This window comes from Trachypithecus francoisi, unplaced genomic scaffold (assembly GCF_009764315.1).
Source record: "Trachypithecus francoisi isolate TF-2019V2 unplaced genomic scaffold, Tfra_2.0 Lachesis_group7, whole genome shotgun sequence".
In the NCBI taxonomy this organism is placed as follows: Eukaryota; Metazoa; Chordata; class Mammalia; order Primates; family Cercopithecidae; genus Trachypithecus; species Trachypithecus francoisi.
This window is the reverse complement of record NW_022681472.1, coordinates 31,923,912-31,996,000: the sequence shown is the minus strand read 5'-3', so window position 1 is coordinate 31,996,000 and position 72,089 is coordinate 31,923,912. Positions and strand designations below refer to the sequence as shown.

Sequence of the window (72,089 nt, the reverse complement as noted above, 5' to 3'; positions counted from 1 at the left end):
CTCCTTGGTACTGTGCTCATGAGAATGAGTGAATTCTCATGAGATCTCTTTGTTTAAAAGTGTGTAGCATCTCCCTTCTTGCTCTCTCTTGCTCCTGCTTAGGCCATGTGAAGCATCTACACCCTCTTTGCTCTCTGCCATAGTTGTAAGTTTCCCGAGGCCTCCCCAGAAGACAAGCATATGCCAGGATCATGCTTCCTGTACGGCCTGCAGAAACATGAATGAATCCAACCTCTTTTCTTTATAGATTACCCAGACTCAGGTATTTACAGGAATGCGAGAACAGGCAAATACACTTAGTATCTTGATAATGAAATATATTACCGAAGTTGAAATTAATGCCTCCAAAAATAACTTTCATACCAATTAACATGTAGTAAAACAGTATTGACTACTTAGACTATAGATTGACACTTTTTTTTTTTTTTCTGAAAGGGACCAGACCATAAATATTTTTGGCTTTGTCGGCCACTTCGTTTCTGTTGCAACTACTCAACTCTGAGACTGTAACAAGAAAGCAGGCATAGATCAAGCAAAAAACAAAAAAAAAAATTTGGGCATGACTATGTCCCAATAAAACTTTATTTACAAAAGGAGGCAGTGGGTTGATTTGGCAGGCTATAATTTACAGACCCTTGACTTAAACTATTGACGTCTACCATAGAAACAGCAATCATCATATGAATAAAATATATGGATCTCAATACATGTAAACATTTCAATGTTGTTTTAACTATATGCATGGTATATTATTCTTACACCATAAAAATGTTATTTTTAAGTTTTACTGCTAAATCAAGTGAGACCTGCTTAGTAGGGACCTCAATTTCCAAATCTAAGTAATAGAAATAAAATAAATGAAGCTTTTAGGATGAATTTTTGGAATAATGCAAATAAAGTATAAATAAATATAAAAGATTACAAGTAACCATAACACATTGAGCAAAAACCCATGCAAAACATAAATCTATACACGAAGAAATAACTAGGAAAGGAGATCAGCAAGCTCTCATGAATTCCAGAATGATTTTCTGATGGCAGAAGCAAAAACTCATGAATAACAATAAATGCTAAATTTTCTAAAATGGAATATTGCTTAGATTATTAGTTTAAATTCCAAGGAAAGGAGTATTAGTTGGGTAGTTATAGGAGCAAGCAAACAATCCTTCATGGTACATATGGTTATGGAGACATCCAACAATGTGGCAAATTCTAAATATGAATCTCCTTTCTCTTGCCAATTGAAGGTGATGGTAGTCTTGGTGATAATGCTATGTCTTTTCTGTCTCTCAATTTCCAAGATTCAATTATGTTTTATTAATTCCATGAGAGAGAAAACTAAACAGTTTTCCAGAATTAGACAAGTAAATTAATTTAAGAACTAAAATAATTGACAACTGATGTCTAAAGGCAGTGATCCCTAAACTTGGGGAAAAGCCACATATTTAATGACATCTCTAAATTAGAATATCTCATTAATATTATAACATCAAGCTTTACAGTCAGCTAAGTGGGTACCTCTTTTACATCTACTGCTCTGCAATACTAAGAGGTTAGGAGCAAGTTCCAGACTACATCATTCCGTCTCTTTCCTCTTATCTCTTTTCATACTGTACCTTTTGCTTGGAGAGAGAGATACACACACACACACACACACACATACATACAGCCAACTCATCCTGCAAAAGTCAGATATATACAGTCATTTCTTCCTCCAGGACTCATTAAACATTAGGTTCTTGTTGAATCCCTTCCTAGGACCTTCTTCCTCTTTAAGGTTAGTGTTGATCAGTCTCTAATCTTTGAATCTTTTATATGGGGTTATTGATGAATTTCTTTTATATATGAGGAAATTGAATCCCAGAGAGTTTATATAACCTGTTCAGGACCAGATAGCTAGAGAGCAGTAGAGCTGGCATTTCAAGCCAGGCTTGTTTGACCTTGGAGTTCATGCTCTTTCTCTCACTTCTAAGGGACCTTATATGCCAATGTAAGCAAGTATGGATAAAATCAAAGTAATAGGGCTCATGACTTTTTCCAATTATGAAAGTATTCAATTATGAAAGTAATGCATGCTGACCAAAAAATATTTGGGAACATAGAAAAGTAAAAGAAGAGGAAAATTATGTTTCCGCCAACTATTTCCTTAGAATATTTTGCTATGCTAACTTTGCATACTTTGCTATTAATATATGTAATGAGTACAATTTTGTTTCTTGTTATTTCTAACCTAACATACTATAAACAATTTGCATGTAATAAAATATTTTACATAAAATAATTTTCAGTGACTGAATCATAATATGTGAACAAAAGAATATAGCATAAATAATTATTGAAAACTATAGTTATCCTCAATTTTTCCTATGTTAATAGTGTTGCAATCAATATTCATATATATCTCTCTCATGTTACATTAATTTTCTTAAGATCTATTTTAAAGACTGGAATTAAGAAATCAGAGGTTATGAATATTTTTATGGCTCTTGATACAAAGTTTATACTCTAGTAAATACATGGACAGCACAATTCTTGAAACATTGTAAGTACTCAAGTAATGATATTTACATTTTCAAATTGCTTTCTAGAAAGGTCATAATAGACTGCCCTTCCATCCATGTTAAATGAGCACTCATTTCACAATAAACTGGCAACGGTGACTTTTTAAATGTTAATAAATATTTTAAATGTTTTTAATTGATAAGTGAAAAAATGTTTCCATGGTTATGTTACTTTGGATAAATTGTATAGTCCAGAAATGATATTGAATCCCCAAATTTGTTGGTGGTTTCCTTTCTAATAACCATTGCTCATTCTTGAGTAGAGAAGAAATTGTCACATAAAATTTCCAATACCATAAACACCAAAAGCAACGGCAGCAAAAGCAAAAATTGACACATGGGATCTAATTAAACTAAAGAGCTTTTGCACAGCTAAAGAAACTACCATCAGAGTGAACAGGCAACCTACAGAATGGGAGAAAATTTTTGCAACCTACTCATCTGACAAAGGGCTAATATCCAGAATCTACAAAGAACTCAAACAAATATACAAGAAAAAAACAAACAACCCCATCAAAAAGTGGGCAAAGGATATGAACAGACATTTCTCAAAAGAAGACATTCATACCGCCAACAGACACATGAAAAAATGCTCATCATCACTCGCCATCAGAGAAATGCAAATCAAAACCACAATGAGATACCATCTCACACCAGTTAGAATGGCAATCATTAAGAAGTCAGGAAACAACAGGTGTTGGAGAGGATGTGGAGAAATGGGAACACTTTTACACTGTTGGTGGGATTGTAAACTAGTTCAACCATTATGGAAAACAGTATGGCGATTCCTCAAGGATCTAGAACTAGATGTACCATATGACCCAGCCATCCCACTACTGGGTATATACCCAAAGGATTATAAATTACTCTACTACAAAGACACATGCACACGTATGTTTATGGCGGCACTATTCACAATAGCAAAGACTTGGAATCAACCCAAATGTCCATCTGTGACAGACTGGATTAAGAAAATGTGGCACATATACACCATGGAATACTATGCAGCCATAAAAAAGGATGAGTTTGCGTCCTTTGTAGGGACATGGATGCAGCTGGAAACCATCATTCTTAGCAAACTATCACAAGAAGAGAAAACCAAACACCCCATGTTCTCACTCATAGGTGGGAACTGAACAATGAGATCACTTGGACTCGGGAAGGGGAACATCACACACTGGGGCCTATCATGGGGAGGGGGGAGGAGGGAGGGATTGCACTGGGGAGTTATACATGATATAAACGTCATGCACATGTACCCTAGAACTTAAAGTATAATAAAAAATAAATAAATAAATACATAAATAAAATAAAATAAAATAAAATATATCACCTGTCTGATTACAGATATATTCCTATCTGGAATACTAAATTTTAAGTAACTATAAAACCTCTCTATGAATTCAATTTTCATAGCAATTTAATGACAAATAATTGGATACACTTCTTATTATTTAAATTGTATACAAAATTCACAAAGTTGTTTTGACTGTCTCTTAGTAGTAGAAGTGAACTAAAACTATCTTGTTCAAAATTATGCTCTGAAATTAACCAAGGAATGCTAATTTCAATTTGCCATAGTTAAATATGAAAAATCATCAATATTCAGCAGTTAATTATACACAGCCTCATGTTCTTTGTTTACCGACTTGTTATTTGAATTTGCATGTGGTTAAGGTGTTTAGTGATATTTATTGTCCTTTTATTATTTTTCAAATACGTTTTTTAGGAGGCACTTCCAAGATGGCCGAATAGAAACAGCTCCGGTCTACAGTACCCAGCAATATCGATGCAGAAGACGGGTGATTGCTGCATTTCTAACAGAGGTACATGGTTCATCTCACTGGGACTGGTTGGACAGTAGGTGCAGCCCATGGAGGGTTAACCGAAGCAGGGCAGGGCATCTCCTCACCTGGGAAGTGCAAGGGGTTGGAGAATTTCCCTTTCCTAGCCAAGGGAAGCCATGAGTGACTGTACCTGGAGAAATGGTACACTTCTGTCCAAATACCGTGCTTTTCCCATGGTTTTCACAACTGGCAGACCATGAGATCCCCTCCTGTACTTGGCTTGGCAGGTCCCATGCCCACGAAGCCTTGCTCACTGCTAACACAGCAGTCTGAGATTGACCTGGGACACTGCAGCTTGATGGGCAGGGGTGTCCACCATTGCTGAGGCTTGTGTAGGCAATTCTGTGCCCACAGTGTAAACAAAGCAGCAGGGAAACTCAAACTGGGAAGAGCCCACAGCAGCTCAGCAAGGCCTACTGCCTCTCTAGATTCTGCCTCTGGGGGCAGGGCATATCTGAACAAAAGGCAGCAGACAGCTTCTCCAGACTTAAACATCCCTTCCAGATAGCTCTGAAGAGAGTAGTGGTTCTCCCAGCCTGATGTTCGAGCTTTGATAATGGACAGACTGCCTCCTCAAGTGGGTCCCTGACCCCCTTGTAGCCTGACTGGGAGACACCTTCCACTAGGGGCTGAGAGACACCTCATACAGGTGGGTGACCCTCTGGACAAAGCTTTCAGAGGAAGGATCAGGCAGCGATACTTGCTGTTCTGTAGCCTCCGATGGTGATACTCAGGCAAACAGGTCTGGAGTGAACCTCCAGCAAATTCCAACAGACCTGCAGCTGAGAGGCCTGTCTGTTAGAAGGAAAACTAACAATCAGAAAGGAATAGCATCAACATCAACAAAAAGAACATCTACAACAAAACCCCTTCTGTAGGTCACCACCAGCAAAGACCAAAGGTAAATAAAACCACAAAGATGGGGAGAAACCAGAGCAGAAAGGCCAAAAATTCCCAAAACTAGAATGCCTCTTCTCCTCCAAAGGAACACAACTCCTCACCAGCAAGGGAACAAAACTGGATGGAGAATGAATTTGACAAGTTGGTAATAACAGCAGGTTGGTAATAACAAACTTCTCTGAGCTAAAGGAGCATGTTCTAATGCATCGCATGGAAGCTAAAAAGCTTGAAAAAAAATTAGACGAATGGGTAACTAGAATAACCAGTGCAGAGAAGACTTTAAAGGACCCGATGGAGTTGAAAACTACAGTATGAGAACTTCATGAAGCATAGACAAGTTTCAATAGCCAATTTGATCAAGTGGAAGAAAGGATACCAGTGATTGAATATAAAATTAATGAAATAAAGTGAGAAGACAAGATTAGAGAAAAAAAAGAGTGAAAAGAAATGAACAAAACCTCCAAGAAATATGGGACTGTGTGAAAAGACCAAATTTACATTTGATTGGTGTACCTGAAAGTGACGGGGAGAATGGAACCAAGTTAGAAAACATTCTTCAGGATATTATCCAGGAGAATTTTCCCAACCTAGCAAGGCAGGCAATATTCAAATTCAAGAAATACAGAGAACACCACAAAGATACTCCTCAAGAAGAGTAACCCCAAGACACATAATTGTCAGATTCACCAAGGTTGAAATAAGGGAAAAAATGCTAACGGCAGCCAGAAAGAAAGGTCAGGTTACCCACAAAGGGAAGCCCATCAGACTAACAGTGAATTTCTCTGCAGAAACCCTACACACCAGAAGAGAGTGGGGGCCAACATTCAACATTCTTAAAGAAAAGAATTTTCAACCCAGAATTTCATATGCAGCCAAACTAAGCTTTATAAGTGAAGAAGAAATAAAATCTTTTATAGACAGGCAAAGATTTAGTCACCACTAGGCCTGCCTTAGAAGGGCTCCTGAAGGAAGCACTAAACAACTGGTTTAGGAACAACTGGTACCAGCCACTGGAAAAACACGCCAAATGGTAAAGACCATCAATGCTATGAAGAAACTGCATCAATTAACAGACAAAATAACCAGTTAGCATCATAATGACAGGATCAAATTCACACATAACAATATTAACCTTAAATGTAAATGAGCTGAATGCCCCAATTAAAAGACACAGACTGGCAAACTGGATAAAGATTCAAGATCCATCAGTGTGCTGTATTCAGGAGACTCATCTCATGTGCAAAGATACACATAGGCTCAAAATAAAGGGATGGAGAAAGATCTACCCAGCAAATGAAAAGCACAAAAAAAAAAAAAAAAAGAAAAAAAGGGGTTGCAATTCTAGTCTCTGATAAAACAGACTTTAAACCAACAAAGATCAAAAGAGACAAAGAAGGTCATTACATAATGGTAAAGGATCAATTAAACGAGAAGAGCTAACTATTCTAAACATATATGCACCTAATACAGTAGCACTCAGATTCATAAAGTAAGTTCTCAGAGACCTACAAAGAGACTTAGATTCCCACACAATAATAATGGGAGACTTTAACACTCCATCGTCAATATTAGACAGATCAATGAGACAGAAAATCAATAAGGATATCCAGCACTTGAACTCAGCTCTGGACCAAGCAGACCTAATAGACATCTACAGAACTCTCCAGCACAAATCAACAGAATATACATTCTTCTCAGCACCACATCACACTTATTCTAAAATTGACCACATAATTGGAAGTAAAACACTATTCAGCAAATATAAAAGAACAGAAATCATAACAAACAGTCTCTCAGACCACGGTGAAATCAAATTAGAATTCAGGATTAAGATTCTCACTCAAAACCACACAACTACATGGAAACTGAACAACCTGCTCCTGAATTACTACTGGGTAAATAACGAAACAAAGGCAGAAATAAAGAAGCTCTTTGAAACCAACCAGAACAAAGAAACAATGTACCAGAATCTCTGGGACACATTTAAAGCAGTGTTTAGAGGGAAATTTATAGCACTAAATTCCCACAAGAGAAAGCAGGAGAGATCTAAAACTGACACCTTAACATCACAATTAAAAGAACTAGAGAAGCAAGAGCACACAAATTCAAAAGCTAGCAGAAGATAAGAAATAACTAAGATCGGAGTAGAACTGAAGGAGACAGAGAAACAAACAAACAAAAAAAAAACCTTCAAAAAAATCAATGAAACTAGCAGATGGTTTTTTGAAAAGATCAACAAAACAAACCCCTAGCAAGACTAATAAAGAAGAAAAGAGAGAAGAAACAAATAGGCACAATTAAAACAATGATACAGGGGATATCACTACTGATCCCACAGAAATAAAAACTGCATCAGGGCCGGGCGCGGTGGCTCAAGCCTGTAATCCCAGCACTTTGGGAGGCCGAGACGGGCGGATCACAAGGTCAGGAGATCGAGACCATCCTGGCTAACCCGGTGAAACCCCGTCTCTACTAAAAATACAAAAACTAGCCGGGCGAGGTGGCGGGCGCCTGTAGTCCCAGCTACTCGGGAGGCTGAGGCAGGAGAATGGCATAAACCCGGGAGGCGGAGCTTGCAGTGAGCTGAGATCTGGCCACTGCACTCCAGTCCGGGCGACAGAGCGAGACTCCGCCTCAAAAAAAAAAAAAAAAAAAAACTGCATCAGAGAATGCTATAAACACCTCTATGCAAATAAACTAGAAAATCTAGAGGAAATGGATAAATTCCTGGACACATACACCCTCCCAAGACTAAACCAGGAAGAAGTTGAATTTCTGAATAGGCCAATAACAGATTCTGAAATTGAGGCAGTAATTAATAGCCTAACAACCAAAAAAAGTCCAGGACCAAGTGGGTTCACAGCCGAATTTTACCAGAGGTACAAAGAGGAGCTGGTACTGTTTTCTCTGAAGCTATTCTGATCAATAGAAAAAGAAGGAATCCTCCCTAACTCATTTTATGAGGCCAGCATCATCTTGTTACCAAAACCTGGCAGAAACACAACAAAAAAGGAGAATTTTAGGCCAATATCCCCGATGAACATCGATGCAAAAATCCTCAATAAAATACTGTCAAACCAAATCCAGCAGCACATCAAAAAACTTATCCACCGCAATCAAGTCGGCTTCATCCCTGGGATGCAAAGCTGGTTCAATATACACAAATCAATAAACATAATCCAGTACATAAACAGAACCAATGACAAAAATCACATGATAATCTCAATAGATGCAGAAAAGGCCTTCAACAAAATTAAACAGCCTTTCATTGTAAAATCTCTAAATAACCAAGGTATCAAAGGAACATATCTCAACATAATAAGAGCTATTTATGACAGACTCACAGCCAATATCATATTGAATGGGCAAAAACTGGAAGCATTCCCTTTGAAAACAGGCACAAGACAAGGATGCCCTTTCTCACCACTCCTATTCAACATAGTATTGGAAGTTCTGGCCAAGGCAATCAGGCAAGAGAAAGCAATAAAGGGTATTCAAATAGGAAGAGAGGAAGTCAAATTGTTTCTGTTTGCAGATGACATGATTGTATATTTAGAAAACCCCATCATCGCAGCCCAAAATCTCCTTAAGTTGATAAGCAACTTCAGCAAAGTCTCAGGATACAAAATCAATGTGCAAAAATCACAAGCATTGTTATATACCAATAGCAGACAAACAAAGAGCCAAATCATGAGTGATCTCCCATTCACAATTGCTACTAAGAGAATAAAATACCTAGAAATACAACTTACAAGCGATGTGAAGGGCCTCTTCAAGGAAAACTACAAACCACTGCTCAAGGAAATAAGAAAGGACACAAACAAATGGAAAAACATTCCATGCTCATGGATAGGAAGAATCAATATCATGAAAATGGCCATAACGCCCAAAATAATTTATAGATTCAACGCTATCCCCATCAAGCTACCACTGGCTTTCTTCACAGAATTGGAAAAAACTACTTTAAACTTCGTATGGAACCAAAAAAGAGCCCGCATTGCCAAGATAATGCTGGGTAAGAAGAACAAAGCTGGAGGCATCATGCTACCTGACTTCAAACTTTACTACAAGGCCACAGTAATCAAAAGAGCATGGTACTGGTACCAAAATAGATACATAGACCAATGGAACAGAACAGAGGCCTCAGACATAACACCACACATCTACCACTCTCTGATCTTTGAGAAATCTGACATACACAAGCAATGGAGAAAAGATTCCCTACTTAATAAATGGTGTTGGGAAAACTGGCTGGCCATATGCAGAAAATTGAAAGTGGACCCCTTCCTTATACCTTATACAAAAATCAACTCAGGATGGGTCAAAGACTTAAACGTAAGGGCTAGCACCATAAAAATCCTAGAAGAAAACCTGTGCAATACCATTCAGGACATAGGCATGGGCAAAGACTTCATGTCTAAAACACCAAAAGCAATGGCAACAAAAGCCAAAATTGACAAATGGGGTCTAATTAAACTAAAGAGCTTCTGCACAGCAAAAGAAACTATCACCAGAGTGAACAGCACCTACAGAATGAGTGAAAATTTTTGCAATCAATCATCTGACAAAGGGCTACTGTCCAGAATCTACAAAGAACTTAAACAAATTTCCAAGAAAAAAGCAAACAACCTCACCAAAAAATGGGCAAAGGATAAGAACAGACACTTCTCAAAAGAAGACATTTATGCAGCCAACAGACATATGAAAAAATGCTCATCATCACTTGTCATTAGAGAAAAGCAAATCAAAACCACAATGAAATACCATCTCACTCCAATTAGAATGGTGATCATTAAAAAGTCAGGAAACAACAGATGCTGGAGGGGTTGTGGAAAATTAGGAATGCTTTTACACTGTTGGTAGGAGTGTAACTTAGTTCAACCATTGTGGAAGACAGTGTGGTGATTCCTCAAGGATCTAGAATTGGAAATACCACTTGACCCAGCAATCCCATTACTGGGTATATACCCAAAAGATTATAAATCATTCTAACATAAAGACACATGCACATGTATGCTTATTGTGGCACTATTCACAATAGCAAAGACTTGGAACCAACCCAAATGTCCATCAATGGCAGACTGGATTAAGAAAATGTGGCACATATACACCATGAAATACTATGCAGCCATAACAAAGGATGAGTTCATGTCCTTTGCAGGGACATGGATGAAGCTGGAAACCATCATTCTCAACAAACTATCACAAGATCAGAAAACCAAACACCACATGTGCTCACTCATAAGTGGGAGTTGAACAATGATAACACATTGAGACAGAGAGGGGAACATCACACACTGGCGCCTGTTGCGGGGTGGGGGGTCAGGGGAGAGATAACATTAGGAGAAATACCTAATGTAGATGACGGGTTGATGGGTGCAGCAAACCACCATGGCATGTGGTACCTATGTAACAAAACTGCACGTTCTGCACATGTAAACCGGAACTTAAAGTATAATACAAAAGAATACGTTTTTTACTCTAGAGCTTAGGAGTCTTAATATAATTCATGCCTATAAGATTTCTCTTGATTAAGGCAGCATTTATGTTTTTAAAAAGGTGGACTAGCTATAGTCTGATTGCTTTTCTAGGTGCAGATGTCACCTTTCCCCAGACTTAATAATTCTACCATCAGTACATGGCTAATTTATCTCCAACCAATAACTGTATTCTGAGGCTTTATTTATATCATTTAGTCTTCTACATTTAAATTATACTCCAACAAATTGGATTCCATGTTAATCTATGGCATAATATTTTGATCATTTTTGTGAAATAAAGTCCTTCTTTTTTATGTGGGAGAAAAAAATCTCCTGTCTAATACAAACAACATTATCTCTAAAAGTGTGATACATCATCATACATGCAAAACCAAGCCGAGGTAGGCTAGACTGGCAGATTAGATGGACCACTTCAATTTTCCATCAATCAAATTATAGTTTATTGTTCAGCTGAACTACCTCAGGCAACACAAATCTAAGAAACTGTCATTTTGGAAACATTACATTCTTTTCCTTGTCACATTATAACCCGAACTATAGTCATAAAAAAGAATGTCATACCATTACTGGATCATAATATTCCTTAATTCAAGACCAGCTAATTCCTACACTTAAAGATTATAGTAGCATAGGAAATAATGCCAGCCAACCATGTTGCTACTTTAATTATTTCCAAAATAATGATGATTCAAAAAATATTTAATTAAACACAGGATGGTTGCCTAAAATGCTGGTTTAATAATAAGATTAGAGTCAAAATTATAATTCTTGATTCATCTTATATTTCAATCATTTCATGAATGAAATTTTTAAATATCTAGTTAAATATTCCATCTTTAAAAATAGAATAATAATAACTTTCAGTTTTTAACCATTTCAGAAAAAGTGATTCATTGGTCAGATTAAAATTTTAACAAAAACAAGCAACAACCAAAATCTAACAACCAAACATTAAAAATCTGATTATATTCTATCACCCACAAAAGTGTGTCAATACATTTTTCTGACATTTATTCTGCAAAGTTCCTCTTAGGTTGAAGAATTACCATAGATGCTGTTGCATTTTAAAAGCTTTCTCTCAGTTCATCTTAGATGTGTGAAATAAGCTGATGGCATTTCTATAGCTAGAAATATTTAGTTGAATGCATGCAACAGTGATGATTGCTTTTCTTTGTAGTAGAGGTATTACAATTTGAAAAGTGAGGAGGGAAAATGACAAAATAAATTTTATTCTCAAAATACAATTTCTTCAAAATTGAATGAGATATTTGTGCAAGAATGAACCTGGTTAAAACCATGGTGGTTTCCAGTTGCTATCGACTCATATTTATACTTAAAATGTGTTCATGATTGCTTGATGAAAACATAAACCTGCTCAAGAAATAACACTCATAAATAATACATGCTAAAGCCTGAAGATAATCAGACAAGTTATAAGAATATACCTCCCTCCACAAATGTATGTCATTGCTACATTTCATGAAAGGCCATTTAATTGACTACCAGATAAAGGAATAAACCTGCTAAAAGAATAGATTTACTGTGCACTGAGGCAATGCATTTAAGAGGTCTCCACTGAATAAAAAACTAGTTCCATTGGCTGAGCTATGATATGTTCTTGAACGCGTTGGGACTTATTAACTGAACTTTTATGTGCCTTTTATGCATCATTTATTTTTGAAAAATCAGGAATTTTCATGATAGCAATTACTTAGGCACTAAAGTCATGCGAAATTCCTGTGGTTGGTACCACAAAATCCACCCCAAGGAAAGACTTTACCCTCTTTTTAACACCTCTGGAGTTTAGGATGGAAGAAAAGGAAGTGGAATAACACCAAAGAAGGTGTATATGGCTCAACTCAATGCTGTGGGTTTTCCTTAAAAAGGTAGCTCGAAGGCCTTACAGTAACTCTTCTGTAGATTTTATTTTATTGGCATGGAAGTTAAAAAAAAAAAAAAAATTCTTGAGTCATTTTTTGCAAATATGATGATGATAACACCTAACATTTACTGAGAGTTTTCTATTTGCCTAAGCAAATTTATAACATTTGTTTATTTGTACCATACTTTGTGCAAATATGTCTATGCTTGGCATGACCATAAACATCTTCATTCTGTTCTATTTAGCCAAGATTTGTATTTGCCTGTTCTGCAATTCCTTCCCCGCATTGGAACTACAAAACCTATTGGCAATAAAGCTTTTTGGTTCAGCTTTGCTATAAAATTCAGAGTGTTTCTCAACACTATATAATTAAATGCAAATGCTAAGCTGTAATTATATTACGGATGTGACTAAAAGAGACTGAGGGAAGGAAATTCTTAGTTAAATCTGCTTCCACCTTGTTGTTTCTAGGTTTCCTGTGGTTTCATCTCTGCACTTTCACTCTGTATTTGATCCAAAGTAACTTTTAAAGGCCTCATTAAGATTTAACTGAATGTGCAGGTTTTCAGTCCTCCCTCTGCAGGCCCCTGGACAAGAAGGATGAAATAGGATTCCTCTGTTGATGAATTGCAAAGTTCTGTTCCATCCCCCTACTTATATTTTTTAGTTATGGACACACAAGGGGTTGAATGCACCAGCAGAGACTGAGATTGGAGACTCTTTGTAAAGAGCAGTGTCTGACATGGCTTACTTTCAAAGAGGATTCACATCATTAGATTTAGCCTTCATTTCCCTCCTTTCACTACACCTTAGTGTCTGCTCCCCATTCTCTCCTCTTTCCTTCTTCTGTTGCTGTTTTTTCCTACAAAGATAGGAGCAATATGATGTCAGAAATCGTAGTTACCACAGGAAAAAAAGGCACAGGGCAATTGAGAATTTAAATATCAACAGTTCTGATCAGCCTGATTTTTGTCTCTTGTGCTGTGATTTTAAAGCTACTAGTGGACTTATGTGAAGTGTTTCATGCCAGGTTGAGCAGCTATTATTTCCCACCTGCCCAAATTTTCCCCTGAGGCTTGAGAGGACAAGACCTGGGAAACAGGCTTTCTGATATCCCTGGGTTCTCAGGTGGCATCTGTAGGGTCGGTCTGATTTAAATATTTAACTCTTCCTAGAATGCTAGAATTCTAGAGCTGGTTGGAAATCTAAATGAGCTAGTCTGATATTCAGAGCTGGGGCCCATGTTGCACAGTCTTTGAGTGATACTGAGTGACTAAAGCCTGGTCCTCTAATACTTAGTTTAGGGCTTATTCTCATATTACGGTAGTTCCTAAACCTTGGCCATCAGCCCAGTGCTGGTGAAGGATAAAGCATACATTAATCCTCAGCTAAATAGAAAAAAAGGCCACAATAAGGTGAATTTTCCATAGAGCAGACTTCATTCCATAGTAAGAGTGTCCTAAACTTTGATATGGCAATGTCTGTTTTTGGGTGAAATTGTGGTGAAAGTCATTTATATTTCTATTGCCTTTGTTTGTTTTAAAATGTCTTCCCTTGGCAAAGTTAAAATATTGGCAGCCCAATGATGGAACTTATATATTTATTTGAAATGTTGTTGCTCCATGAAATCTAAAAGTCTGGGAAACATTGCAGTAGGCCGGCTTCCTCCCCCTTTCGAGTCACAGATGGGCATTGCTGGGAGTCTCTTCTTCTTTCAGTTTTCTTCTTGGCAGAATATATCCTATGATTCTTGGCTGGAGGCTGTGGAAACCTCCATGGATGGAAGGTTAGCGAGCCTGGGGTTCAGACTCAACACTCCCACCAATTAGGGTACCACATTTGTCAAGCCATTAGGCTCCCTGAACTTCATGCTTTAAATTATATCAAAGAAATGGTGGTCAAGTTAACCTATGAGACTCTTTCAGCTATCCTTCTCGTGTGTGTGTGTGTGTGTGTGTGGTGTGTGTGTGTGTTTAGCATGTCCTGTTTTTGAGGCAGTGCTGGTGGACTAAAGTTTCATCAGTTTGGACTGAAGAAGCGTGGTGTAGAGAAGTTGGAATTAGGGAGAAGTAAAAAGAGAGAAGAATCAATTTTATTCTCACAAAGAAGGTGAATCCTAACAAACAACATGCAGACCTCTGAATTGTTTGCTCTGTTTACTGAAGTACTCATGTCTGGTTTTGCTCCTTCTTTTACTTAAGCTTTGTGCTCAGGTTGCTTGATATTTGAATGTATAAACTAAATCTGAACTTATGCACATGTCCAATTTGCTCGAATACATTCACTCTGTGTATAAATTGCTGCTTTAATTGCAAGGACACTGGCACTGGGGGCTAAGAGCTGGGTTTAGAATCCAGTGCTTGTAGTTTTTAGTTGCTCCACATGAGTTGTCTAACTTTTAGACCTACATGGAGATACTGCCTTTCTTTGTGATGGCTCTAATAATTAAATAAAGTTATAAACATAAACATGTATTATAAACTGTAAAGAGCTATATATCCCAGTGGAATGGGGACAAAAAAAGAAACACAAAAAACAACTAAAAAAAAAAAAAAGAACTATGTGCATGTCAGGCATTTATTAATATATGTGATCTATATTTTATTTTACACATGATACACATGATAGATTTATATTATATACGGAAGTATATTTCTTTATTCCACAATTTTATGTAATGACTGTATAGTCCTAGGATCATCCTTGTTTCCTTCTTTCTCTTCTTTCCTCCTTCCTTCCTTTTTAAAATGTCTTTCTCCTTACTGTGCAGACCCTATAAAATTTTGTTTATTTTTCATCTTTTGGCTTTCTCACCTAGACTCAGTAGTCACTAAATACCCCTAGCTCATTTAAGTTTTATGAGTCACCTTGTTGTCTGCAACATAAACTCTAAGTCTCTTAGTAAGGCACATCAAGTCTTTCATAAATTTACTCCAAAATATCTATCCATGCTTCTTCCTTGCCCTATATTCTCTGACACACTTTCAAAAATCTGCCTTTTTGAACACTTCTTTGTAGGCTGAAATTCCTACCCTCTCAGTTCATCTGACAAAGTCTTACTCATCCTACTCAAATCTGCTTTTCAACTCTCCTAAGCTGTGTTAGTCTCTCATCTGTGAACTCCGTGCACTTGCCCCCACCGACATCGTTATGTGGTGAAATAAATTTCTGTAAATTTATATGGTATCATTTATCAGAAGCTAGAAATTGTCTTATTAGACTTTTTGTCTCTCATTGCCTATTAAAATATCTGGCAGATAGCAGATACTTAGTCAATGTTTATGGGCAAATATATACAATATCAGTAAAGATGTTGATATTTTGTCACTTAGTGCTGGTCTAGTAAAATTCAATTAAGATCAGGGTTTTGCTTATTATTATTGTAACTATTGTTATTATTTTCCTTGTTTTTGTTTTTTACTCCCAAGCAACAAAAGTGCTAAATTTTGAGCAATCATTTACAGTAGAGTATATTTGATCTTATTTTTACTATTAAATCACCAAAGTATGAGACATCGTTTAAAGTTCTCTTAATTATTCAACTGGCCCAACTTGGCAACAATCCAACTGATTGCATGGTGAGAAATTTTCAACAGTAGATTTAGATTTCCATAGTAAAGGTGATCTTCTTTGCATCTCTTAAAGCTTCCCCTTTATTATTATCTGGAGTGTAGTTAAATACATTATCTTACTTTTTATATGAATATTTCATATGAAAATTCATGAAAAAGTAAAAAGAGGAGGCTAGGAAAAATTTTGCTTAATTCCCCTTGAAAATTGGCACAAGACAAGGGTGCCCTCTTTCACCACTCCTATCCAATATACTATTGGATGTTCTGGCCAGGACAATCAGGGAAGAGACAGAAATAAAGTGTATTCAAATAGGAACTGAGGAAGTCAAACTGTCTCTGTTTGTAGATGATATGATCCTATATCTAGAAAACCCCATCATCTCAGCCCAAAAACTTCTTAAGTCGATAAACAACCTCAGCAGTCTCAGGATACAAAATCAATGTGCAAAAATCACACGCATTCCTATATACTAACATTAGACAAGCAGAGAGACAAATCATGAATGAACTTCCATTCACAATTGCTACAAAGAGCATAAAATACTTAGGAATACAGGTAACAAGGGAAGTGAAAGATCTCTTCAAGGAGAACGAACCACTGCTCATGGAAATAAGAGAAAACAAACAAATGGAAAAGTACTTCATGCTCATGGATAGGAAGAATCAATATTGTGAAAATGGCCATACTCTAATCCATCTTGAATTAATTTTCGTATAAGGAGTAAGGAAAGGATCCAGTTTCAGCTTTCTACTTATGGCTAGCCAATTTTCCCAGCACCATTTATTAAATAGGGAATCCTTTCCCCATTTCTTGTTTCTCTCAGGTTTGTCAAAGATCAGATGGCTGTAGATGTGTGGTATTATTTCTGAGGACTCTGTTCTGTTCCATTGGTCTATATCTCTGTTGTGGTGGAAATCATCATTCTTAGCAAACTATCACAAGAAGAGAAAACCAAACACCGCATGTTCTCACTCATAGGTGGGAACTGAACAATGAGATCACTTGGACTCGGGAAGGGGAACATCACACACTGGGGCCTATCATGGGGAGGGGGGAGGAGGGAGGGATTGCATTGGGGAGTTATACATGATATAAACGTCATGCACATGTACCCTAGAACTTAAAGTATAATAAAAAAAAAAAAAGAAAGAAAAGAAAAAAAAAGAAAAAAAAAAAAAAGAAAATGGCCATACTGCCCAAAATAATTTGTAGATTCAATGCTATTCCCATTAAACATTCTTGTTAAATGTTAAATGTTTAACATTCTGTTAAAATTCATATGGAACCAAAAAAGTGCTTGTAAAGCCAAGACAATTCTAAACAAAAAGAACAAAGCTGGAGGCATCATACTATCTGATTTCACACTTTACCACAAGGTTACAGTAACCAAAACAGCATGGTACTGGTACAAAAACAGACACACAAACGAATGGAACAGAATAGAGATCTCAGAAATAAGACCACACATTTACAAGCACATAATCTTTGATAAACATGGCAAAAACAAGCAATGGGGAAAGGATTCCTATTTAATAAATGATGGAGGGAAAACTGGCTAGCCATATCCAAAAAATTGAAACTGGACCCCTTCCTTACACCTTATACAAAAATTAACTCAAGATAGATTGAATATTTAAATGTAAAACCTAAAACCTAAAATACTTAAATGTAAAATCTAAAACTTAAAACAATGACCCTAGAAGAAAACCTAGGCAATACCACTCAGGACATAGGCATGGGCAAAGACTTCATAACTAAAACACCAAAAGCAATTGCAACAAAAGCCCAAATTGACAAATGGGATCTAATTAAACTAAAAATCTTCTGCACAGCAAAAGAAACTGTCATCAGAGTGAACAGGCAACATATAGAATGGGAGAAAATTTTTGCAATCTATCCATCTGACAAAGGTCTAATATCCAGAATCTACAAGGAACTTAAGCAAATGTACAAAAAAAAAAAAAAAAAAAAAGCAGCCCTATTAAAAAGTGGGTGAATGATATGAACAGACACTTCTCAAAGAAGACATACATGTGACCAACAAATATGAAAAAGAGCTCAATATCACTGATCATTGGAGAAATGCAAATAAAAACCACAATGAAATACCATCTCATACTAGTCAGAAATGATGATTATTAAAAAGTCAAGAAACAATGGATGCTGATGGGGCTGTTGAGAAATAGGAATGCTTTTACACCCTTGGTGGGAATGTAAATTAGTTCAACCATTGTGGAAGACAATGTGGCAATTCCTCAGAGACCTAGAACCAGAAATACCATTTGATCCAGCAATCCCATTTTTGGGTATTTACCCAAAGGAACAGAAATCATTCAGTTATAAAGATACATTCACACGTATGTTCATTGCAAGATTATTCACAATAGGAAAGACACGGAATCAACCCAAATGCCCATCGATGATAGACTGCATAAAGAAAATGTGGTACATGTACACCATGGAATACTACGCAGCCATAAAAAATGAGATTGTGTCCTTTGCAGGGACGTGGATGGAACTGGAAGCCATTATCCTCAGCAAACTAACACATGAACAGAAAACCAAACAGTACATGTTCTTACTTATAAATGGGAGTTGAACAATGAGAACACATGGACATGGAGAGGGTAACAGCATATGCTGGGGCCTGTCGGGAGGGGGATTCTTGTGGGAGGGAGAGCATTAGAATAAATAGCTCACACATGTGGAGCTTAATATGTAGGGGATGGGTTAAGTGCAGCAAACCACCATGACACATGTTTACCTATGTAACAAACCTGTACGTCCTGCACATGTATCCTGGAACTTAAAATAAGATAAAATAATTTTTTTTAAAAATTTGCTTAAAAATCCAGGGATTTGGACCTGCAGATTTTTAAAGAATAATCACACTTTTTGAAATTGACAGTCACAATTAATATTAGAAAAAGAATCTTGCCCACCTACCGGCAAGCTTTAGCCATGTAAATGAACTCTGTTGTAAAGTAATTAAGAAGTGAAACAGAGAATGACAATATCAATGTTAGTAACAACAATATAATCGTATCACATAAAAATTCATAGCATTCTCATACACTAAGTTTGAGTTCATGTACAGCTATAATTTTAAGCTTGTCATTTTATGAAATGGATTTGGAATGCATTTGGATAATGATTTCCACACATTTAAATATTTGTTGCAGCTCAATTTCCTCTTAAATCATCAACTGTTCAACGCTAATAGTTGCAATGAAAGTTGAAGAGCAAGTCAGAAAGAAAATTATATCTTTGACCTAATTTTGTCTTTTAGATTTTTTAACTGGGTTGATTTCTGGCTGCCATACAGAGGGTGGTGTGTATGTGTGTGCACGCACAGATTGGGGTGGAGAGGGGACAGTGACTAAAGAATTCTGATCCGAGTCTCTCTAACAGTTTCCAAATCTTAAAATCTATGTCGTTGACATAGTTGTTTATCCAACATTTCCTAACTGCTTCAAATACTTCATGGAATGCGTGTGAAGAAACAAACAGAAAAACTAAATATTTTATTTCATTATGTGTTTATTATTTTATATAGGAATACCTCTGTCATAGTTCAGATTCCCTGGGAAACAGACTGAGAAATGCATGCAGGATGTTTTTTTGGAAAGTGATCTGGGGAACAATTCCTGTGAGGAATTAGGAAGCAAGGTGTGGAGGGAGAAGGCGAATTGTAACGCACTTGCCACAGGGGCCATATTAAATCTCAGGAAAAGCTCTAAGGTGGGGATGGTTCCTCCCAGATGTCTGAAATAAGCAACCTGAACCAGAATTTTTCCTTCCACATCATCTGGTAATTAGTTATGAGCTTTTGCCCTTTCTCCACAGCAAACCTAATAGGTGAGTTATGGCTGATTTCTACTTGCTGTTCGAACTCCAAAATACTCACTTTATCCTCTTTCTCCATTATATAGTAAAGATCTTAAAGGCTGGGTTAGGTCTATTTTGTTTGTTTCAAGACAGCATCTCACTCTGTCACTCAGGATGGAGTGCAGTGGCATGAACATGGCTCACTGTGCAGCCTCTACTTCCTGGGTTCCAGCAATCCTCCCATCTCAGCCACCCATGTAGGTGGGACCACAAGGTGCACTCACCAAGGCCCAGCTAATTTAAAATTTTTTTTTTTTTTTTTTTTATAGAAACAGTGCCTCACGATGTCTCATGTTTGTCATGACATGTCAATATGATATTAATTCAGATAATATATAGGAAGAGATAGTTTGACTTTATTTGTGATACAGAAAAATATATAACATAGAACTAGGCAAAATGGCTTTCCAAATAAAACCAAAACTAATTGATTAATTATTGAAAACACTACTTTTAAGCTACTACACATAATAAACCTGTAAATGTCAAAATATTATAATTATCCCAAAATATTTTTAAATAAAATAGCTAGGCAAATCATAGGAGTAGAGAACTTTGCTCAATATAAATTTCATGTATTTCCCCCAAAGTTTGTATTGTTTTCCTCTAGAACTTTAAAAGGAAATGCTAATGATAATTTGCAAAGTTTTAAGTCTTTAAATACAGCGATAACAAGCTAGTTGTGCATTTGAGTATTTGCCTCTATTCCAGTCCCATTTTACCTTTTAAAATTGAGATGGATTATAGAAAAATAAATAGGAGAGAAAACCTGGAATTGAATTCCATAATCATAGGAAACACGTGGATTCACTTAGGGCTACAGGTGTTTCTTGGGTAAGGGAGGGTACAGTCTGTTTCTATCTGAATTGGTCCCTATTTAGGTCCAGAGGCATCCAGAATGTCAAGAAGACCGAGGTGGTGCCTAGGAATCAGAGACTGGATGGCGAGGGGTGTCAAAAATTTAATTTACTATAATATTTTTGAGCCATAAATCCACCAAGAACTTTCTCTGAAAGCTTTTATGCTGAAAACCTCCATGGATGTTTCATTTTGAGAGACAGTATAGTATAGTTAAGAGCATGGATTCTAGAGTTGGTCTGCTTGTCTTTAATTTCAAGATTCACTGTTTGCTGGGGGTCCTTACTCAACTTACTTACTCTCTCTGTACTATTTCCTCATCTTCAGATGGCGGTAATATTATCTACCTCATAGTTGAGGTATTAAATTAGTTGATACAGGCAGAACACTTATGACAGCACATAGCATATAGCAAATATTTACATAGCACCTACTAGTATTATTTACTAACCTTTAGCTTAAATTAATATCAGTCATATTTATGAAATGTGTCCCCTTCCTTGATTAAAACCAGCTCCCCATACATCTAGTTAACAATCCAAAGTCGGTATCTACCACTAAACACGGCAACTTACCCATTTACTAACTTAGGTTCACATTTAGCGAAAAGAAAATAAGTGATAAGGTAAAGTTTAGGAAGAATTGACCCACTTATGCCTAGTGTTCCATTATTGGAGCGCAGAGCATGTAGGAATTTTTTATATCCTGCTGCTCAAGGTTACCACCAAGGTCTGATTTTTTCACTCATGTCAAAGTTCAAAAAATGGCAACCTCGGGCATAAATGGGTTAATAATAGCCGGGGACAAGGTTGATGGACACAGAAGCAGGAGATCAAGTGCTATTTTTGGCACAAAGTTACTCACTGTCTCTGGGTGATACTCTGTTGAGATTACCTGGTCACTGAAATCTCAGACTGACTTTCCAGCTGGATTTTATATAGTATGAGAGAATAATTTTTATGAAACAGGGAAAAGGTAATTCATATCAAGCATGATGTGGCTATTTATACATATGTTTATGTATACGCTCCCACTCATATTTATAAACTAATTTGTACTAGATAAAATTAACGCATAATTGTCTCATTTTTTAGGTGACAAAATGGTGAAGCAAAAGTTTAAATATACCATGCTAAACTTACAAACTAGAAAGTACAAGAATTTTCTCACATATTTTTCTCTAGAAAATTTTTGAAAATTTACTAAACGTATTGTTAACCTGGCTCACATAAGTTTAGATTTTCATATATATAGAAGACATAATTACTCTAGAAATGCATGTGCCCATAACTGCATTTTAAAGCTTTTGCTTTTATAATTGCTGCTTCTGAGGATTTCTCACACATGCGTGCGCGCGCACACATACACACACACAGACACACACACTCACATTGTTACTTATATTAGCCAAACACCATATGATCTACCACTTTTCTTAAGTCTAGTGATCATTTTTTAGGCTCTTCAGACATGACTGTCAGGTTTTTGCAACAGAGAGACTTTGAGTTTATTTATTTTGTGACTACAATAACATGTCCAGATTCAGGAGTAGGTTTATGTGGTAAGTACATCTGGGTTTTGTGTACTCTGCACTGGTGATTCTCTGAGCAGGGATTCACTCTGTGCATTTGAAAATAAAATTGTTGTAGAAGTGGAAAAAGAATGTGCGTGTGTTCTTTTGGCCTCAAAATATTCACAGTCCATCACGCCACTCAGGCAGTTATTTGGGATAACAGAATTCCTTTATTTTTCTTTTTTTTTTTTGCATATGTAATAACTACATTTCAGTGACAGGTTTTACTTAATATCTATTTTTAATACATTATTTTAGTTATCTATCAAATAGTGAAGAAAATGCAACAGAATGAATACTTTTTCTTCTTTAAAAATGGGTGATTTTGGGCATGAGAATCAAAGGACACTATGAATTAATTTATAAATTAGAGTCTGGGTTCCACATGTTTCTTGGCTAACCAACTTGGAATAAGACTTGATCTTTTAAGTGTTTCTTTTGTATGTGTATGTAACCTTCTTTATGTAAGGAGTTTTGCCTTTGACTATGAGCCCCAGCTTTATTTTATTTAATAAAGATATAATTCCTCTACTAAAGGAAGATTTGCAAAAAAAAAAAAAAAAAAAAAATCACTAAGTTACCAAAGCAAATATTAAAATTGTTATTTTCTTCTTATTTCTAAACTGTTACTAGTTCTTTCTGCCATGTATACACTCTTTGTGAATAAAATGAAAAAGTTTTCATGTATATATTAGTGCTACCAAATAATCTTTATAAAAGTTATTAGACTAACTTTATAATTTGTAGACCAAAAAAATAGAATTTTCTGACATTGATATAAAATAAATAGTCTTCTAATTCCCAGGCTAGCTATTTGAGACTAGGCAGGGGACATAACGAGCCAGAGCAATAGATACTCTATTTGTTGTGAATTAGCCAGGAAAGGCAAAGCAGAAAGGTCTGGTTTCCATAGTTCATAAATTCCGGATAATTTATGTACCTAAAATCATTCCATTGTTAGGTTATCTTGACTTTAGGAAACTGATTTTTATTAATAACTCCAGCAATGATGTGCGTCTACATGTGATGAAATAACCTTAAAGAAGTTAAGATGAGCAACTTTAGTAACCACACATTTTCTATGGTTTGCTCATGTCTTCTGAACTAGTTTAGAAATGTATATGAATTAATATTGAATTATCTTGGATAATGTTCTTATCTTTGTCATATAAGAAATAGTACGAGAGAGATCTTTACTCACAGTTTTTCAATCCTTGCGGATCCAGTAATGCACCAGAGAGAAATAAAACTATAAAAATGTCAAAACAACTTTTGGTACTTTAACAAAGTGTGTGAAAGAAAGAATGATTAAAAAAAAAAAGCTGAGCTTTTCAGTGATTTATTTCAACTAATTCAGTCTTTACTAAAGATTGAGTTAAAAATTTAAAACTAAAGTGGGCATATTATCACACAGTAGATAGAAAATCAAGAACTGAAAGAACTGCTAAAAATATTTAAGCAAATTACAACTTAGAAACAACTTGAAGACTTTTTTCCATGCGACTATTCACTAGACTCTATATTTTGATACAGTCCACTTTATAATAGTCTTTCAATAAAGATAAGTGTAAATGCAACATATAAATATACATGCAACAAAATAATATTGCTTAGAGTAGTGAACAACAACAAATAATCATTTATTTGTATAAAGGATGAGACCTATGCTGGTGACTATTACGATCCACTAAATGCTTACTACAATGCTGGGTCTCATTGTAATAAGAAAAAAACATCTCCCCCCAAATCCCATATTTTTGTAGCTCTATCTACTGACATTGTGTTACTTCATTCCTCTGTTGGTTGTTTACAGTATGTTTCAAGGAAATAAAGAATTAAAAATATAAAAATGATCTATCATAGCATATAAGCTGGATATACTGGGAAGTGAGGATAGTAGGGAATGGATACGTAGAATGAATATAGAAGAGTGCATGGCAAGAAGTAATAAAAAGACAAAAACAGGTTCAGTGACATAAAGATGTTATGATGCAAGCTGAAGGTATCAGAGGTTGTGTTCAGAAATGGGAAATTTGAATTGAAAGTATCAGAGATACTGTGTGGTCCAAATGTAACCACAGCACTGAATGACTGTATCAGTGTGTAAGGTTCATGAAATTTAGATGTTACTGTGATTTATGGATGACTCACAAATATGATTTCACCAAAAGGATGGCAAGGTTTAGAAAAGAACAGAAAATCTGACCTGTTTCCAATAATCTTAGAAAGTGAGAAGGATGTCAGTCTATGAGAGTTTTCAGGTAATATAGCGTATTGCCATAAAGTAGAATGATAATTGACTTTAAAGTTCTTAGGCCTGAACCACCTTCCCAAGTTAGAACACAGACTGAATACATAAGAAAGTCATAGCCCTGAAACTTCGTTGTTTATCAGGATGTCTCAGCTCTGCTAATGTCAAGGTATAAAGCATGTGCAAGAGGTATGCCACAGGTTTCCCATGCCAGGAAGTCTACACCCTGAGTGCACCCAGTTTATTCATGACTGCTATTCCTTCAGATGAAGGGACCATCCTCCTCATCCTGGTCCCCTCTGTCTCCAGAGAAGAAACCCTTCTGCCTTATATGTCAGTGTGGATCCTCCTAGATGCACACAGATATCAAGACCAACGTGGTTATAAAAGAGATTTATCGGTAGACGTCACTGTGAAGACTAAAAGGGAGTTGGAAGAGGAAAGAGAAGGCAGAGAGAGCTCTCAGATGTCAAAGCATGTCTAATACTCCTCAAAATACCTTTGAGAGGAGAGGGACAGAAGAAGGATCAGGTAGAAAGAGCCTGGGTCTATAGTGAGGTTCAGAAAAGCTTGGCCAGGTTGTGGGGATGTCCCACAGCAAAGTTTCCCATTTGAGGAGTTCTGCCTTGGGCAGATCTGCCATGCTGTGGGACCTCCACTTGCTGTGCTCAGTCATGACTGGGAGCACCTGCTTCCAGTGTTAAAGCGACAGGTGATCAGAACCGGCAGCAGCTGGAGGTCGCCAGTTGATTCTGCAGGTGCAGCATGTTCCCTTCAAGGCAGATCAGAGTGATTAACCTCAAGGGCCACCACACTTTTAGGAATTCAGTTGCCTACAAAGACCACATGCATGGGTACACCCTAGATGATCCCTGAGCAAACCGCATGCTGCGCTCAGAGTCTGAGGAATGCAGTTGAAAATCTTGTCTATAGTCACCTTTAACTATGGAATTTTGGTTCAGTGATCTATTCAAAAGATATTTATTGAGCATCTACTGTGTCCTTGGTACTGAAAACATAGCAGTGAAAAAATAGAGAACGCAACAAAAGGACCATAAATTTAATACCTCTACTCCTATTCCATCTTTCATCTCATTGTTATATAGTTTCAACTCTTTAAATTTTAAAAATATCTGATTTTTATTTTTATGATTTTTACTTTTTTATCCATGTTTATTTAGATTTAGCTTTGGTTTTTGCTCAGTATAGCAGCATACATCCCACCCCTTCTGTTTTTTTCCCTTTAAATTAATGAGGTACATATGTTAGTAATTTTAGTGATGGTATGAGTAGAAAATTGTTCCCTTTGTATGAAAATGTTTTTAACTTTGAATGGTGGTCTATCTGGGTGTAAAGTTATTATTTGGTAGTCATTTGCTCTTGGGAGTTTAAAATTATTATGTCTTTTTACTTTATATTATCTTTCCTTTTTTTGAAACAGGGTCTCACTGTGTTGCCCAAGCTGTTCTCAAAACCCTGGGCTGAAAGTATCCTCCCATCTCAGCTTCCCGAGTATCTGGCATGACCAGCCAAAACTGTTTTTCTGTTATTGCTTCTGCTATTGATGATGAGTATCTTTGTTTTGTTCAGTTTCTCTAGACATATCTGAATGTAGATTTGTTTTTACTTATCTAACACATGGATTGGTATGATTCTATCTGTGTGGAAATCTAAAGTGCTGTGTCTTTGAATATTTCCTCTATTTTATTTTATTTATTTTATTTTTTGAGACAGTGTCACTCTGTCACCCAGCTGGAGTGCTGTGGTATAATATCAGCTCACGGAAACATCTGCCTCCTGGGTTCAAGCAATTCTTGCGCCTCAGTCTCTCAAGCAGCTGGGATTACAGGGGCGTGCCACCACACCTGGCTAATTTTTTGTATTTTTAGTAGATATGGGGTTTTGCCATGTTGCCCAGGCTGGTTTTGAACACCTAGCCTCAAGTGATCCACCCGCCTCGACCTCCCAAAGTGCTGAGATAACAGGCGTGAGCCACTGCACTTGGCCTCCTCTCATATCTTTTATATTTACTTTTTTTCAGCCATCTATTAAATATATATTGGGTTTGCTTATTCTTTCCTTCACAACCTCGAATTTTCTCAAAGTGTTCATATGTCATTCTAGGTAAATTTCACAGCTAAAGCTTCCAGCACAAATTAACTTTTTAGCTGTATTTAATATGGCGTTTAAACCAATCATCAAATTTTAAATTTCAGTATTTATTTTCTAGATGTTCTATTCTTCAGAGTGAACTGTTATTTTATTAAGGTTTCTATTGCATTTTTGTTTCTTTCATTAATATTTGTATAGTATCATCTTTCAAATTATTTGTCTCATTATTATAAGTCTATTTTATTGTATAGTTTGTGATTCTTTTTATTATGAATTCATTTTCTATTAGAGTTGATTCATTCACCCTTCCCACCCTAAGTCCCTTGGAATAAGACGTGGATGGTTAATGCTAAAGGCCCGAATGAAGAAAAGCTTTCATATATTGATGGCAGTTTTATCTTAATTTCTCAGTTTGAGATAACCATATTTTGAGCAATATAAATTCAAACTCCACATATTTGTATGGTATAGGCTTTGCATTTTAGTTTATTTTCAAATGACTTTATTTTTTAATTCCATACAGAGTCCCACGCAGAGATAGGTTCCCATCTACTTCCCCGAGCTACTAATTTTCTAGAGTGATAATGGATCCAGACTACAAAGGCTCCAGCTTTATGCTCCCCGCCTCACCCCAGACTCAAGATTTTTTCTCTTTTATCCCTACATGGCCATTAAAATAACAATCATTGTGTGTTAGAGCCTAAATCTAATAGGATCCTCCTTGACCCCAAGGATAGGAGCTTGGTTACTTACAACTGTGGCTGTGAGTTTCTTATTTTTATTTCCTAGCACTGACTTTTTCTTTTTAGCTTGCTTAATTTTTTTTATTAATTATATCTTTATATTCTGTGCTTACATTGGAGGTGGAGCTGCTCAGTCATCTTTGATGTGGCACTAATGCTCCTATTTTAATTCATGACCTCTGCTAATGATATGGTAACATTTTTAAATTGTTATTTTAAAAGTTTATGTGCTCTAAATTTTAGGGCCCTAGGATAAACTTCTGATTTTCCACAGACTAGTTGCAATTCTGTTTCTTGTACATTGAGAGAACTCCCAGAGGAATTATCTTAAAAATCAACATGCAGTGCCAGAAGTGAGAGAATTCTACATGATGTGAGGGAAATGTGTTCATTAGGAACACTGGTTGAAATCTATTGTGACTTTAGATTCTATCCTACCTCAAAGATTTGGAAATATGAAAAAAGTGTAGGAAAACATTATCAAATGTCTATGTGGTAGAATTAAAGGAGTTTAACAGCTCAGTTTTAGTATCAGGGCAGAAAAATGGCTTAATATCTTTTTTTTTTTTTTTTTTTTTTTTTTTTTTTGAGACGGAGTCTCGCTCTGCCGCCCAGGCTGGAGTGCAGTGGCCGGATCTCAGCTCACTGCAAGCTCCGCCTCCTGGGTTTACGCCATTCTCCTGCCTCAGCCTCCCGAGTAGCTGAGACTACAGGCGCCCGCCACGTCGCCCGGCTAGTTTTTTTTTTTTTTTTTTTTTTGTATTTTTTGGTAGAGACGGGGTTTCACCGTGTTAGCCAGGATGGTCTCGATCTCCTGACCTCGTGATCCGCCCGTCTCGGCCTTCCAAAGTGCTGGGATTACAGGCTTGAGCCACCGCACCCGGCCAAAAATGGCTTAATATCTAACACGAGTTGCCGGTTAGCACAAAAGTTAGGAGCATGAGCTCTGAAGGACTTTTCCTGTGTTAATTCCAGCTCCCTCATGCGGCAGTTGTGTGACTTTTGATGTGTTTTTTAACTTCTCTATATTTCAGTTTTCTCATCATGAACATTTGAATAATAATGGTGTATTAGTCTGTTCTCACACTGCTATAAAGACATACCTGAGACTAGGTAATTTACAAAGAAAATAGTTCTAATGGACTCACGTTTCTGCGGACTCTGCAGACTTCTGCTTCTGGGGACATCTCAGAAAACCTACAATCATGGCAGAAAGTTGAAGGAAAGCAAGCGCATTTTCACATGGCTGGCTGAAGAAAGAGAGAGTAATGGGGGAAACGCTACACCCTTTCAAACAACCAGATCTCGTGAGAACTGACTCATTACGATGAGAAAAGCAAGGGGGGAAGTCCGCCCGCATGAGGCAAACACCTCCCTCCCGGTCCCTCCCCTGAAACTGGGGATTACAGTCAACATGAGACTTGAGTGGGGACACAGAGCTAAACCATATTAAATGGAAGCTTCTGAAAGGGTTGTTACGTTGAATTTATATAGCTAAAGTTCTGTGAGCAATCCTTTGCACGTACTAATTAACTTTCAGGTGTTAGCTATTCTTTTACAACTTCTATGGATACTGTTAACTTAGTGGTTTCCCAAATATTCCACGGAAGAATATTTTTAAAAATCAAAGAAGGGTCTGGCATGAAGTGTCCAATGTTTTAGTTTTAGTTAAAAAATAATTACTACCATCTGTTACCCAGTATATGAGAGAAATACTTTAAGATATAAAAGTCAGAGAAAACTCAAAAGTCATTGAACATGAAGAATTAAATCATTCATCACTGACTTAATTCACTAGAATATAATGCCCCCTCTGCACTCCATAGCCTAAAGAACAATTGAAGAAGTTGGGGGCTAGTAAAAGCAATGCAAGGATTATTAAGGAATTAGAAAATAAAATAGAAATATTAAGTAAAGCACTTGGAATTTAATTTTTACTTTAGCCTGGAAAGAATATGGTTGAAGATCAATATAATGGCTATTTTAAACTATAAATCGGTATTACTATATGTTGAGTCGAGGTAGCTATTTCTTGAAAGATTCAAAGTTGATTGGAATTTAACCTTCAGAGGAACTGAACTATCCATTACCATTCACGCACACATCTATTGAACTCTGTTGGTTATAACCTCTGTGAAGATACTAGGCCAGGCTGCTGGAGCACACACAGCAATTAAAGATTTGGATGAAATGATTGCTTCCTACTTTCATGGTGCTTCTATTTATCCATTAGGGACACTGACAAGTGCACACATTCTAGTAATAGAATGCATTGTAAAACAAGCACTCTGCAAATGAGATCACAGAAGGAAAAGAACCTTTTAACTGAAGCAGTTAGAGTAAAATGCCTCTTGACATTTCAGATCCATGAGCCCCTTTAACATTGGTAGAAAGGTATAAAAGTCAGTGCTGAATGAGTATTCAGCAGGTAAGGCATGTTTGCTAAACCATAGGAAGAATTAATTTGTTGGCAACATAGTGGGATAATAAGAAAGTATGGGAATATAAATTTGAAAAGATAGATTGGAGCCAGATTACATGTTGCATAAACTTTTAATACCTTAAACCTGGGAGTATCTTTTATTATTATTTTTGTCTAACTTCGAAAACATCATTTAAAAACTCCAAATAAAATAGCATACTCTATTTCACCTAAACAATAATAGAAAATGGACTACCTGAAAATATCTTAATGTTTGACATTGAATATATATGTAGTCATTATAATGATGTATAATGGCTATATATATTCAATGTATATGTTCAATGTACATTAAATATATATAGACTATATATAAATATATAGTCTATATATGTTTTCAATATATATTCAATTATATATTCAACGTATTCTATATGTGTTTGACATTGAATATATATTTCCATTTTGTAGATATATGTATAGCCATTATATATGTGTGTATATATATAAAATATAAATATATGGCCAAATAAATGGCATATATATATATAATGGCAAATAATGGCCAAATAAGTAGCCATTATATATATACATAATGACAAATGACATATATATGCCATTCATATAAATATAAATGGCAAATATATATTATATTACATTATATGTAATTATGTAAATAATGGTTATATATATTCAATGCAAACATTAAGATTTATATATATAATTCTGTATGTGTATATATATATGTATGTATAAAATGGCCTCTATAATCTTAAGAATTGAGAACACTTTTCACCTTACAGCAATTAGCATTGACCGAGTTAGAAAATAAAAATACTATATCTTATCTGGCAATCCTTTTAACAGTATACTTTGACTCTGTCTGTTCTGCATTTATAGCTCTGTCTGTTTTAAATTAATGCATTCGTTGGTTGAAATTTTTAAAAGTAACTTTTCTTTGGTTTTATAAGATATAAGCAACTCATGACAAATTGATCTTTTGCCAACTTTTGTTTTGTTTTTGGGTGGAGAGTATATCAAGGATTTGCCTTATAAATACATAAATCATCTCTATTTTACATCAAAACATTTACTATTCTCTATCTTAAAGTTAGTGTACTCATGTTTAAAAAGCAACAAACTATGCAAAAGCATATGCAGTGAAAATTAAGCTCTTTCCTACAGAGACAACTGTTTTTATTAGTTTGTGATCCTTGCATTGTTATTTACGTATTCCATTAAATGCATGTACAGTAGTTCCCCTTTATTCATGGTTTTGCTTTCTGTGATTTCAGTTCAAGGTCCAAATATATTACAGCATTTTGAGAGAAACTGAGAAAGAACATATTCACATGACTATTTTTTACAGTATATTTTTATAGTTTTTCTATTTTATGATTGTTAATCTTTTACTCTACCTAATTTATAAATTAAACTTTATCATAGGTATGTAAGTACAGGAAAAAAGCACATAGGATATACAGGGGTCAGTGTTATCCAAGGTTTCAGGCATCCACTGCAGTGTCTTGGAAAGTACCCTGGAAGATAGGGATACTGCTATATGTATATACATATACATACACACACACACACATACACACACACACACACAGATGCATATACATACACACACACACACACACACACACACACGTATTTTTTTTTTTTTTTTTTGAAACTGAGTCTCGCTCAGTCACCCAGGCTGGAGTGCTGTGGCATGATCTCGGCTCACTGCAACCTCCACCTCCCGGGTTCAGGTGATTCTCCTGCCTCAGCCTCCTAAGTAGCTGAGATTATAGGTGTGAGCCAGTGTGCCCAGCTAATTTTTGTAATTTTAGTATAGAAGAAGTTTCGTCATGTTGACCAGGCTGGTCTTGAACTCCTGATATGAGATGATTCGCATGCTTCAACCTCCTGAAGTGTTGGGATTACAGGCGTGAGTCACTGCACCCAGCCTTACTCTACATATCTTTACATACATAGGAGTATATTATATACATTCTTCTACACTTTGCTTTTTTATGTAACATATCTTGGAAATTATTCCGTATAAACGCATTAAAGTACTACATTATTATTTTAATTGCTACATCGTATTTTATTGTTTGGATGTACCTTAACTTGTTTGAACAGTCACCCAATGAGAAACATACAATGGCCTCTCCCCAGTGTTTGTTTTGTGTATACAGTTGAAATAATGGCTATAAAACTTTTGCTTGCTATCTTCAGTTAATATTTTTATAACCATGTCCCCCCATGTCCCCACATTACTCCACAAATCAAGGTGCCATTTCCATGTTTTACAAGTTCACAGTTTAGCTTCAGGGATAGCATGAACAGCCTAGGGTAACCGCTGTGCATTGATTGCCTACGATGTGCCATCCCACCTTCTCACCATCCAGAGGTAGCGTAAGCTGTATGGAAGGCACAACAGTGACCTGACCGTGAAGATACTGCCTGCATGTCTCTCAGTAGCTTAGAGAGAACTGGTTTATTGTCTTCCATTAAGATTTAGAAAGGGCAAAACACCGGATCACACTCCCGTAGTTTGCAAGCAGCAAAGCCCAGGTTTCAGAGCACAGTCTGATTTTAAAACACATTCTAGTTGATAATAGGATGTCTCTGATTCCAATATTAGATAGAAGGGGGAAATGTTGTAAATAACAAATACTATATATACACAAAATAAGGTTCTCTATAAAAAGGACTCCCAATACCTATAATTTGCTCTCCTTTGGCTACAGAAATAAAAACAATTTCTTTACAGACCAGATAATTGTGATTATATTTCTGTCTCTGGAAGGATTCTGCCTCTATAATTTCAATAATTGCAAACAAACAAAAAAACTTGCTTATCTGCCCCTCCCCACCCTAACATTGCTCTGAAGATTTCTTATTAATATTTCAGGATGGATTATCCTTCATCTTTAAAAGAGGAAATCAATCTCCATTTATCAAATTTATAATAAATATTATAAAACAATTATAAAAACAATTTCATTTTTATTTAGAGAAAGAAAACAGAGAGTGTCTGAGTATATTTTTTTAAACATCATACTTTAAGGAGGTTTAAGAGGCTGATAAAGTGCTTCTATAAAACTTTCACTTGTAAATCTGGGTAATTAATTGGATTTTAAAGATTTCACTATAGAGTGTGAAGTCAGACTGGCATGAAAACAATACTTACTTTAAATTAAGAAAATCATGAATGCGCAAGGGGAGGTGTACTTTTTTTCTATGCACAATTACACAATATTAAAATAGAAGAGAAACAGATCATGTAGTAATTCTCTCTCATCATATGGACAAGGAAACCAAGGCATGGTGATGGTAAATACTTTTGTTTGTTTGTTTTTTGAGACAGGGTCTTGCTCTGTCGCCCAGGCTGGAGTGCAGTGGCGCAATATTGGCTCACTGCAAGCTCTACCTCCCAGGTTCACGCCATTTTCCTGCCTCAGCCTCCCAGGTCGCTGGGACTACAGGCACCTGCCACCACACCCGGCAATTTTTTTTGTTAGAGATGGGTTTTCACCGTGTTAGCCAGGATGGTCTCAATCTCCTGACCTCGTGATCCACCTGGCTCAGCCTCCCAAACTGCTGGGATTACAGGCATGAGCCATCGCGCCTGGCCCATGGTAAATACTTTTTTAACATAGCTAACTAGTTAGCATCAAGGCTAGTATTCAGGGCTTCTGTTGCCTTTACATGAAAAGTTTTATGCAAGAGCACTTCATAAATTGCAGAAATTATTTTTTAAACTTCTGTTCCCTGTATTCCTGTAACCCCTAAGATTTAGGTAAGTTTTTCTTGGTCAACACAGTTAAAGCTGACCTGTATGCAGTTGAATAGATCACAACACTGATTTGAAATTATCATTTTGAAGGTTGAAATAACTGGACCATGAACTGGTTGGTGATATTTTAGCCAATATAATGACCAAATCAGCTATCAATCATTATGGCAGTTAAGAAAACTAGGCATGATGAGGAATATCACATGATTATAGTGCAATTTTGAACAGGGATGAAATAGATATAATGTGGGACTGTCATGCCATAAAGGATTTGAAATAAGATTTATACATATACATATCATTTTCTTATAGTGTTTAAATAGAGACTTGCTAACAAGCTGATGGTACAGGACTTGTTCAGTGTTCCTTAAATTAGAGGAGGCTGTGAAAGAGTTATTTTTAACACCTATGGTAAAATGAGAACATTAAACTTCAGAAAATCTGGATATAAATCTGGATTCTGCCATTTATAGGTCTTTTGACCTTGAAAAAGTCATTAAATGCAGCTGTAATGTTCTCTTTTTAAAAAATGGTGATAGTGCATTGAATTTTTGAAAGGATTAAACAAAATGTATATGTATACATGTAAACAAGTATGTACACTATGAGAACATTATATGTGTATATATACATATATGCATATAATGTATATATGTACATAGATGTACATATATACATATAATGTATATGTGTATATATGTATATATCAAAGCATAGGCCCAGACCTCTGAAGAACCCTGACATATTTTTAAGGAGTCCTTGAGGTCCAAAATCACTTTTATATCAACACTTTTATTATTTACTTTTTTTCATTGGGTTGAAATTTGCTTGCAGTGCTAGAACCTTAGTAGTCTTGACCTTTTAGCATGAATCAACAGCACCAAACTTTGCTAGAAATCATTGTATTCTTCATTTTGGGCAAAGATGATACACTTCCACTTAAACAAAAATAATAATAATGTTATTGCCCTTTGAAGAAGCAACTACTTTAATTAAATGTTTTCTCTTAATTATGTATGTTTTTAATACTTTATGTGACAAAATGGGAAGTGCCCATAAAGAACTTGTGCTACACACTGAAGTACTAACTGTGATGGCTACTTTGAGGTAAAGGAGTTGTGTAATTCAGTTTGAGCTGAAATAGCCCCTTTTATACAAATATCTACTTGAATATCTACAAGTGAAACAACTCACAGTGTTTGTTGTCAATGATAAGATTTTAACATTTAAGGAGAATTAGAATTTTGGAGAATTTATACCTGCCACCATGAGCATGACAGATTGCCAATACTTAATGATATTTCTGATAAGATCCTAGAAGTTATATTAATACATGTGATTATTGTTTGATACTAGAGAATGAAATGTATCAAAATTTGCATAACTCAGTGAACCAATATTTAATAGAAGACCAATTCATGGTGCTACAAAATTATACATGGGTCAAAGATCCATTAAAAATGCAAGATAGATGACAGATTTTAACCTAAGAGTGAAGTATTCATTGATACGGTTTCTCATTGCCTGTTGCAACTAACTTTTAAGAAATGACTACTTGTTGATGTTTGATGTAATCTACAATTAACTGAAAAGTTTGCTAAAATGTCCTTCATTTTTTTCAATTATATATTTGTGGAAATGTGTATTTTCTTCATAACCACAACCCAAATAACATTTTGCAAGACTAAATGTAGCAACAGATATTAAAATTCAGCATCTTGTATTAAGCCATGTTAAAAAGATTTGCTAACGTATAATACAGTGACATTTTCCTTGCTTTTCTATTTTTAAAAATATCATTGTTTTAGTATAGTATACTGTTTATGTTAACATTTAATGTGTTTATAGTTGTTATTTTAAATTAATGGAGGAATAATTTTAAAATATAATTTCTGTTTTATTTTATAATATGATAGATGTTATTAACTATAATCTGCATAAACAAAAGCTGTTATAATCTCAGTGATTTTTAATAGTGTAAAGTTGTCTGTTCTAAGCTGTCATTGCTAAGGATAGTTGAACCACCACACGGTTACCAAATGGAAATAGAATAGAAAGTTTATGATTTATTTAGGTAGCATTTTGAATTGTCATTTGAATTCCCAAAGACCTTCCATATGTGCATAAGAATGAACAAAATGTCTAACTGTAAGATTGTGTATATCTTCCTTAGTAGATTTTCATATTGTTTACTACTTTAACAGTTTGCTTACCTTCTCTGTCTAGCTCACCTTTATAGTCATAAAGCTTCTATAAAAGTGCATGACACAAAACAGAGGCTCCACACATCTGTGTTGCATTGTTTTATATATATAATATATATATATATATATATATTATATATATATATATAGCTTATATATATATAATAGCTTATATGATGGTATGGGAAGATGCCAATGAATGAATATATATCATGTACATGTAATTCATGATTGCTGTACATTTTGCTGTTTGAAAATGGGAGAAATAGTTTTATTTTATAGCTACTTCATCAATAAAGCTTCATGAAAGAGGTCAGATTTCTAAAGTAAAGGGCACTTTTCAGCATTAATAGCAATGAAAAGAACAGGTTAAGGGACAGTATAAAATATTCAAAATGATAAATAGTTTAGTGAAGGAGGAAGAAGGTAAATTCATTTAGAAAGAGAATTAAGGAGTGAAGAACACAGTCATTGATTGAAGATGTGAAACTGACTCAGCTGAGATGTGATTACCTATATGAACAAACGGAGAATGAGTAGTACCTTCAGAGGAAACTGTGAAGTTCGTTGGGTGATATTTTAAAATTTAGGGCAGGAAGCCCTTCCCACATTACAGCTGACTAACCTAGCCCACTGTCTTGGAAGATTAATCAAAATTAGAAAATTAGAAAAAAATGTTTTTCTGAGAGGCTGTCCATTTCAAGTTGGGTCCTGAAATTGAGACTTGCCTACTAATGTCAGAATGTCCAATAGGTGAGACAGTAGTCAATCGGTGAATATTTTATTGAAAAAAAAATTGAAGTGGATGTAGGTAAGTCCTTGTAGAGAGAAAAGCAGGAGGGATGTCTGATTTATGTCTCAGGTGTCTGGGAAAGAATGTAGTCTAGTTTGATGAAAATAGTAGTTGAAATAAAAATAAGAATTTTTACTGTTTTCTTACAGCTACCTAGATGAGGATCATTATACTTAACAATTTTCAGTATATTTAGAAATAAGACTATTATAAAAAAGATTTTGAATGATTATTTAAAAATATTTTACAGTAACAATTGGTAACACAAAGTATATATGACATAAAATCTTGCTCCAATTAATTTTTAAGTAATTAGTATTTAAAAGGAACTCTTAAGACAAAGAATTAAATACACATTAATTTATTTATTTCATGTCATTGTAATCGTCATAGAATTTTTCTTCATGATTGAAGTAAAATATTCCATATGATCTCAAAATTACTGAAACATTAGGAAGTCTTTCTATTTATTCCTGGAATGGCCTCTTCTATGAATTATAAAAGGATCAGACTAAGTATTTAAACATAAAAATTTAGCCTGTGTTTTTATTTAATTATAGAGACTGTCAGGTGATACCAAAAGTGAGAATAATTTTTATTTGATCCTATGCTTTGGGGATTTTTTCTATCTTCTACTTTGATTTCTTCATGTCTTGGGTCTGTGTGTGTGTGTGTGTATGTGTGTGTGTGTGTATATATATATATCATCCATTTTTACCATCAAACACATTTGGTCATGTATATGTACACAAATACATATACCATATAAGTACACACACATTTTCTATTCTTAATTGAAAGAATTTGTAGTGATGAACTGTTAATAGTTCTCTAAGTAGCAATGATGTATATACAATTTAAAATCTGAGAGGAAAGCAATTATATATGTATCTATCTATCCACATATAGATATAAACATCTTTATATGGCCTCTAGAATTAATACTCCAGTCGCATGTCATTTTGTATCTTCAACTAGAGCACCTACTACTGGCTTTCCTTTCTTCTGCTTGAGATTGACATCATATAAATATCTATATGTATATAGATATGTATCTATCTATATCTATCTACATATCTTCCTATAGTTGAGAATAAACTATCCTATTTTGTATATCTATCTTGTTTATATATAAATATTTTATATATTTATATAGTTCATATATAACTACTTAAATAAATATATGTTTATTTTTATAATTTTATATATTCAAAGATATATGCATGTATATTCTTATAGGTCTAGAAATTTCCCCTTCATTATTGGGTAGAAGAAAATGAAGAAAATGTAATCAAAACAGTGCTGTTGATTATTTCCTTCTTAGTAAAAGTGAAAATATTAAACTGACTTTAAAGGTCAAGTGATGAATGTGTTCTAAATGTTGTGGTCTAAGTCTTACAATTCTGAGTGCTTTATAAATACGGCAAAGCCCTCAGCTACCCTACTAAAAAGACCAAGAAAACACATTAATGTTAAATTCAGCAAGGCTCAAGTTCTCGGTTTAACACACATGGGGCTCCACTTCTCTAATCTATACAGGACAAGGACTTACTGGCCCTGGAATGCCTCGCCCTGTTTTCTGGGTGTTGTTCCTCTGGCTAACAACCTTACTAGTTAGTATAACAGTGGCTACATAAGGTATGGTGGAAAAAATGTAATGGTAATGTGCATTTTGACCAGTTAGTAAAAAATCCTCTAATAGAAACAGAAAGACAACACAGAGAAATTGCCCTGAACTTATGTCATCGTGCTATTTTCCTATGCAAGGGGTACAAATAGGCTTGCTCCCTTCTCAAACCTGGATGAGACACTTCAATTTTAAGTGGGCATTTTAGTTTGTTTTTGGTTTTGGTTTTGATTTTCTGGTTTAAAATACGTACCCAGCTGTATTCCTACACAGAAGGAAGAGATAATAGCCAATAAATATGAACCATATCTACAAAACACTGATAAGAAATTGTACATGCTTTTCTGTGCGGATGCTAAAACAGTATCATTAATATTATTTTGGATAGAATTTTCACTACTGCTGTTTAGAAAGCAAATGAGCTAATGCTATAATTTCTCTTCTTGATAGAGGTTCATCAGTGTGTTGATTCCCAAAACTGCTTGGTAAGTACATGCACAAACGTAATCAACCAAATCATTAGCATTTATTAAAGAAGACAGTTTCAAATTGATGGGCAGTGCTGAAGAAACATATAAATGTAAATCTTTTCCTTTCTAAATTTTATTTGAATGACAACCAAAATATATTCTTTGAATATGACCAAATGTATTATTACTTTTTTAAAATAAAATGATCAATACCATCTATTAGAAAACAATATTGTTTTGAAGCCTAATCAATTGAATTTCAGATTTATATGAAACAGCAAATATAGGTTAAAAATGATGCAGTCATGTCTTTGTTTCACATGTATAAACAACATTGTTTCAAAGTAATATGTCAGTCTCTAATCTTTGTTTGCATTGTATTTTAAAGTTGATGGTTACACTTCGTCATCAGATGTTATCATTAGGACCCTAGAAAAAGAGTTCCATATAAATATTGTTTCTAATTCTGATAGTAATCAGAGATTACTATTATTATTAGATCAAGGCAACTTGATGCTAGTTATCATGCTTCCATCTTTTTCACATAAAAGAGTAGATATAAAAATACAATATTGCCAGGTAGTGGCAATACTCTTGTTTTTCAGTACAGGGGTACTTAGTACCAAACTATCTAATAGTTTATTTTCCTTAAAAGTTCGATTGTGGAATACAAGCATATAGTTTCCCAGAAAGTCATAATTTACATTTTTCTTCTAAGATTTAAAACCCTGTTACTAAGAAAAATAGCTAAAACCCTACTTTAAAATGTGCTACATTGTGATTTATTAATATCATACCAGTGTACACTATGGAAAGATTATTATACATATTTTTACAAGTTTATGGGAGCTTATAAAGTATGACTCCTCATTCTACATATTTGCTGGTATGTTTTTCAAAAAAAAGTCTAGCATCTTTCGTGAAACATTCTCCATTTTTTTTCCATATACAATTAAACTTTACCTCAACCTAGAGTAAGAGTTACCTGTCAGTTGCTTATAGTAGTTACTACAAGTTCATAGTTCCTTGCAATATACCATAAGAAAATGTCTTTATGATAAATTCAGTCTACATGTTATCATTTACTCTATTTATATTTTAAAAAATAGAATAAAAAGAAAAACCACGATTAAATGTCCATTGTAAGTTAGTTCTAATATGTTTTATTGCTTCCCACTAGCGAAAGGTTCTAGAGAGAAAAAGGGATGGCAAGAAGTGAGAGTTTGTTAATAGGTCATAGATTTAGGCTCTGTTTACAGAAATCTGAAACACTGGGGTAATGCATGAAAAATTAAGTTATGCACAAATGTTTCCGATTACTCACTTGTTTGGCATCACATAGGGTGGACCAAGCATGGAAACTGAAGTCTACATTTTTCACCCCATTGTTGGCTGTGTTGTAGAAATGACCTTATAGTTCATATTGCTGAATTTAAAAGTTTGCTTGCAGTAAGTATAACTATTCCTATTTTACCATTTCAGAATCAAGCAAGACTCAGGATTAAGTCAGTCAATCCATGGAGGCTTAATAGAATGAGGCATTTGAAATATTTCAAGAATGGGCATGAGCAGATCAGTGAGGATGACTCAGAATGGTGTAACTGAATTATTTTGTGAGTAAAAAGCTACCTTGGTCCTCCTCCAACCTTTAGAAGCTTTAAAAAATGAGTGTGAACTTTCATGAGGTTAATGCATTTTGAACATACCAGAAAGATCAAACCTTAGCCCACACATGAGAATTAATTTTCTTACAGCTTCAACTACTTAAAGACACCTCTTGTGATATATGGACTCTAGAATTAATGCTCCAGTCCCATGTCATTTTGTACCTTCAACTAGAACACTTACTACTGGCTTTGCCCATCTTCTGCTTGAGACTGACATCATATAATGAAAGATGAAGGAGCCAATACGCTTCTTAAGAAGCAAGTAGTCATGAGACTTCACCTGCCATCACAGATAGAGAGAGAAAAAAAAGGGAGGGGGTAGTTAGCAATTTCAAGAGCCACAATTTACCATGGAAGCCTCTACTTAATATTCCGCTTGATCTGCCAAGTTTATAGCCTGGCAAATCTGAATACAAATGTCGATGCAAATGAGGATTCATTATTCTTACAAGGTCTTTGTGTTGAAGCTTAATGTAACTTGGTTCCTATGGTTGCTCAGGGAACGTAGATTGCAAGACAGAAAAAATGATGAAAAGAACAAAAATGGAAAGGAAAATAATAGAAATAGAAGGAAATGCTTAAAATGCACTTTAGCTTGAAATATGAGGATGCATAGGAACAAAGCATTGTCATTACAATCTCTGCTTATTGCCAGCCCTGATATTTACTTCTCATCAGCAACAGAGGAGTTAACCACTCAAGAACATTCTACACAGACAGAAAACATAACAAGTCTCCTTTTACTGATTGTAACACATTGTTCCCATTATAAAACCAATTCTTCAAATTGTCAAATTTTTTACCATTCTTTTATAATTACAGAGCTCATGGGCTGGTGGGACCTACACATTCCGATCTCTAAGAAGACTGCAAATGCATTAAAAAACCCCACCCAACAATTCCCTTTCTTTCATATGGATTTATTGCAAATAATTCAGAATCAACATGTTAAGAAAGCTAAAATTAATAAACTACACATTGAAAAATCACAACACTTTAGCATCATTCATTTATTGTTTACCATAACCCATTGCACACAAAGGTTGCAAAACCTCTAAGTTAGAGGAAATCCTGAGAGCCTGCAAAATTATGATTATATCTCATATACCACAGTATCTTGCTCCGATGAATCTTTTGCATGGTTAGCTGTTGTTTACATATAAATACCTTCTCCGGAAATAAAAAAATGTACTGAAGGTAACAGGAGCTGCAAAGCTTAGCAGATCCGATGATCCCAAGATCATGCAGTAAGGCTTGCTTCTTCATCCATAAATAAAGCACATTTGCATCCATTCAGTCAAATTAGCTCCACTAAAAAGGTGGTTATAATTAGCTCCTTTTTCTGGTTCACGGGTAAAATTCTTGCATGCCTGCTGTTTTGATTAAATCCACCATTGTCTTCCAATAGCTAGTGCTAATTCTTCCAAGGAAATCTTCAGTTGAGGTGTTATTTTATTCTGCACTTCCGTTAGTTGTCTAATTTACGCCAAGTCCCTGCAGTGTTTCCTTAAGCCATCCTCTTTGTCTTGCCTTTGAAATTTACCAAATCTTACAAGAAATCAATACTTAATTGATTATTCACTTTTCTGCAGCTTCAAACAGCAAGCACGCATAAGATCCTGGAGAAGTCCCCCGATTTCCAATGCAGGAGGTTGCTTGGTGGCAGAGCTCTGCAAGTGTCCAACAGCAGGCATTCCATGGAGCCGTGCACTGGCGTGGAGTGCCAGCCAGCGTCTGATAAAGAAAACGAAGATACTCTAACGAAGCAGGAAAACTTCCTGGATGAGGCAGATCCATCTCAAGGCTTTCGATAAAAGGCTGAAGCAGGAGCAATTGGATACCAGAACATTATAATTTTTTTTTTTTCATTATTCCTTTTGCTTTTTGCTTACCATTTTCTTCCCATGGCACTGAAGTGGAATATCCCAAGTGCCACCGAACTCAGAGAATTCCACGCTGGAATGGGGGTGAGACTGGTGTTGTATCTCTGGCATAGGATAAGGATGGCAGGCACGTAGCATTACGAAATGTAGGACAAATTCAAGCGAAAGAGAGGGAGAGGGAGAGAGCGGGGGAGAGAGAGAGCTAGAGACAGATGGCGGATCTGGCTAAGAGCCAAAGCCAGTGAAATGAATTACATTGCTGAATAACTGTACACCATTGATTCTGCCACTTGTTGCTGCATGGTTAAAAAAAAAAAAGGAATTTTTAAAAAGCCCCAGTGTATGCTGGAATCCCCTTATTTGTCATGTGTGCAGCAGACAACTTTCACACATAACTCCATCCTGACAGTCATGTGCTGTGGGTGTCTTGCATAGGTGTGTAGATGCGCGTGATGTAGTTGTGTGCATGTAGGTGTGCCCAAGAAAGCAAATGTGAGCATGTGTGCATAAGTATGTGGGAGAAAGGAAAAACAATCCCTGCAATCCAGCCATTTTTGTTTAATGAAGAATGGAGAACTGGCATTCAGAGATGTGGTTATGTGCTGCATATTAATGTGTGCTTACCAGACATTCTCCCCCACTTTAAAAATGAGTGGCACAGGAGTGAAGCCCTCTATAGATCAACCACGTGGGAGAAGCAACTCATGAGGTAGCACCTCATCTCTAAACCTACAAATGTGGCACAAGGAATTCCGCAGAAGAACAAGTTGCTCTCTGACAAGAAGAAAAGCTGGTCCCAGGAATACGATGTTTGGGTGTTTTCGAAAAGACAGCTAGTCTCAGCAGACTGTTCAATAAATGCTTCATACCCAGGATGAAGGGAGACATTATGGGATGCCCAGGGGGCTTTGGAAATCAAATACAATGTTTGAGTAGCACAATTTGAGGTACATTATAAAAAAGCAATTTGAATTGCCAATGAGGCGACATATCTGCATGCTAATTAGACCTGTGTCAAGCTTAGTCTGCAGGCTTCTGTTGATGGCGAGGAATGTGCATGTAGCTCTGCTGAGGGATTGTTTCTGCATAAATTATCAGCTTTGTCCTACTGATCATTTTCCCAAACAAACATGAAATGCAAGATCAAAAAGCGATTCTAAAATTAAAATTATTGATTGACAAAGCCTAGATTTCAGAATCTAATTAGAGGAGGCACAAACAAAAGCTGATATTATTACTGACTATGCCTGAGCTAGCAGCCAGATTGTGCAGGGTTTGTAATTTATCTTTGTTTATGCAGCCAGGATATTAAAAATGTAATTAAAATGGTAAAATGATCTGATCAGAAATAGCCACCTAGTGGCAAGTATATTATTTTAAATGGATTGTAAAGGCATTGGTCTGTGCAAATAAAAAGGCTTTTTTTTTTTTTTTTTTTCATGACAAACCTAGCATCTCATTGAGAGTGTGCTGAGCAATTTATCTTTGGCTAATAAGTTGTCTTTTGTGTTTTTTTTCATAGATAAGCAACATCATTTATAACCCTCATTTGTGCACTAATAAACATTCTGTTATTACAGGTGGCATCCTGTTATTACAGAAATATCTTTCATAAATTATGATTTTTTTCAACAAATGGAAGTAATGCAACACCTATTTGGTATACTCATCATATTCGTTAAATATAACAATTGTATATAATTGATAACATCAGGACGTAAGGTCACTCTCCCTTCTTTTGCACTTTCTGATTTGAAATGGATCTGGATATCTCTGGAATTTGGCATTGATGTTAATCTAGAGCTGTAAACCTAAGATTGTAAAGCAAACACACTTGCCTACTAAGAAGCTTCAACTCACTACTACAGAACAGATTTAGTTACTTAGAAGCAAGAAATAAGGTGATTCAAGTGATTTATAGGCTGTATCATCTCTCATTTAGCAACATTTTGGAAGTGCCAATGAATTATTTTAGGAACAAATTGTCTAATATAAAATTTATTAACCAAAATGCATTGGCTGTCATCAAATTGTACATTTTGCAGCCAACCGCTAGATTCAGTCTTGTGATTCTCTAATAAAGCACCTAAAAATGCATGATAAATACTTTTAAGAAAAATGAGAGCCCAGGCTTGTGAGGTCTACATAAGAAATGTAGAAACACATTTATTTTCCTTTTCCTTTTTATTTATTTATTTTTTTTTTGATGAAATCACTATGGACCTGCTCAATTCCCTTTTAAGAAATTCACAATTTAGGGTCCTGTCAGCAGCTCTAGGGTCTTTTGTTAGGTGCACTTAAAATGCCAGATTAAATATTAATATGTGGTTAGATTTGTGCTATTTTGTAAGATCTGAAATCCTATTAGTAAATCATGATCTGGTGACTGATGCAAGAAATTTCAAGGCGCCAACAGTGCAGATTGCTTTATGCCCATTAATCTGATGGATCACTAATTTTTAGTAAATTGGGCCTTTGGAATCAGAGCTGTGAGCAGGTACATGTTTTTCATCAACAGAGAACACAGTCCACATAATATAGCATTTTTTTTTTTTTTGCAATACGTGCACCATAACAGGCAGATTTGTTTTGCATAATCAATAGCAATGCTTGCATGAGCAATGCTGTATTTCAAAATATACTTTCAGTTGTATTGCAAAGTGCCCAAAGAGAAATAATTGTAGATTTCATAGGCTTCCAGAAATGTTTTAAAGGGAAATGAAAAAGGGCAGAGGCTGATGTGGGGGCAGAATATATCAATCCCATTTGCACTCTTTATAAATCAGAAACTATGAACTAACAATGGCATTCTGGAGAGATTCAATGGTACCTCTGAATCTGTGGTGAACTAACAGATAGAACCACACACATAAGATCAGTTAAAAGACTGTGAAAAAGAAAATAGGAAATAATGAAGAATTGCTTGAAAGCAACTTCCCTATTATTTCTGAAAATATGACCACATAACACACTATTGCCTTTGAGATGTGAGAGACCTTTTAACATATGGCTTGTCTCTGAACTGTGATTGAAATTACTATTTGATCCTTTGATAACACAAGTGGGAAAACATCTTTATTGGCGATATTTGTTTCACACAGATGGGCCTTGACTTCTAAATCCTTGTAATGTGAATTAACATATTTCATTATAGTATTTACCAATTATAAAGCATTTTCCTCCTGGTGGATACCACCCAAACTTATGCTGGGTTCTGCCTTGCCATCTGTCCTCTCTTTCATTTTTACAGACCATCCTACAGTACAGATATCATGACTTTACAGGGATAACCATGAAGGACTAATGACTTGTTTCTTCCTCTCTGCTTTATTATCATTGTTATTGCTATTGCCTTAGCAATAGGTAGAGTTGCAATGTTCAAACAAACATGTAGGCAATATATGCCTTTAGTCACATTCTAATTCAGTGCCTTCACTGAATTCTCACATCTAGTAATATGAAACTCATTATTATAAGTTATTTCAAATTATTGAAATCAATTTTTAATCTATAAAAATGAGTTTTCTATATCATAATGCATACATCCTATATAAGATTCATTCACACACACACATACACGCAATATTTTATTGTTTCAATGATCCTAAAACTCAGTTATGACAATCACACACTCAAAGCATTACATAGTTATATAGTTCTGCTTACTTAACTTAGATAGGGCCAGTTGGAAAGAGGCATTATTTTCTGGATAGACAGTCAAAAACTTCTTTTGTGTGTTCTTCTGTTTCACTTCTGGTTGTGGTTCGATGATTCCTCCCCATTCTGTGTTACACATAAAGAGGGTGCATGAAGTTCTTTTGTTATTTTTCTCTATCACTAGGATTATTTTCACTACACCATGAAAAATGATGTCTTGATTTACACTACTCCTTATGCCCTCAAAATTTCATTGATCAGCCAAAATTAATAGTATTTTACCACTATAACAGCTTACATATAAAAATAAGTTCAAAACAAAAAGTTCAGAATTCTCAACACCAAATTATGTTAGGTCCTCCTGTTTAACATCCCAACACAAGTATGTGCTTTGCCTTAGTAATGTTGGCTAGACTTGCTAATTTAATTGTTTTTAATAACTTTTGTTTTTTTAAATCAAACATGAGGACAAGAATATTGTCCAAGCATGGTTCCTGTTATGTAGCAATTAGTTACTCATTAACTGTTTGTGATCCCATGTTTGAACAGTTATAAGAACATAAGGAATAAGTTAATTTTGGAGAAGAAAGTTATATATGCTTCAGAGGACCAGTACGTAGTGCTACAGCATAAATTTCTCTCTAAGTGACATACACTTTCATTTGCTGCTCTCACAGGCATATATTTTTAACATGATGCTTTAGTGGAGGAAAGCTTGGTAAGTTAATGACAAGATAAATAGTCGGCAAGATATTTCTCTTGGAAGTATTCAATGAATTTGCAAGTACTCAATGAAATTGCCTAATTGTATATCTATCAGCAAGCAGATAAGTGGTTGGATCAGGAATTCTTTAAGGACTCATTTACCACTAAAATTCTGTGTTCTATGTATCCGGATAGCTGGCCTGAGGGCATATTAGGGCACAGACTACACTGCAATCAAAAGACATCCAAAAATACAATATTTCAAACATTCAGAATATTATTCCTTATGCAATAATCCAGGTGTAAGAAAGCAATTCAGGCAAGTAGGTAGCTATCCTCCATAAGCTCATAGAGGCTCCCTGTTTCCTTCTATATTGGTTTTTTTTTTTTTTTTTGAGGCGGAGTCTCGCTCTGTCGCCCGAACTGGAGTGCAGTGGCCAGATCTCAGCTCACTGCAAGCTCCGCCTCCCGGGTTTCCGCCATTCTCCTGCCTCAGCCTCCCGAGTAGCTGGGACTACAGGCGCCCGCCACCTCGCCCAGCTAGTTTTTGTATTTTTAGTAGAGACGGGGTTTCACCGTGTTAGCCAGGATGGTCTCGAACTCCTGACCTCGTGATCCGCCCGTCTCGGCCTCCCAAAGTGCTGGGATTACAGGCTTGAGCCACCGCGCCCGGCCTATATTGTTGTTTTAACCCAGTTGTGCCCAACCCTCTTGGCACCAGGGACTGGTTTCATGGAAGACAATTTTTCCATGGACAGGGTGGTGGAGGTGGGATGGGCACGGTTTGAGGATGAAACTGTTCCACCCTGTATCATCAGGCATTAGTTAGATTCTCATAAGGTGTGTACAGCCTAGATCCCTCACATGTGCAATTCACAGTAGGGTTGGTGCTCCTATGAGAATCTAATGACAGTAGGTGATGTTGCCTTGCTGTCTGCTCCCCTCCTGCTGTATGGTCCGGTTCCTAACAGACCACAGACAGGCACCGATTCACAGCCCAGGGATTGGGAAACTCTGCTTAACCTTTTCAGTTTAAACTAGATCTGGATCCCAAGTGGTGGGAAGGTGTGAAAACAGGAAGAGAAGAAGCCCAACCAATTTAATCTCATTGCCATACCTATTTTAAAGGATGCTTCAAAATCTAGTCTTTAGATGAGTGATCATGTGGAACTAGTAGGAAAAACAGAAGAATGGCAATCTAGGAGAAATTAGCAATATGTATTTCAAGGACTTCTCTCAAAGTGCTTTCCCTTCTGACTAGGAATCCCACTCAGTTCCCCTTACAGCTATTGAAATTCTGGCTCTTTTTGGTCTTGGGAGTGCAAATTTCTCTGTGTTAATTTTCTCTTTGGCAAAATGAAAAATTTGAGCTTTTATTGCAAAATATTATTCTGTTTCTAGAATTTCATGATTCTTGTTTTTCAAAATAAATGGACAATTTGTTCATTGTGTTTGCACATGCATAAAAATCTCCCCAATTTAAAATACATTATTGAGCAATGTCCAATAAAAGACAAATTTATTCTTAAAATTGACCAAAATGTTAAAGTTTATCAATAATTCTCAATCTTCTCTGTGACCTTCAAGAACTCTGAATCTTCATTTTTTTTTTTTTTTTTTTTTTTTTTTGAGGCGGAGTCTCGCTCTGTCGCCCGGACTGGAGTGCAGTGGCCGGATCTCAGCTCACTGCAAGCTCCGCCTCCTGGGTTTATGCCATTCTTCTGCCTCAGCCTCCCTAGTAGCTGGGACTACAGGCGCCCGCCACCTCGCCCGGCTAGTTTTTTTATTTTTAGTAGAGACGGGGTTTCACCGTGTTAGCCAGGATGGTCTCGATCTCCTGACCTCATGATCCGCCCGTCTCGGCCTCCCAAAGTGCTGGGATTACAGGCTTGAGCCACCGCGCCCGGCTGAATCTTCATTTTTTAATATCAGGTTATTTTAGGACATATTTTCAGTTATGTACCAATCATGACCAGAATAGCTGTCCCTAATTTCTCTTTAAGTCAAGAGCCAAAAAGACAGTAGCAACCCTATTGTGGTGTCATGAGGTAAAAAGGGATAATGAGTGGAGTATAAAACTCATTTGATAAATATTTGAGTACCCTCTTTATATGAACTAATGTACAAATTATAGTGAATTGTTCAATAAAATATAAAACATACTCCTTTTCCTTAATAAGGTCATAGTCCCATGGGTTTATAAGAAATAGATAACAATTAACACATGGAAGCTTGCCATATTTGTTATAAGAATAAAATTAAACATATTCTAGAATATTTTAACAGAAAAATTATCTGCAGACATTGTCAATAACAGTAAGCAGAGTAGAGGTTAGATCTGGTATTAGATTCACCTTCTTGGGGGAAGCCCATTCCTCTTATTGAAAACAAATTTCAATTTGTGAACAAATACACTTTGATGTTCAAAATTTATGGTAACTTCTTGTCATGATGCATATGAAAAGAAAGAAATTTGCAAGGGGAGATAACAGGAATGCCCATTGTTTTTTAGGGAGTTCATTCTAGCAGTGCATTTTTTTCTTAGGAATTGTACAACTCTAACTCACTGCCTTAGAGACAGAATCAAAGTTCTAATCTCTGGAAAGGAGATTGGCAAGACTTAGGTAAGAGTTCTAGTCTTAGTAAGGACTGAAATATTAAATAAGCTAATAGCAGAATTTCAGAATGAGGAGCAAAACAAATGGGATTAGGGTGCAGAAAAGAACGTTAGTGTTGGAAAAAATTGTGGTGTATTAGACAAAAGAGTTTGGGATTTTGTTCATTAAGTAATGCAGAATTACTGCAATGTTCTGTTTTCATTTTAGCTGGAGTAGGGTATTTTCAAAACTTCTTTTCAGTAAGAAAAATTCGTTAAAGGTGGTTTGGAAAGGGGTGAGATTTTGTAGGAAAATTTACTAGTTTTAGACACTGTCTATGGAACAATTACAGTATGCTATACATCGTGTTTTGCATCAGGGTTTCAGGGGAAAACTAAGCCTGTAATTTCATGTTTAAAAGGCTCAGAGAAAATGCATTGTTGGTGTGAACCATAGTGTTATCAGTGAAGAAAACACAAAACAAAATACAGAGGCAGAAGCTTCAAGACTCCATGTCTAACTGGCAAGTGAGAAGTGTTGACAAACACTGAGATGTTGAGCTTGAATAACTGAGATATAAGTGATATAAACAAAAATAGAAAATGTGATGATCAGGAGGCATACTGAATTTAATCTATTGGTGATGAAATTGTTTAGGGAATTTTTAACAGGCATTTGAACATCAAGATCTAGAATTTGGTAAAGAGTACAGTAGAGAAAACAGTAAGATAACTAAGCATCATCTAGAAAGGCAGAAAATAAAACTATGTGTATGCATCAGGTGGCAGAGAAGAAGCACTTAAAAACAGAGAAGGTAAACGAGGAGAGTACAAGCATTCATTCGTTTATTCATTCAACAAATAACTATTTAATTTTAAGAAAGTGAGAAATTTACATGCAAATAGCTGCCAAGTAGACTAATGTATCCTGCTAATGAATCATACTAAGACGGTGTATCCTACTAAGAAATAATTGGTGACTTTTAAAGTAAGCATTCCTGACAAATGAAGGCATACAAGCTAATTTGCAGAGAGATAAAAAGAAGGAACAATGAAGAAAATGAAGGCAACAAGGTAGTAGATTTTTCTACATATTGTGTGAAAAGTCTTAAGAAACTTTCATTTCACAGATCGAAATCAAAGTCATCATAGCTAAAGAAAAATGGAAGGATAACTTAGGTGGGTCAACAAGGATAGTTTAGTATTTCAGTTCCAGGGAGAATTCTTTCTTATATGTGAGACACGTCCCCTGATTTTTTTTTTTTTTTTTTTTTTTTTTTTTTTTGAGATGGAGTCTTGCTCTGTCGCCCAGGCTGGAGTGCTGTGGCCGGATCTCAGCTCACTGCAAGCTCCGCCTCCCGGGTTCACGCCATTCTCCTGCCTCAGCCTCCCGAGTAGCTGGGACTACAGGCGCCCACCACCTCGCCCGGCTAATTTTTTATATTTTTTAGTAGAGACGGGGTTTCACCGTGTTAGCCAGGATGGTCTCGATCTCCTGACCTCGTGATCCGCCCGTCTCGGCCTCCCAAAGTGCTGGGATTACAGGCTTGAGCCACCGCGCCCGGCCCGTACCCTGATTTTTAAACATTATTTTTGTAAAGGCTGTCTTCTTAATTTTGTAGGTTATCTTCCTTTTCAGCGCAGAGCAACACTATAAGATCCTTGACAGTTTTAAGGATGCTAATGAGTCAAGTAGATGCTTGTATCTTGAAGATAGGCATCTGGCCAATGGTCATGAAGTTGCAGGGCTTATTCTGTCCTTGGATCCCAGTGAAAAGTGAAATATCCCTAATTGATCTTTGGGATACTAAAATTCAAGCTTCAGCAGTACGGAAAAGTATTAAAGAGTTTTATTAGGTTACAACTAGTTTTATGCGATCTAAAAAGTTACCTTGTCCCTAAGTAAAGAAGATTATTTATATAATTATCTGCACATATGTCCCCATCAACCACTATATATAATCATTTCATGGCATTCAAATTCAGCACAAAAACATCAAGACCTAAGTACAAATATTATTACTGTAATGGGTTTTCATTTCTAGAGGTTGTCAGGGGAAGGGATTAATTTTGCTTTCTTTATTGTACACACAGCACAGCACACAGAGTCATGTTACAATGTCTCTATCTTGAAAATTGCATTTTGATGTAATGAGAAAGGCACTTTTAAAAACAATTTTATAATTTTAGATACATTTACTGCATTTCACTCCACTCTTCTTTGCTAACAGATTTTGAGGCCTTTCATTTGGATGAAATGGATTTTTGTCAATTTTAGAAAGAAAATGTTTCAAATGTTTTCTTAAAATTCTTTTTTCATCCTTTCTTTGATGATTTTGATTGCTCATCTAGGTCAATCTACAAATATTCTGTATCATGGCATTTCTGAGAAGCAATTTTTAATTTAACAGCATCGAGAATCTGGTGTGAGAAAGACCTGACTTACTGATCTGAGATGCAGTTTTTCATTGTCATGGAATTCTTAAATTTCAGGTAATAGATAACGTTTAGCAGAGTCTTCAATCAGGTTTTTCCCATGGAGACATTATGGGCATTATTTTTTAGGCATTATATAATTAGAATGCCATATTAATCTTGTGACTCCAGGAAATGTCTATTTGACATATGTGAACAACAGTACTTATTCAGTGAAGCATTAAGTTTTGAAGAGGTCTGTCTTAAATAGATTGTCTATCTTTACAAAGGAAAGGTAGTCTTGGTAAAGCTGCTGGTCTTTATGAAATGACACAATATAGCACTTAAAGCAGCCTGTAAGTATATAGGCTGAGTATATAGTTAAAAATTTGTCAGTCTTTGCAGCTATACATTGATACTAGTCAAACAATGTATGTGTATATATATTTTTCTCTTTGAATCTAACTATTTTACATCAAGTTGAAAGCTTTTTAATTATTTTTAAATGCATTGTGTTATTAATTAAATCACAAATGACTTATTTAGTGTATATTAAAATCACTAAATAACAGAACTGAAAGACTTCTTGGAGATAATGCAGCCCAGTTGACTCAGGTGAAGAATCAGGCTTACAGAATGAGTTTGTCATAGGTAGTGTGAGGCCTGCTGAAGACTGAATTCCTGATCCAAAGTTCTTCCCATCCCTGCTACTGATATAATTATGGGCACTGTGCACATTGTCATTGATTTTGAAATTGTCATTACTGATATATTTGTGCATACACAAAAATAACATGTTCCTTTGACAAAAAATAAATTCAGAATTTTCAACATTTACCAGTATGCAGTTAATTTTAAACTATTAATGACTATTTAGATGCTTTTTCTTATGCATTAAGAAGCTAAAACAATCCCACTTCCAAAACTATCAACACTTTTAAACAGTCTGAAACTTCACACATCTATATAAAAGATTCTTAACCGTTTTTTTTTGAATCTCCCATCCCATTGATAGTCTAGTGAAGCCATAAGCCTCTTCTTAGGATGTAAGTGTTAAATTAGTAAAATGAAGTATTGCAAAGTTACAAAGAAAATCCATCATAAAAGGTATTATGATGTAGTCGTGAATATAAAATATATTTCAAAATAGATGCAACAACTACAATGTGATACAAAAATATCTGATTCCTCCTGCTAATAAAGACACCATTACAGTTAATACTAATGCTTATGTGGTTTTTGCCTACATTTATATCGAATAAAATGCTCAGTGTCAGTTTAGAAATTTATAAAAGTAAATATTTTTCCAAATTCTAAGACTCCATATTAAGGACTCTTGATCTACCCCAATTTCCATGGTTTTGCTGCTTCAAAATGAGGGCTAAAGCCACTCAGCAGAAGGGTTAAGAACTAGAGTCAAGGGCTGTTTTAGGAAACAACTCTGGTCTCTCTTCCCAGAGGCAGTTACTGCCCTAGCTCCAAACCATCTACCTGAAGACAGTGGGAGCTAAAGCTTGCCTGGTTACCCTGATGTCAGTCTTCCCTCTGGCCCTTCATCTTCACTTAATGCATGTCTGTATGGAATTTCAGTCTCCGCATTTTCTAATAAACTTTGACTTGACTTGTCCCTTTAACTCTGAGATTCACTCTGTTGTCTGCCCCTCTCCTAATTGTGGGCCTTCTTAACTCAATCCCTGATTTAGATGACTTGACTACCACTGGAGCCTGGAGCATTAACACACTAATAAGTAAATTTTCTCTTTTTGACTTAAGAGTTTAAAATGTGTTCTCTTAATCTCTCTCTCCTTCTCTCTCTTTCTCTCTCACACACACATACACACATGCACACACGCACATCTCAATTCTAAATTGAAGGTCAGTAAGGAAAAGCATTTATTAACCACATATATTTACCTTATGCTATTATTTGACTTCTTAATTTGATTGAAATACTTCCAGATTTAAAGAGAAATCCTTCTACTCAGTGCCATTTCAGTGAGAAATTTGACTGTAATTCAAGAAAATTTAAGATAAAGTTGGTTGTCTTGTATGAATATAAAGAATAACTGGCTTATATTTCTCTGTTTCAATCATTTTATTTTATAAGCAATGTGTGTGATCTCAAACATTTTAGATAGAGAAAAATACAGTCCAAGCAAATATTATGTAAGAGGTTGAAGAAACATTCATATTCCAAACACAACATCTAAACTTTTGGGGGGTTTCTTGGATATAAGAGAATATTCTTATATCATATCAAGTATTATACTCAGAAAATAATATTTTTATTACTAGGAAAAGTACCAATTTTCTTTCTGGACTTTCCATCTTCCTGGCACATATATGTATATTTTCTTTTGTGTTTTTAAACAAATACTCTCTTTCTGCTTAGACATTAATAGAAATTTGAAATATCTATACACGGGAGCTATAAAAACATTGTTGGCCTGATTATAGACTCTTTAAAATCTCATAAATGTGTCACAAGCTTTCTAGCTAAAGAAAAATGTGTTTGTATATGCTTTTTACATATGTGCAATTTTTCCTTATAGTTCTGGAAGTTTAAGGAATTTCTAAATTTCATGTCTATATTTCTATAAAATCAACAGATATAGATATACTATTCAGAATAGTCTAGATTATGCTAGACTATGGGGTAATAAATCTCAAATCTCAGAGGCACACAATAACGAGAATTTAATTCTCACTCATGCTACATATCTATCGTTGTTTGACTGTGTTAGGTGACTATTGTTAAAGGGTCTTTTGCATTTCTGCATGTCTTGCAACAGGCACTAATTGTGTCTTTTCAAGGAAAGAACAGTATAAGGACACTGCTTTTCTCCAGGGCAAATGTTGGGCAGCCTTGCTGCCCATTAAAAAGTTTTGGGTTTCCTAAGCTAGTTGGATCCTTCCCTGTAAAGCATCCCATTCCATATGCAGGTATCCCTGGTCTTCTTTGTGCTGTCCTGTAAGAACCAAAGCTCGGGGAACATGGGCAAGTAATGATACTCTAGCTATTGTTATTACCGTAATAAATTAAGTCCATGGAGCCTAGGTTTTTTTAGGCATTATTTAATTAGAATGTCACATTGATTTTGCAACTCTAGGAAATATCTGACATATGTGAACAACAGTACTTATTCCATGAAGCATTAAGTTCAGAAGAGGTCTATCTCTAAAAGATTGTCTATTTCTGCAGAGCAATACATTCCTTTGTCTGTAATACAACATCTTTGCTTTATTTACATATATATATATATATATATATTTTTTTTTTTTTTTGCCAACATCCATAAAACTGTGACAGGTGATAGGCTTCCTTGTTAGCTTGTAGGTAGAACAAAATTTTAGACCCTTCACAAGTTATAGCACTCTTCCCGTTTAACTTCATTTTGGAACTTAGACTCACAGATCAACTTCCATCGGGAACATTGCTGGCTCCTGTGACAAAAGGTAAAAAGGGAGCCTGCTAGCCATGTTCTGGCCTTGACAGCTTCTTCTAAATCCATAACCTATGCTTACATTCATTTTTCAAAGTAAGTCAAATGGCCGAGCCTGACAGACATGGCATGGGAAATGTATTTCTCCTCCTGGGATGGACAGTGAGGACTTGTGCATAATAATACAATCTACCAGAGTAGGTTAATAACTGTGCACTAGCCTTTAAATTTTCCACTTTTCCCTCTGGTAAGTGGATTTACTACAACATCAAGTTTTCAGCTTATCTTAGACCAGTGTTCTCATATTTCAAAAATGTATAAGTTACTCTCAAAGCTTGCACATAGCTAATTCTCACCTATATTATAACATATCCAATATTTTCTCTCAAATTCAGTGATAATATTTAGTGATGTCCCATGTATATTATCTGAAAAGTTGTAGGTTTCAGAGCTGGTCTGTATTTTCTAAGCATATGAAAATAAATGCACATTATAATTTACCTACATAATTTATAATTTATTATGTAACACAAATATTTATAGAAAATATAATTTACAATATAATAAAGTTGTATATTTATTTATTTATTTTTGTAATGCAGTCTTGTTCAGTCACCCAGACTGCAATGTAATGGTATGACCATGGCTCACTTCAGCTTCAACCTCACAGACTTGAGTGATCCACCTCAGCCGCCCAAAATGGTGGCTGGGACTACAGGCCACAGTTATCTTTTTTTTTCTTTTAAATTTTAGAAATGGAATCTTACTATGTTGCCCAGGATGGTCTCAAACTCATGGGCTCAAGCAGCTCTCCATCTTTGGCCTCCCAAAGTGTTGGGTTACAGGTGTAAGCCAGCATGCCTGGCCTATTTATGTTTTTAAAATAAAAAAAAATTAGTGTTTTTTCCTGTGCCATCTAAGATCATATTGTATACCAACAGTGAAAACATTCCGCCCTATGGGACACACTAATTGTATACATATGTATGTGTGCATGTGTATATATACACATACACATAATTATAATAGCCATTTATTTAATGAATATTAAGTGTCCACCATATATAAGATATGAAATTAGCGGGCTGGATTACTGTGTTGAAAAAAATGATATACTAGTGGCACTCAGTTTTAATAGGCTACTGAAATGATAAATAATGATAAAACAAAAGCAAGTAAATATTAAATAAATAATAGATTTGATAAGTTTTTGAAGGAAACAAGTTTTTCAGATAGATAAAAAATGAAGAAAATATATTTTAGAAAGCATGTGTAGGAGAAAGGGTATGTAGGGATATGTATAGTGAGATGTGATATATAAGATGAAACAAACTCCGCAGAGACTGGGCTCAGGGGAGTGGAAATGTCTTTAGTGCAGCTTGAAATTACCACAACTGGGAAACAGGACTGAGGAAATGAATGAAAGCCAGTGTGGCTGGAGCAGAGTGAGCCTAGGGAGATGGTGAAAACAAAGATGGAGTTGGAGCGTGAAGACGATGGAATGTGGTGAGACTGAAATTCCCTCAAAGTGGCATGTATTTTTATGTAAAACCAGGGAAAATTCCATATTTTATTATAAATACAATGGTAAATTATTATGCTGGGGAGTATTATAATCCAATTTTTATGTCAAAAGATGACTCTTGAGAGAAGGAGTAAGTTATGATGTCGATTGGACTAGGAAGGAGGCTGACTTATATGACACAAAGTAAACAGATTTAAGGGCCATTTAGAAGGTAAAACTGATGATATAGAAAAACGTGATGGCTGGGTTCCTGACTTTAATGACTGGACAGATGATCATATTCATCATTTTATAAGATGGAAAAAGATGTCTCTGTAGGTTGACTGAAGCACCATGTTCTGAGTCAAGTGTTTCATTCTGAACAAGCTAGGTTTGAGATATCTGTGAAATATCTAATTAGAAACGTTAGACAAGTTGAATATATTAATATGTTAACCTGGAGCTCATAAGAAAGATCCTGGGTAGAAATATAAAGATATGAACTGTTACCAGGAAATAGCATTGAAAAGTATGTAATTAGATGAGCTAATCAGGAAGCGAGTACAGGAGTAAAAAAGAAGAGGAACCAGGTCCGTATCCATAGGAATATAATCATTTACAGGCTGAGAGAGAAATAGAAACCAGGGGAAGAGCACAGGAATAACAGAGAAAAAGACAGGAAAATGTGGTATCACAGAAACAAAGAGTGGGGACTCTAAAGAAAAAGGGAATAGTTGACAGGTCACTTTAAACAAAAAATTTAGTGCATTGAAGTTAAGACACTTCCAGCTGGGCATGGTGGCGCATGCCTGTAATCACAGCACTTTGAGAGGCTGAGGCAGGGGTATCACCTGAAGTAAGGAGTTCAAGACCAATCTGGCCAACGTGGTGAAAGCCTGTCTCTACTAAAAATACAAAAATTAGCTGGGAGTGGTGGAGGCTGCCTGTAATCCCAGTTACTTGGGAGACTCAGGCATGAGAATCGCTTGAACCCAGGAGGTGGAGATTGTAGTGAGCCGAGATCACACCACTGCAGCACTCCAGCCTGGGTGACAGAGCAAGACTGTGTCTTCAAAAACAAACAAACAAACAAAACAAAACAACAACAACAAAGAAAAACTTCCTTTTCTATTTAGAAAGACAGAGGTGATTGGTGTTTTGGAAAAATAGTGTAATAACATGTAAACGGTGGAAAACAGATTGGAGTATGTCAAAGTCAATATCATGTGAGGAAATTGATTCAGTGAATCAAAACAACATGTTTAAGAAATTTTGCTTATACAGAGGGCTGAGGAATAAAGTGGAATTTAAAGGATATTAGGGATAAAAGGAAGCTTTCCTTGCTGTTTTGCTCATGAACGCGGCTCATTGTGACTAGGTTGTGTGCATATAAGAACACTGAAAATGAACCAGAAGAAGGTGGCGAGATAGGGCTTGGAGCAAAGAAGAGGCTGGTGTTTGCTGCAATAAACATGGATACCATCTCTTTTAGTAGCAAAGAGAAGGAGAAAAGTTCTTGGTGATATAAGTAGATTTCTATGTTTGGTGGTGAGAAAAGATGAGGAAATTCACATTTGATGACTGTTGCTTTTTCAGTGGAGTGTAAGGTTAGAATTAATCATCAATTGAAAGTGAGGGTAGAGAAAGGGCAGGTGGTTTTAAAAAAGAGAAGAAGAGGGTTAGGAATGCTAGGCTTTGGGGAAATTAAGAAATAGGGCAAATGGTATTGAATGCTGATTGGTGGTATTTGATCTTGAAATGAGAATGCAGCACCTAGTGAGCTAGTTGTGTGATTTTTCACCAAGTCTAGCGATATTAAAAAGAAGACAGCGGGTAAGAATGATCCCAGTTTTGACTTTTCTCCCTTGAAAATAATGAGCGTAAAAGGCAAGAATTTGAGAATATTTGAAAAAACAGTGAAGATGATGATAAATTGTGAAATCTGTGTTAGATAAGAAGGATAGTGATACCTGGAGGGAATTGAGAGATCATAAGAAATTAATGTGGTCAGTGGATCAGAGATCTCTGTAGTCAAAGATTGCATCAAAGTCAGGATGACCTCATCAGTTACTAGCTACTCACCTTCTAGATATTTTATTCAAGCGAATAGTCATTTCCTTCGCTGATGCTTTTCAAAGGATCATTTAAGGTATGTAAATATCATAATCACTGGCTATGTGTGTAATAATGATGATGAATGTCTTGGTCCAGGCTCAGAAGTGTAGATAGTACAAATATATGAGAGATGCATATGCCTAAACACAGTATCTGCAGGGTAGGCTGTGTTCTTACTATTTTTTTCTGGCATCATATGCTATCACCATGAGAGAATTTGAGCCCTGAATTAGACAATCCCCAAAGAAAAGCATCATATATGTGCTTAATAAACGTGTTGGATGATGAGGGTAACATGATGATGTCCTGTTTTTGAGTAAGTAGCATTAAAGTAAATATTGGTTTTTTCTGAATGGAAGAAAACAGAGAGACTTCATTAATATTCACATGTACAGTTCAAAGTCATGAATGTAATATGATATTTTTCTCGTGTTATACAAATTAGTTCTCCATAATATGACATGACTTTAGAAGGAGTGCTGATATTTAAAACAATGCATTATGTACTAATGACCTCATACTTTAGAGGTCCTTTTAATAAATGTTCAAAGAAGTGTGTGAAATAATTATTTCAATGTTAGAATACTAATATGAGTTAGTGTTTACTTTTAGCTACTCCTTGATACTCTTTTGTTTTCTTTTTGCAGCATTATTGAGTTTTATGTTACTTTTTTTTTTTTTTTTTTTTTTTGAGATGGAGTTTTGCTCTTGTTGCCCAGGCTGGAGTGCATGGCGCGATCTCGGCTCATCGCAACCTCTGCCTCCCGGGTTCAAGAGATTCTCCTGCCTCAGCCTCTCGAGTAGCTGGGGTTACAGGCATGCACCACCATGCCCGGCTAATTTTGTATTTTTAGTAGAGACAGAGTTTCTCCATGTTGGTCAGGCTGGTCTGGAATGCCCGACCTCAGGTGATCCACCTGCCTCGGCCTCCTAAAGCGCTGGGATTACAGGTGTGAACCCCCATACAACTGCATGGTAGTTCACCTTTCCCACTGCCCAGTGCTGTCTCCCTTATTCCCTCAGAGATGTTCAAAGTGAGATGGATTTGTTCTTCCTATAAACTTACCTGTTTATTCTATCCCTGTTTTGATGCATTTAAGTCACCCCATTCATTCTGAGAATCTACCTTAAATAAAATAAAAATGTTAAGTGTGCATACAGTTTTAGCTAAAATAATGTTTATTATAGCATTATTTATAATAGCAAGCAAGTCAGGATAAAATGTTTAAAAATTAAAATAAGGGATAGATATGTGCCAAAAGTCAACAGATGATGAGAAAGTGGAAACAATAAATGTGGAAAACACCTAAGAAAATATGAATAGTGTTTTGACTTAAGCATCATTGTTCTAATGCTGTATTTGCTTCCTTCCCCAAATTATCTATATTCTGTATGAATTTATTATTCATATTCATATTCATTCTTCTATTCAACAGTATTCTACAGAATACTCTTCCATGTTATCCAGGAAAATCCCTCTCCAAATCTCCCAAAATACAGGTGGACATTTAGTTATTTGTGTGTGTGTGTGTGTGTCTGTGTGTATGTGTGTGTGTGTGTTTGGCTTTGACAGTCTTTTTGAATTTTCTAAATTATGCTACCTTACTGCTTCTGTGTGAATTCTGTGGCATGGACTGAATAAACAAATCAAAAAATCAAGTGCTTCTTGTCAACTACATTCCAAGTTTCTTCCCAAAGGTGGCAGTAATCCATGTGGCATTCAAACACTTCTAAATATGTCTAAAGTGTGTGTTTATTGCTCTAATTATTTTCCATGAAAGCAGTTCTACTTTATTACCCAAATGAGAGTTATTATTGTCTTTCCTTCTGATAATTGCATTTGTGGTATTTATTTCAGGGTTTTTAAGATCCTTTTAAAACCTATTTAGTTTTTTTACGAATTTAATGCTAATTAAAATAATGGATTAGTAGGCTTGGAAAATCAAATCACTATTCAGCCAGAACAATAGAAGAGCTTATTTAATTGACCACCCTGAATCATATTAAACCAATCCTGAAAGAATCATCACACAGATTCAGATATTGCAGATAATGTTGTTCTTTCCATATGAGATACTAAAATATTTTTCCAGATATTTTTAAAGAGTAAATTAAAGGCTGATTAAATTAGTAAGTGGTTAATCTCTGATCTCATACAGAAGGCAGATGGATATTTTTTCAATAAACTTCTATCATTTTTAAAGTTAATTTCTGTGGACATAGTTATTTCAACTGATGCTGTGGAAGTCAAGCAACATTCAAATTAGGGATTATTAACACCATCTAAAGCTTTGTTTTTGATAACAGGTGGCTATGGACAGTGAATCAAAGCTACTACACAGTTTTCAACCAGTGTGACAATTTGCCTATCAGGATTAAGATTATAGTAGAAGGGTAGCACTTCTTTATTAGAAAATAAGTGATATTTTTAAATAAAATGGCAAATTATTTGCCATGGTTTATAAGTTTACACGTTTTGCAAATATTTCTTCATTATCAAATATTATTAACATTTATTACCTTTGTTATTAAATATATCTGTATTATCATGTCAACTGAATTTATTTCTAAAAAGTAAATCCATAATAAATTTGACTTGTTTACTGAATTTTATAAGCTGACTAAATGTTTTGGTGTTTACAGACAGATTCTGCAGAAGGAAACCAAATCTAACTGGGTTCAACAAATTCTTGATTCATCAGATTTGTTTTAAGATGTGACTTCTGGCTGTTTCAACAGAATGACACTACATGCAAGTGTGCATTACCCAGAGAAGGTTCAGACATAGACACTCATGTGCTGTTTTGATGATGTACTCTAATACAACCTTTTTGGAGGACAATTTTTTAGTATGGTAAAGTCTCTAACATGGGCTTAACTATTCATCCCACAATATCTTTCTAATTGTTTTTTGGGCACAGGGTCTCACCATGTCTCCCAGGCTGGTCTCCAACTCCTGGGCTCAAGCAATCTGCCCAACTGGACTTTGTCTTTAGTCCCAGCTACTAGGGATGCTAAAATGGGACCCCAGGAGTTCCAGACTGCAGCGAACTGTGATTGTACTACTATACTCCAGCCTCAGTATTTTGAGACCTTGTCGCAAAATAATAATAATAATAATACATAATAATAATAACATGTTGAAGTTCTAAGAGTCAATGTGAGTATTTTGAGATTGGACTTCGGGGAGGTAATCAATATTAGATGACACCATGAGGGTGGGGCCTCAGTCTGATGGGCTTAGTGTCTTCTCAGAAAAGACACCAGAGAACTTGCTTTCTCTCTGAGCATATGCACAAAGAAGAGGTCATGTGAGTTCACAGTGGATGGTGGCTCTCTTCAAGTCAAGAGGAGATACTTCAGAATGAAACTTACTTAGCTGCCACCTTGATATTGGACTTGTTAGCTTTCAGAAATGTGATAAATAAATTCTTTTGTTTTATCCTCTTGGTCTATTGTATTTTGCTATGCAGCCCAAGCTGACTAATACATTTATCACAACTTATTATCCTAAACATCATTTTGTCTGTTGATTGTTTCACCAAAGCTTTAGGCCTGTATGACATCAGTAGGAAGCAAGTTAATAATATTTTATCTTAAACATAGATTATTAAAATAAAACATATCGAAGGCCTTTGCCAAATATTATTTAATATAATAAATGTATGATTTAGCATAGTTCTATCATAACTTAGAAGGAGCATATTATTTCAAAAAGCTTCTAAGAGTATGGCCTTATATTCTGTTTAGTTATGAATGGGAGCCTATCTATTACATAAAATTTAAGAATGTATTCTGTATTAGTATTAGACTTGTTTACAAATACCTTTCGTTTTTACTCTGTTTTGTTTGATGTACTGGTTTAACACTTGAATCCCACAGGTTAATTTAAACCACCATGGGACTGGCAAGTTATGGGACTATTTATGGGTTTTAGTTCATATGTCACTATATCTGAATTCTAGCTGCATCAATTAAAACATAAATGTCTCAATGAAATAAAAATTGGGTTAGAAAAAAAATGTTTCTTAAATGCTCAGAACACTCTTCCATTACATTGAATACAAAACTGCTAGACTATACTGTCTGCATAGAGATGCCAAATAGGTGTAATGCAAATCAGGAACAAGTCATTGACAGATAAATTAAATAGTCATGATCTGAATATTGAGTTTAGGCAAGCATTGCAGTCTATTGGCGCCAAGCTAGATTTCTCCTCCTGTACAAAAATGTTATGTTGTTCTCCACAAGCAGTCATCCATCTAAGTGACTTCGAGGCCCCAAGACCCGAATAGACAAAGCTCATCTATCAGCCTCTTGACTTCAGTCAGAGCCACAGCAGGTGCCATAATAAACTGAGTTCCACATATACTGATCATTTTGTTCCAGGAGCACATTTAAAAATCTCAATTTTATTGTAATTTTATAGTGAGATATTATAATAGCTGGCCTTCATTAAGAACACTTTTTGATGTGTTAATTCCTAGCTATGGACTATGATATAAAGAATAGCAGAATATACGTTTTTGAAGGGAGATATCTCATAATTTATGCTTAGCCTTTTGTTTGACTTCAGTGGGAATCTGGGAAAAATGATTTTCTAATAACTAAATGTGGCGAGGTTTGTCATCTACAGACAGAATGTTTCCAAAGCAGACTAGAATGGCAGGATCTATAAGATGGAGAACAATTACAGAAGCAATTTTCAATTCAAAACAGGTGATTCTATTACACATATTTAACTAGTATATCAAATCCAAACAAGTATAATAATTTCGAGTAACAGATTTAAATTTAAAAATTAAGTTAAACCACTCATTTGGCATCATATTCAGAAGTAATAGTTCTGTAATATAATTAAAGATTTTTTCTGATAAAGTTACAATGTTAATTACTCAAAATAAATTCATAATGATAACATTTCTCCTTTGAAATAATTTGAAATTTGATGTAATTTCAATGAAAATAGCAAAGGTATCCTGTTAATGACTGGGTGGAGAGACCAAAACCCCTAGCAAGAATAGAAAATACATTTGGAAGTCAAAAATAATAAAGAAGGAGGTTTAAGTGATGTATTTGCAATTTATGAAACTGTAATAGGCTTTGTAAAATTTTGAATAATGATGTATACATGATAAATCAATGTAATAGAAACTCCAAAATATGTAAAATATAAAGGCAAATATTCAGTGAGCACTCACCATGTTATAGATGCTTCTCATGCATTGTCCAATTTTTCTCCAAATTTATTGAGATATAACTGACAAATAAAAGTTGTATATATTTAAGGTGTAAATGTGATGTTTTAATATTAAGTATACTTTGTAAAATGAATACCATAATCAAGCTAATTAATATATTCATTACCTCACATAGTTAACTGTGTGTGTGTTTTCCTGTGTGTGTGCTGAGAATACTTATAATCTACTCTCTTAGCAAATTTCAAGTATACAATACAATATTATTAAGTATAGTCACCATGTAGTACATTAGTTTTCCTGAATGTATTCATCTTATAACTGAACATTTATATCCTTTAACCAACACCTTCCCATTTCACTCAACCCATCCCCCCTAGTAACTACTCTTTTACTCTCTGTTTCTATGAATCTGGTCTTTTTAGAATCCACATATAAATGAGATCATGCAGTACTTATCTTTCTGTGCCTGGTTTATTTAACTTAGCATAACGTCTTCCAGTTTCATCCATATTGTCACAAGCGGTATAATTATCTTATTTTTAAGGTTGAATAGTATTCCACTGTGTATATATATATCACATCTTCTTTATCTATTCATTCATCAAGAGACATGTAGGTTGTTTCCATATTGTGACTATGGTGAATAGCGCTACGCATTGCTTCTTTTGACCATCGTTGCCAACTTACAGAGAAACTATAATTTTGCCTGTTTTAAATTGAGAAGAAACTGAAGCAAGAAAGTAAAAGAGGTGGATTCTCTTTGTTGAGACTTAATTGATACACAACAAACAAAGTGCATTTAAAGTGTAAGATTTGATAAACGTCATCTGCAGAAACACTACCACATTCAAGTTAGTGAGCACACCATCATCCCCTAAAGGTTTCCTTGCTATCCCTTGTAATCCCATGTAACCCCACCTTTCTATTTCTCCCCATAGCCCCTTATGTGCCAGTTACAAGAAACATACTTGAAATGTAAAGATATGAATAGGTTTAAAGTAAACAGGTGGAAAAAAATATGTAGCATGCAAAGAGGAAACACAAGAAATCTGGTGTGGCAATGTCGTAATAAAAGTAGACAACACCAAGAGTGTTCTAAGTGAAAAGGAGAAATTATTATAATAATAAAAGAGCCAAACCAGAAAATTGTCATAATACTACTAATAATTACATATATACCCAATCATTGAACTTCAAAATTCATTAAGCAAACAAACAATCAAACAAAACAACACAAAACTAGTAGCTACTCTACTGGATATGGCAGGTGTAGATCAGAAAGTTTTACTGGATGGTGCTGATCTATAGTTTTCTGAAACATAACCCAATAATCTTATATTTAGCCACCTTTTATCCATCTATAAGAAGAACAGACACCTAAAAATATAAAAAATTCAGATAATAAAGCACCCACGAGTTCTTCTTGAAAAATCCTTCTCAGTAAGGTACTCTATCTGACCAAGATTTGGTGCCCAATAAGGAACTCTGAAATGAAACTCTATCATGGCATAGACTGGAAGGGAGGGGAAAGAATTGAAATTATTACATAGGCAATAGTATCAATGAAAGGCCATGTAACATATAATTCATAAAAGAAATGCTATAAATATAAAATTCTATAAACTGTAAGCAACTAATTTAAAAATCTATTTCAAATAAAAGAATGAGGGAGGAAGCATGAAAAAATTAGGAGGAAATTTAAATCAGCAAATGTCTGTATATAAACATTTCAAATAACAAGAAACCATAAAATATAATATCTAATAGTCTGACATTTATAGTCACACTTGCATGGTAAGACCATAAAATGGGATAAAATCAAGTATTAAATTAATTAAAAACTCAATTTGGATAATAAAACAAAATACAAGACATACGCCTAAGAACTTTGAATGTAAAACTATGAGCATAAATACATGAGGCAAATATAACCAATAAAAAAGTTAGGGCCATCAGTATTGATAGCAGACAAAATTGATCTCAGAATCTAAAGCATTAAATGAAATCCAAGTCATGTAATTCTCAAAAAGCATAGTTCCAAATAAAACAGCGTAAAAAAACAAGACACAGTAACTTCAGGAAATACAATAAGAATTACACATCAGACTATTTAAACTGTCTTTGCACATCACAGATCAAGTAAGTGACAACAAAATTAGAATTATATAATTAACAATATATAGTACATAAGTACCGTAGTCTCTAAAGAGTAGATAATATCTTTTCTTTTCAAGGATTTATATTGTATTATAAATGACCTAATACCTTCTAAAAATTACAAATTAGAAACAAGTCATGAAATAAGGAATAAAAGCATAAGTAAATACCTATGGAAACAAAGCCGCAGTATTACCTTGGGCATTTAAAACAGTCCTCTAAATAATTTAAATCCAGTAGTCATCAAAACTAAAATTCAAGCATATGAAAACATATGATATATAGTTAAGCTAAAATCACAGAAATTATCTGAGTCAAATGCTTTCATTTTTCAATAAGAAAATAATGAAAAATTGAACTAAATATTAGATTTTCGATCATAAATCAGGGAGAGTATATTATACAAGAAAGCCGGAAGATTTAAATGCTGTATTTCAGTGCCTCATATTTAACATTTTAACTCTTTACTGAATTACAAGAATGTTTAAATAATATTCATATTGATAGAGGCAAAATACTTTGAATGATTTTATAAACTATAAAACCTGTTGTTATAATTGTCAAATAATTTACTGTATCAATGTTTTTATTACAAAAATATAGAAACTCATGTTTTTACATAGATAAGTCAGTTTCTAGAATTTTGAAACATGTTCAATATTAAAAATAACTATGAAACTGTCATTTAAAATGTCTATCTATATTTAAGTTTTTTTTAACAGTAGTTCCTTTTAAAGAATTATTTTAAATGTATAGTTTCTGATGAATAGTAATTATTCATATGTTTATAATTACTATTTTTCATTTCAATTTAGTTATCATTTTCCAATGGGAGTTTCTACTCTATATTTTTTTAAATTGCAGTGTATTAAATATACTCAGATATTTTATTTTAGTTGGTCATTTATTCAGAATGACCAACTAACTATCTCATGTTATCTACACACAATGAAGTATTTAAAATGAGTTATAATGCTATCTTCTTTAGTAGAATAGAACTTTTCTAGACTTACCAATCATTGTTTATTTTTTTTTTCTGTGTCATAAAATAAAGTGTTGCTGATTTAGGAACTATATTTTTAAAGAAGTGTTAATTACATTGTCTTCTCTATGCTTTTGTTTTTGCTTTATGGTATTACAGAAAATATTTTTGAGAAATATAAACGTTTTCTGAAATTTAACTTAAGATACAGTCAGGGTGCTAACATTTTTGTGATAGCACAGTTCATATTAATGAACACACTGTAGTTGTTAGAATAATTTTGATAACAATTAAGAATGTCGTAAATAGAACAGTCACATGAAATTTAACCTCCATATGTGAATACTTTTGGCTATTATCATTTAGAGGAATCAGAATGTATCACTTGTATACCTGTTTTTTTAATGATAGCGCACTATTTTTAGGAATATGCATCTTAGTAATCTACCTGATTAAATTTTCTTTCATATGTTGTGAGAATAAATGTATAATGTGAACTCTGAATTATAGAATTCAAGTGTAAATTGCTTTGCCATATTCCTTAAGGTTAAGAATATATTCTGAACTTCCTAATGGAATGTATGTAGATAGCTCTTCCCCTCAATAGATTGTCTTATGCATATTACATGATTATTAGCACTTATAGTTGCTGTTGTTGCTTGTTAAGTGATAAAGAAAAATCATCATCATATTTCATTTATATATATAATTGATAATCTAAATTAAGACACACATTTGAGGATAGAATTTTCTCTCATTAGAATGTATGTGAACATTTTATGATAAAATTACACGTGTATATATGGATTGTAGAATAAAATATAATGAGTTAAAAATAGAGAAAAAACCTCTATAGATGAAATAAGGAAAATTATAGGTCTTTATACCTCATAGATGGAATGGCTGATTGTACATCTTTTAGTACAAGACATTCTGGGTATGAATCCTTTACTTCATAGTTGTGTGTCTTGGACAAATATTTGCCCATATCATCTATGATATGGGGTAGAAAGCTAGCATCTACTTTATAGAGTTTTTATGAGTATTAACTGCATCAGCCCATGTAAATCACTTTAATTAATGTTAGAGACTATTGTTATTCTTGAAAATAGGGTTAGCTGAGGCCAACATACAGTGTTATCCCTGTTATCAATTCTGGGATCCATCTTATTTTAAGGCTTGAAAAATAATATGGTGCGAGGAGGGCAACAGGGTGGTCTGTGTGGTACATACTGGAGTTTATAGATACAATTTAATATTGATATTGATAAAATATAGATTCAACTATGTTTTCCATTAAAAATAGAACACAGAAATTTCAAATTATGGGAACAAAGTAAATATAGCAAACAGGAAAAATTCTGCTTTTAATGTACTTTTATCTGTATGTAATAATAATTAAGTACTTGCTCTATGTCTCTACGTCTCTTGCTCTCTTTGCACAAAAGTATCTTGAAGGATAAATTTCACCCTATTAAAAGTGGTAATTTCTCTCTCTCTCTCTCCGTCTCTCTCTCTCTCTCCGTCTCTCTCTCTCTCTCCTCTCTCTCTCTCTCTCTCTCATTCTTGGATCAGATTTTTTTTTTTTTTCTGAGAAGTTTTTTAGAGAAAGGACAAAAGGGAACTCATAAAAGCACTGGGATCCTGATCAAGGTAACTATAATTTTAAAAATTATATTATCTTACATAATCTTTTAAAACAATGAGCTTGAATTACTTTTATGGTCTTTTTATGTGGATTTGATGTTATTTATTTTGATTCGGATTTGATTGTTCTGGCGCTTTATACATTTGAGGCTATCTTTCATTCCATTTGGAAATATTTGTCATTTGAATATTGCCTTTCTCATATTCTCCCTGTTTTCTCCTTCTCTCCTTCAGGGACTCCAGTTACTACTTTGTCATTGCCATTTTGTTCTCCATCTCTCCTAATCTTTCTTTCATATTTTTCGTCTTTGATGTGTCCACTGCTTGGGGCAATTTTTTAAAGCTATCATCCAGTTCACTGTTCTTTTTCTAGGTATGTTTGATAGAGAGCTTGACCTGTCCCTTGTGCTTTTGTTTTTTTAACTATCAGAAGTCCTACTTAGTCTTTTTCATATTTTTATTTTTATAAGCTTCCATAGCACAACTGTGATTTTATTTTACTTTCATTCTTGTAAACGTTTTAAAAATCCAGTATATGTAGTTCTTCGAAGTCTAATTTTGCTCTTTATTCTTTTGCCAACTCTTGATCATAGTGAATTCGTTTCTTTGTTTTCTAATTATGTTTCTTTGCTCATATTTTCTTAATCTAAATCTGTGGACATTCTGTGAGGTCTGAGTTGAAGGGATGTTTTCTCAGAGAGAATTTGCCTCTTTCTAGGTTATGGAAAGCCAAAAATACACTAGCTTTTCTGTTTCAGGTTTCCTAGTCCATTCAGATAGAGCCATTTAAACCGTTAAGTCTGTGCAAAAAAATAACCTGGCTTTTGAAGGGAGGATGAGGCAGAGAGTAGCAAGACACTTTTTTTTTTTCCCCCTTATAAGTGTTACCAGACTGAGAGCTGTGTTTTCCTATTTTCTTTTCTTCCATGGCCAGTAGACAGATTCTTTTTTTTTTTTTTTTTTTTTCTCTAGCTCACTCTTAAACTATAGTCCTCCAAGGATCCTGATTTATGAATGAAGTGATAGTACTAACCCTCTACCATACGCGAGTCCCATTCTTCATGCTTTCCAGGAAAACTGAGACTGTTAATCCGGAGTACGCCAAGCACCCGTAGCCCAGAAGTAGCTTTAGTGCTCACTCAACAATTTATTACTTTTTTCTTTATGTACTCTAAAGACCCAGGAATTTCCGTTTATTTCTTGTACTCTCAGAAACGCACTTAAAAATACCTTTTTTTTTTCTGCCTTTTAGGCGTAATTTCTAAGCATTCTTAGGTGTGAGAATTTTTAATATTCTAATCTGACAGTTTTCCAGAAGTGGAAGTCAACCAGCTGTACTTGTTTAATTAAAAGTATTTAAAAATAAGCTTAAGAAATATTTCTTACAGAACAAACTAACACTAGCCCCATTTTGCTCTTAGAAAATTAATTTTCTAGAACTGGAGCAGTGTCTCACACCTATAATCCCAGCACTTTGGAGGCCGAGGCAGGCGGATCACATGAGGTCAGGAGTTTGAGACCAACCTGGTCAACATGGTGAAACCCCATCTCTACTAAAAATACAAAATTAGCTGGGCATGGTGGCAGATGCCTGTAATCCCAGGTACCTGGGAGGCTGAGGCAGGAGAATCACTTGAACCTGGGAGGCAAAGGTTGCAGTGAGTTGCGATCACACCACTGCACTCCAGCCTGGGTGACAGAGAGAGACACCTGCTCAAAAAAAATAAAAAGAAAGGAAATTTAACTTTTTAAAAAATATTTAAGATTGTTATGGCTAATGGATACAAAAATCAATTAGAAACTTAATTTTCTTGTACATAAATTTGTTATTAGTCTTCTTTCTTCATTATTATGTCTCATTTCCTCAGACCCCAGGTTTCCTGTCCCAGATTAACAAGCAAATTCTTGTCCTAGCTGCAGAAGAGATTGCCATTTCTCTGTTCCTGACTACCAAATGCCACTATTACCTTTATTGAGTGTTGGAGTTTCATCCTATAGCCTCCTTAACCCAAAAGGGAGAAAAATCTGACTTATCTGGAACCTAGTTTGTACTTATTTTGATGGCATTAAGACCCACCTGCCATTTCCCTTGATGACTGAGGCCCAGGTTTTTGAATTATCTTTATACTCATATATCTTTGTGCTTAAACCTTGAATCACTAAACCCTGGCTTTATTCTAATATTTTGAAACTGCCTTTTCCCTTCCCCTAGGTTTTCCCTGGGTTCTTGGTCTTTGTTCTTCTATCTCACACTGCCTGTCACACTGCCACCTACTCTTTGCACGGACAATAGACATTTGCCTCAGAGGATTACTTTCCTTATTGTTCTATATTTTTTTCAAGAAGAAAACATGTTATTTCATTTTTCTTTTTCCTAAAATGGACTTGTTTTTGTTTCAGAGTTATAAAATAATATATCTTCATTAAAAATTTCCTCCAAATTGTAATAAACTACAAAAGAAGAAAGAGAATCTTCCCTGTAATCTTGCATAGCAGGGAATATCACAATTAACAGTTTGCTCATTCATATGAATTTATGGATCCAAAACACAAACACAATGACAAATGTTATTATGCCTTAAATTTCATTTTGTAACCGGACTTTTTCACACTAAAGTTATTATGAACATATTTCTATATTAATGAATAGAGAACTACCATATTGTTTTTAATTACTACAAAGTATTCAGTCATATGGAATATGCATAATTTATACATAGTCCTTGCCTGCAGAAAATATAAATTTTCTTTAAATTAGAAAAAATGCTGCAGTAAATTATCATATGTATAGTGCACTGTATGATTTATTTCTATGGTATAAAGTTCTATAAGTGAAATTGCTGAATAAAATGGTATGCCCTTTTTAAAATTTGATACATATTGGCAGGTTGACCTCTAAATAGGTTTATACTTCTCAGTACTGAGCATTACGAATCCTATTAATCTTCGTCTATATAATTGGTAATTTATGATATTTAATTGTATTTGATTTAGTTAGAAATATTTAACAGCTTTTAAAATCTGATATTTAAATGAAATGCCAGCTTTTTCAAAGGTTGAAATATGGATAAAGATAGATATAGATAATGTCAATGTACATGTAAATGACTTACTAACAG

At 35.0% G+C, this 72,089-nt stretch overlaps 1 long non-coding RNA gene across 1 annotated transcript; it reads left to right on the top strand.

Moving 5' to 3' along the window:
* Positions 1 to 30,044: 30,044 nt before the first annotated feature.
* On the top strand, positions 30,045 to 40,573 carry LOC117079018. The gene is made up of 3 exons (XR_004435250.1): positions 30,045 to 30,117; positions 38,979 to 39,013; positions 40,481 to 40,573. It is a non-coding gene; the product is annotated as an uncharacterized LOC117079018 (long non-coding RNA).
* The last annotated feature ends 31,516 nt before the right edge of the window (positions 40,574 to 72,089 follow it).